The sequence below is a fragment of the Rhinopithecus roxellana genome, chromosome 1, assembly GCF_007565055.1.
Source record: "Rhinopithecus roxellana isolate Shanxi Qingling chromosome 1, ASM756505v1, whole genome shotgun sequence".
Taxonomy (NCBI): Eukaryota; Metazoa; Chordata; class Mammalia; order Primates; family Cercopithecidae; genus Rhinopithecus; species Rhinopithecus roxellana.
The window spans coordinates 41,308,011-41,380,099 of NC_044549.1; the positions used below are offsets into that span (position 1 = coordinate 41,308,011).

Sequence of the window (72,089 nt, forward strand, 5' to 3'; positions counted from 1 at the left end):
GGACACAGCTAAGGCAGTATTAAGTGGGAAATTCATAGCACCCACATCAAAAAGTTAGAAAGATATCAAATTAACAACTTAACTTCATGACAGAAAGAATTAGAGAAGCAAGAACAAATCAGCCCCAAAGCTAGCAGAAAACAAGAAATAACAAAAATCAGACAGAGCTCGGTGGCTAATGCCTGTAATGCCAGTACTTTAGGAAGCCAAGAAAGGTGGATCGTTTGAGGTCAGGAGTTTGAGACCATTCCTACAGAAACTATTCCAAAAGAAGTGAGGAGGAGGGGCTTCTCCCCAACTCATTCCGTGAGGCTAGCATCATCTTGCTACCAAAACCTGTCAGAGATACAACAAAAAAAGAAGACTTGAGGCCAATATCCCTGATGAACATTAATGCAAAAATCCTCAATAAAATACTGGCAAAATACCAGCAGCACATCAAAAAGCTAATCCACCATGACCAAATAGGCTTCATCCCCAGGATGCAAGGTTGGTTCAATGCAAGAAAATCCATAAATGTGATTCATCTCATAAACAGAACTAAAGACAAAAACCACATGATCATCTCAATAGAGGCAGAAAAAGCTTTCAATAAAATTTAACATCCCTTCGTGTTAAAAACTCTCAACAAATTGCAAAACAAAGCAAAGAGCATCCAAATAGGAAGAGAGGAAGTCAAACTATCTGCAGATGACATGATTCTATATCTAGAAAACCCCATAGTCTTGACCCAAAAGCTCCTTCAGCTGATAAACAGCTTCAGAAAAGTTGCCGGATGTAAAATTAATGTACAAAACTTACTAGCATTCCTATACACCACCAACAACCAAACTGAGAACCAAATCAGAAAGGCAGTTCCATTCACAATTGCCTCACATAAAAAAAATAAAATACCTAGGAATATGGCTAACCAGAGAGGTGAAACATCTCTACAATGAGAATTATAAAACACTCCTCAAAGAAATCAGAGAGGACATGAACAAGTAAAAACATTCCATGCTCATGCATAGGAAGAATCAGTATCATTAAAATGGCTATAATGCCCAAAGCAACTTATAGATTCAATGCTATCCCTATTAAACTACCAATGACATTCTTCACAGAACTAGAAAAAATTATTTTAAAATGTATATAGAACCGAAAAAGAGCCCAAATAGCCAAGGCAATCCTAAGCAAAAAGAGCAAAGCTGGAGGAATCATACTACCCAACTTCAAACTGTACTGCGAGACTACAGTGACCAAAACAGCATGGTATTGGTACAAAAACGGCCACATAGACCAATGGACAGAAAAGAGAGCCCAGAAATAAGGCTGCCCATCTGATCTTTTACAAAGCTGACAAAAACCAGCAATGGGGAAGACTCCCTATTTAATAAATGGTGCTGGGATAACTGACTAGCCATATGTAGAAGATTGAAGCTGGACCCCTTCCTTAAACCATATACAAAAATCAACTCAAGATGGATTAAATGACGAGTTAATGGGTGCAGCGAACCAACATGGCACATGTGTACATATGTAACAAACCTGCACATTGTGCACATGTACCCTAGGACTTAAATTATAATAATAATTTTTAAAAGATGGATTAAAGACTTAAATGTAAAGCCCAAAACTATAAAAGTCCTGGAAGACAACCTAGGCAATATCATCCTGGACCTAGGGATGGACAAAGATACCATGACAAAGACACCACAGCAACTGCAACAAAAGCAAAAATTGACATGGGATCTAATTAAGAGCTTCTGCACAGTAAAAGAAATAATCATCAGAGTGAACAACCTACAGACTGGGAGAACATTTTTGCAGTCTCTTCATCTGATAAAGGTCTAATATCCAGCATCTCCATGGAACTTAAAACAAACTTGCAAGAAAAATACAAGCAACTCCATTAAAAAGCGAGCAAAGGACATGAACAAACACTTCTCAGAAGAAGACATTTATGCGGCCAAAAAAACGTGAAAAAAAAGATCAACATCACTGATCATTAGAGAAATGCAAATCAAAACCGTAATGAGATACCATCTCACGAGATTATTAAAAAGTCAAGAAAAAGATGCTGGTGAGGCTGTGGAGAAATAGAAACGCTTTACACTATTGGTGGGAATGTAAATTAGTTCAACCGTTGTGGAAAGCAGTATGGAGATTCCTCAAAGAGCTAAAAGCAGGACTACCATTCAACCCAGCAATCCCATTACTGGGTATATACCCAGAGGCATGTAAAGCATTTTACCATAAAGATACATGTATGTGAATGTTCATTGCAGCACTATTCACAATAGCAAAGACATAGAATGAACCTAAATATCCATCAATGACAGACTGGATAAAGAAAATGTAGTACATATACACTATGGAATCTTATGCAGCCATAAGAAAGAAGGAGATCATGTCTTTTGCAGGAACGTGATGGAGCTGGGGTCTATCATCCTTAGCAAATTAGCACAGGAACAGAAAACCAAATACCACATGTTCTCACTTATAAGTGGGAGCTAAATGATAAGAATTTATGAACATAAAGAAGGAAATAACAAACATTGGAGTTTACTTCAGCAGGGAGGATGGGAGGAGGGAGAGAAGCAGAAAAGGTAACTATTGGGTGCTGAGCTTAATACCTGGGTGATGTACAACAGACCCCCATGACGTGTTTATCTATGTAACAAACGTTCACATGTACCCCCAAAACTAAAATAAAAATTCAAAAAATAACTTAAAAAAAAAAGAGAAAACCTTTCACAATTGGGAATCAGCTTACCTTTCCAATCTTCTGTCCACTCAACACCTGTGTTCCACTTGTACCAAGCTGGGCCAATTCCCAATCTTTGGATACACCCTGTGTTTTTAACGCCTCTGATGATTTTGCTCACCCTGTCCTCAATTTCTCTTTATTTCCATCTTTGCCCATTGAATTGCTCCTGAGCCTCCAAGATCCAGCTCCAATACCTTCTCCTATAATGATGTTCTTCCAGATCTTTCCAGTCAGATCCGTGGTATCAGTTCATGTTTCCTTCCCAGCACTGTGCCTCAGTTCTAGCCCTCACTAAGTACAGATATATGTTACAGCCGGCTGTGTCCTCCTATCTCCCCACAGGATCTGCAAGGCAGGGTGTGTTTCTGTTTCATCTTCAACCCCCAAGGCAATTGGCCACACATACCTTTAAAAATAAATAACATCCAGCCAGGCGCGGTGGCTCATGCCCGGAATCCCAGCACTTTGGGAGGCCGAGGAGGGCAGATCATGAGGTCAAGAGATCGAGACCGTCCTGGCCAACACGGTGAAACCCCTTTTCTACTAAAATTACAAAAATTAGCTGGGCATGGTGGCACACACCTGTAGTCCCAGCTACTCGGGAAGCTGAGGCAGGAGGATCGCTTGAACCCGGGAGGCAGAGGTTGCAGTGAGCCGAGATCGTATCACTGCACTCCAGCCTGGTGAAACAGCCAGACTCCACCTCAAAAAACAAAACAACAACAAAATAAAATAAATACATAACATGCTTTGATTGTATATAAATCATGTACTTATTAAAAATTCAAATACATACATCTAAGAAAGGGAATAAACCTCCACCTCCTGCATTAATCACAGGTAATGTTTCAGTAATCATATTTTCATGCATCTCTTTATGTGCACGTCCATGCATATATGCACAAATGGAATCATTTTGTGTGTGCTTGGTTTTCTTTTGGACCTCCTCTTTTCTAGTCTTTCCTTACCTGACTCTCCCCCTCACTGCTTTCCCCAACTCACAGCTATTTAACAGGCTAAGCAATGTATAGCTTTTCTTAATTTTTCCATGCGAATATCTGTATCAGTTTTTTGTTCTTGCTTATTTTACAAAATGTTTTATCATGGTATATACACTTCTCTGCTTCTTGCTTTTCTCATTAAAAAAAAAAGTCGTAACAATTTTTCCAATTCAACTGGTATAAGTTCTAATTCATTCTTTTATTTTAGACCTTGTGCAATGTTCCATGGTATGGATGTACCAAAATTTATTCAAGAGATCCCCTAGCTATGACATTCAACTTCTTTTTTTGAAAAAATAGCTATTGCCATCAATGCTTCAATAATCGTTCTTACATGTATGTCCAAATTCCCTGATACTTTAATTTCTGACGGATTGATGACCAGATATGAGACTGGACTATTTAAAATGTTAATAGATTGCCATCTAAAAGGCTGTAACAGGCCAGGCACAGTGGTTCCTGCCTGTAATCCCAACACTTTGGAAGGCGGAGGCTGGTTGATCATCTGAGGACTGGAGTTCAAGACCAACCTGGCCAACACGGTGAAACCCCATCTCTACTAAAAACAAAAGAAATTACCTGGGTGTGGTGGCAGACACCTATAATCTCAGCTACTCAGGAGGCTGAGGCAAAAGAATCGCTTGTACTCGGGAGGCAGATATTGCAGTGAACCAAGATTGTGCCACTGTACTCTAGCCTGGGCAACAGAGCGAGACCCCGTCTCAAAAAAAAAAAAACATAAAAATAAAAATAAATAAATAAATATATAAAATAAAAGGCTGTAACAATGTGCTCTGCATAATTTTAGCCATTCTGATAAGTGAATAGTGATAGTTTGTTGTTCCTTTAATTTGTATTTCAGTGACTACTACTGAAGTTGCTCATGTTTTGTCTTTTTCCCCCTAAGGACTTTTTGTTCTGTAAATTGCTTGTTCATATACTTAGCTCATTTTTCTTTTGAGCTACTGGTCTTTTTCTGTTCAACCTGCAGGAATTTTTTGCGTATTATGGATAGTAACTCTTTAATATGTTGTTATATATGGGAAGTACTTTCCCCAATCTCTCATTTATCTTTTAACTATGCTTGTAATTTTTTAAGCCATTACAACTTTTATAGGTTGACATGAAGCTCATGTAACATTTATTTTGTAACTAGAATCAATATAGCACTTAGGAAATGAAAAATAGGCTTTGCAGTTTCAAACTTCCTAGGGAAACTGATCTTCTATTTCAGTATTTCACAACTTATTCTGGAATATGACACATCATCTGATGCCCTAATTCCATGCTTAGTTAATATTAGTTCACATTGCCACATCCACAAACATAGTTGTGTTTATAGTGTAGTACAATTTTTTTGTATATTATTATCTGGCATAATCACATTATATAAACTATTTTGATTAAACAAAATTCTACTTAACAAATACATGATGACCACTAAATATGGTTACCATTTAGTGGTCATCACGTATTTTATTTCTGCCCCAAATTCGCTCCTTTGGAAAATGTCTGCCTCCCACTGTCACTCCCATGCAATTCTAGTGGTCTGCCAATCTTGAAACCCCACTCTCCTGACCACAATAGTGGGCACAACCCACACTAAAACAAATAGAGTTCCTGTCCCAGGAATTTGAATCTTGAATTTTAGGATGCCAGTGTCTTAAAAGAATTGAATTTAATTTCAGCCACTAAAATCCCCAGATCAACCCTGCTTGTCTTAATGTACATAGTTAGTTATTTTCTTAGTGGATGATGGTGGTGGTTGCATAACAATGTGAATGCACTTAATGCCACAGAACTGTAAAAATGGTCAAAATGGTAATATATATATTTACTGCAATTTACCAAAAAGCAGGACATTATAAGAGGCCTTTGGAAAGATTGTTTGTAGCCTGTCTCCATGGGCTTACACTTAATGGTCATAGCAGCGGGGCAGAATGGGCATGCACTGCCGAGGCAGACAAGCTTCTTGCCTCCACTTGTGAGCCATGCCACCAACACCCTCTATTCTACTTCTCTCTAACCTCTGTTTCCTCAATAGGAATAATAAAGCAGCATGGCTCTGATGCTGTGGAGCTTTCTTGAAATCTAAAATTCTGTTAGACCACTGTAGCACATACTTGCCAATATAAAATGGCATAAAGCATAAAAGGAAATAAATTTTTTGTTTGTTTGTTTGTTGTTGTTTTGAGATGGAGTCTCGCTGTGTCGCCCAGACTGGAGAGCAGTGGCGCAATCTCGGCTCAATGCAGCCTCTGGCTCCTGGGTTCAAGCAATTCTCCTGCCTCAGCCTCAGCCTCCTGAGTAGCTGGCACTGCGTCCGGCTAATTTTTGTTTGTTTGTTTCTTTGTTTTTTGAGATGGAGTCTTGCACTGCCGAGCCGGCTGGAGTGCAATGGCGTGATCTCAGCTCACTGCAACCTCTGGTTCCTGTGTTCAAGCAATTCTCCTGCCTCAGCCTCCCTTGTAGCTGGAATTACAGGCATGCGTCACCATGCCTGGCTAATTTTTGTATTTTTAGTAGAGACAGTGTTTCACCATATTGGTGAGGCTGGTCTTGAACCTCTGACCTCAGGTAATCTGCCCGCCTTGGCCTCCCAAAGAGCTTAGATTACAGATGCCCGGCCTAATTTTTGTATTTTTAGTAGAGACCCGGTTTCACCATGTTGACCAGGCTGGTCTTGAACTCCTGACCTCAGGTGATCCGCCCGCCTCGGCCTCCCAAACTACTGGGATTACAGGCCTAAAGGAAATACATTTTTAAAAGGAAAAATAAATCCCACACCATTTAGCTATCAACTTCTAGTCCCCATCTTGCCCCCCGCCCCCACGCCCTCACCTCAGACTCTCAGCCCTAAGCAATCTCTAATCTACTTTCTATCTCTGTAGATTTCCCTGTTCATATAAATGGGATCATAAAATACGTGGTGTTTAGTGACTGGGCTTCTTTGTCTGTTTTGCTTTTAACTAAGCTGCCTCTGCCTGTGAGAAGCTGTGGGAACCCAGTAGCTCTGAACAAGCCTACAGGTTTAGAAATTTTTCCATGTATAGCAGTTTTAAGTTTTATTGTTATAAAAGTAATATATGTATTGCAAAAATCTCAAAGGATATAGAATTAACAAAAATAATAAAATAAAAATCGGTTCTAATCCCACCACCCAGAAATAACCACTGTCAACATTTTGGTAAATATTCTTTCAGAGCTAGGTGTATTATAAACACACACACATACATATATCATACTATATGTATTTAAAATTTTTTCCTGATTTTAAAAGTTATAGATGCTTGTGAATGGCTATTAAAATGGTATAGAAATGTAAAATTTAGTATAGAATGTACTTCAGAATCCTTCTATGTGTCTTCACTTAAGAATATATCAAAACATTTTCCATGTTCACTCGTAGACATCTATTTCATTCTTTCCAACAGTTGTTAGTAGTCCACTATAGGAATCTGCCATTGTTTGTTTTGGCATTCTCCATTGATAAAATTTGTGTAGCTTCTATTTTTTTTCACTGAAATGACACAATCAAGATTGTGTCACTTGATTCTTTGTGTTGGTATTTCGTAGAAGTGGAATTTGCTGGGTCAAAGGGTATGAAAATACAGTGTTGTGTAACCTGTTTGTTTTGTTTAACCTGTTAAGATATTATGAACATTTTCAAGATCATTAAATATTTAATTTAGCTAGCTGGTTGTATAATCCATGAATATATTAAAATTTATTTTCCCAATCCCCTAACACTAGAAATTGAGTTATTTCTAAATTTTTCACTATTAGAAACAATCTTGCAATAAACATTACTATAGCTAAATCTTGCATGCATGCTTACAATTTTTTCCTTAAGATGAATTCCTAGATATCAAATTGCCCCTTCAAGGAGTATGTATATAAAAAATAATAACTTTTATTGTTTTCTTCTTATTACAGAAATAATACATGGTTGGGTAATCCTAGATTAGAAAATATAGATAGGCGGCCGGGCGCGGTGGCTCAAGCCTGTAATCCCAGCACTTTGGGAGGCCGAGACGGGCGGATCACAAGGTCAGGAGATCGAGACCATCCTGGCAAACACGGTGAAACCCCGTCTCTACTAAAAAAATACAAAAAACTAGCCGGGCGAGGTGGCGGGCGCCTGTAGTCCCAGCTACTCGGGAGGCTGAGGCAGGAGAATGGCGTAAACCCGGGAGGCGGAGCTTGCAGTGAGCTGAGATCCGGCCACTGCGCTCCAGCCTGGGCGACAGAGCGAGACTCCGTCTCAAAAAAAAAAAAAAAAAAAAAAAAATAAGAAAATATAGATAGGCAAGAAAATGAAACGTGCATTACTTTACCACTCAGAGATAACCACTGGTAATATTGTGGAGGTGATCATTCATAACCTATACTATTTGCATACTTTTTTTACATGAATGCAAATACAGAACACATGTTGCTTTAAAATGCCTGTAATCAATGTATTTTTATGTCTGTTATCATTTAAAATATCTGCATAGTCTTATATCTTATAAATGTACCAAAATTTATTTGCACAATCCTTATTGCTGAGCATTTAGTTTGTTAATGTATGTACTTTGAAAACTTCTCAGGTTGTTAGTGTACGTACTTTGAAAACTTTTCAGGTGAGTGCTGTACACATGGAGGGAATTGTCTCACTGTTAAGGAACCCAGAACAAAAGGCTCCTGCCTCTTTATAGACCTGAGAGACAGGGGGAGAAGGTCTAGGAGTAGAAAGGTACTGAGTCAAAGTGGGAAAAAGTGCCTCAGCAAGGCCCCCAGTAAGGAGGCCGGTGAATGAAGGCACCAGGGCCAGGATTGTGAATATGCATGGCTGGTTGGGGTGGGGAGAAGAAGGGCTGAGTTCTTGACAGCAACTCCCTTCAGAAAGCTACAATGCACTGACAGTGCAAGTGTGGTATGGGGAGGCAGCTTCTCCTCAATCAGGCCTGCCAGACAAAGCCCAGTAATTGCTTATGATTAGGCCTGAAAGATCACACATAGGATTTTGACCTGGAGCTGGACTCCTTAATAAATAATAACAAATTGCCAAGACTTGTTCAGTCTCCCTCCCTACCAGAGTACACAACAGTGCCAGTAGAAATGGAAATGTGTCAGGGATCCCAGAGAAAAGACTAAAATTATTTCTTTTGGGGTGTGTAAACTGACAACTGAGGGCAGGTCAAAGAGTTCCAACATGACTGGGCAACTGAATGAGCCTCAGCGTATCCTAAGCAGGCTGAGCCAAGTCTGATGTAATCTTCTTTTAGGAGATGAGACTGAGTCATTGTCATTTATCTCCTCTGAGGCCTCTACTTCTAGAGTGAATACTAAGCACATATTGTACAAATGCTTGATTCTGCTCCATGACCTCAGAAAGTTATGATAAATTTCCTGAATCTTTATTTTTCCTTAATAAATTATCTATTTTAGTTTGTATTTCTTGAGTTTCCTTTAAACCCTTTTGATATTTGCAGTTTGCACTATTTCACAGTCTGTTATCCACTGTGTATACTGCTTGCGTTAAATTTTCCAGCTTCAATGTTTAAATATTTGGGAATTTAAGCATTCTCTGGGTTGCCTCCATTACATTTTCCATGATTTCATAAACTGTCATCACATTTCCTTTCCATCTTTATTGTTTTGGCTTGACCTTTTCTTTTTTAACCCATAAGATAGGTGATTCTCAAGCCCTTTGACCATATGTGGACCTTCCTGAGTTCTATTAAATTATTGTTACTGGCCAGGCATGGTGGCTCACGCTTGTAATCTCAACACTTTGGGAGGCCAAGGAGGGCAGATTGCCTGAGCTCAGGAGTTTGAGACCAGCCTGGGCAACATGGCAAAACCCCATCTCTGAAACAAAACAAAACAAAACAAAACAAAACAAAACAAAAAATAACAGCTGGGTGTGGTGGTGCATGCCTGTAGTCCTAGCTACTTGTGGGGCTGAGGCAGGAGGATAACTTGAGCCTGGGAGGTCATTGCTGCAGAGAGCTGAGATTGCACCACTGCACTCCAGGCTGGGTGACAAAGTGAGACACCATCTCTGTAAGAAAAATAAAATAAAATAATAATTACTACTACTACTATTACTACTACTACTATTTTAATTATCTATCATAGGGAAGCACTCTTGTAGGTTCTCAGAGAGGGACAAAAAGTTGAATAACTTACAACCCTTGATGAAACTATTATCTTCCCTTGGCCTATAGAAGTAGCCTATCAGGCCAAATCTTTAGAACAGAGATATCAAAGAACATTCCAGAAGGACAGTCCATTTGCTGATTCACAGAGTTGCTCAAGTCTTTAGTAATGAGCATGAATGAAAATTAATTTTCTTAACCCTTTGTGTCATAGAACTAGACTCTCCCCAAAGGTAGGGGTGACTGCACCTCACAGTCCCAACTCTGCCTAGAGATTCTCCTTCCCTATGAGTTCTAACACCAACTACCAGAGTTAGGCCAAACTGCCCTCACTTCAGGCAGTATCTGCTAGTTTAAGGTCCCCAGGTAACCCTCACCTCTGACCAGTTGGCTACAAAGAATTCAGGAAAGCACTCTACTTACAATTATAGTTGTATTATAGCAAAAGGACACAAATGCACGTCTCCTTTATTCTTGCAATCCCACAGTTAAGAATTGAGACTGCAGATGTAATAGCTAATATATGACAAATTGTATTTTCAAGGATGGTATTTGCAATAGCAAAATCAAATGTAGCAAAAAAAAAAAAAAAAAAAAATAGCCACAGAAAAACTGGAAACAACATAACATAATAGGATACCTGTTAAATTATCTCATAATCACGCATTTAAAAACAACGAAAAGAATGAGATAGAGCCATGTGTGTTGACATAGAAACAGCTCCAAAATATTTTATTAAATGTAAAAACCAAGAGGCAGCACAATGTGTATAAATCTTTAAAAATGAAAACTGCCTGTGTAAATACAAAACAGCACACATATATTAATTGCTGGAAGGATCCACAAGAAACTTGAATAATTTCCTTAGGAAAGAATGACTGGGAGACCTTCAGTTTTCATTTGATACCTTTAGAAAATATTTGCATTTGTTACTAAGGGCATATAATTTTTTAATGGAAAAAGTAAATAGGTTGCACACCAATGTGAATGTGCTTAATGCCACTGAACTGGACACTTAAAAATGGTTAAAATGGTAAATTTGAGGTTATGTATATTTTTCCATTTAATTTTTTAGTAAACAAATATATGTAAATTTATTTTAAATAAAAGAAATATCAAGAGGGGAATCAAGAAGTCACGGGAAGAGAGTGTCTGAGTGCGTGAGAAGCTGCAGGGTGGCAGTAGAAACAGGCTCAAGGCGCTGCCTGTTGACTCCCTGAAGGCGATTTGCGTAGGAGGCCTACCTAGCCTTGGGTTCAGAAAGGAGCCAGGACACGCATATCTGTCTGAAATAGGTTGGGGAGGGGAACCTGGTAATGTTTTATTTCTATTCAAGCTGTTGATTAGACTCTGCACTGTGTGAAATTAGAGAGCAGGAGGATTTATTGGGCAGTGTGACCAGTTTTCTACCTGAGTAACCAAGGTTTGACTTGTACAGATCCTATATAAAACCTGAGATGGATTCCTCTTGGTAGTTGAGAAACTGTCCTAGACTCATGGACTCCTTGAATATCAGAGCTGAAAAGAACCTTGGGGAGGCTCTCCTTTTACTTGAAGACACAGGACCAAGGAATGACTTGTACTGGTCCAAGTCACATGGATGGTACGTGACTAAGCCAGGATTGTAACTCGGGTCTCCAGGCAAATCGTGTTTTTCTAAAAAATAAAAATAAAAAATAAAAAGGTGACACCACCAGCAATGTTCTAGGCATGGCTTCATTACCTTCACTCAATTTCTCTTCCTGTTAACTGCCCAACTGCTTCTCAAATACCAAGGTCTGGGTATTTGGTTATTATTCTTTAGACACATTGCAGGGTTCCAGTTGCTAATATCTTATCTAGGATGATTGTGCCTGTATTCTATGTGTGAGGTTAATCTATAATTTTCTGGTAGTGTACTACTATATTTCACTGATTCCATGATGCATATTTTTTTTCACATTTTAACATCTCTGAAATCAGGATAAGCTGGATGATTGCCGTTGGCCAGGGCCGTCATGACAGTTATCATCACCGGTGCCTGTACCTGTGCCTGTGTGAAATTGCCTTGAACCTTCCATTGACACCTGCTGGCAATAACAAGAAAGCTACGGCATCAAAACTTGCCAACGGAATGTCAGAAGTTTGGAAAAAATCACAGAGACAATAATGGACGCTTCTTTTGGAAAAGGTCATATTACTCATGCTTTTTGGTACAGAGGACAGTATTACATAGAGAAACGCTGACATCAGCACCTTTGACTTGAAAAGTGATCCAAAAGAACAAAACCCTGAGCATGAAGCTATTTCCTTTTTTATAAATGCAGAAGAATGAGGCCGGGCGTGGTGGCTCACGCCTGTAATCCCAGCACTTTGGGAGGCCGAGGCGGGCGCATCACCCGAGGCCAGGAGTTCGAGACCAGCCTGGCCAACATGATGAAACCCCGTCTCTGCTTGAGATACAAAAAAAAAAAAAAAAAAAAAAATTAGCCAGACGTGGTAGCACATTCCTGTAATCCCAGCTGAGGCAAGAGAATTGCTTGAACCGGGAGGCAGAGGTTGCAGTAAGCCGAGAACATGCCACTGCACTCCAGCCTGGATGACGGGAGTGCGACTCTGTCTCAAAAAAAAACAAAAAAATAAAAAATGCTGAGGAATGATAGATGTTCAAAAATCTCTTAAAATAAGCCCAAAGCAGGCCGGGCGCGGTGGCTTACGCCTGTACTCCCAGGCGGGCGGATCATGAGGTCAGGAGATGGAGACCATCCTGTCTAACACAGTGAAATCTCCTGTCTAACACAGTGAAATCCAGTATCCACTAAAAATACAAAAAATTAGCCGGGCGAGGTGGCGGGCGCCTGTAGTCCCAGCTACTCAGGAGGCTGAGACAGGAGAATGGCGTGAACCCGGGAGGCGGAGCTTGCAGTGAGCCGAGATTGCGCCACTGCACTCCAGTCTGGGCGACAGAGCGAGACTCTGTCTCAAAAAAAGCCCAAAGCAGTGCTTTTGGTAAACTTAAAATAAATATTCTAAGTGCTAAGAAGTGTAATGGTACATAATGTGAATTTTATAATCATTGGCAGGTTAGATGAACTATGTTAACTATATTAATATTAAACTACGAAATGAATCGAGGAAAGTCCCTTTTTTTTTTTTCTAGGCCTTGACCATTTAAAATAACATTATAATTCAGTAAAAGTTGCAGTGGTTGTGTCGCGGCTACCCCTCTCCGGCGGCGCGTCTCCCGCGCTTGGTACAGCTCAGCCCGTCTCCCCTGAAGCCGCGAGCCCGCGCCCCTCAGTCGATGGAGCCCGCAACTCCCTGTGTGGCCCGCGGCAGCTCCCCGCCCGCTCGGCCCGCGCCCACGCCGGCCATGGTCAGTCCGCGCCAGGCCCCGTACCGCTCCAGAGCCAAGGGCCCCCTAGGGGGTCACGGCCGCCCCGCGCGGCCCCTCGCAGTGCGCGCTGTCCGCTAGCGCTCCTGGCCCGACAGCCCCCGAAGCCCGCAGCCTCTGCAGCTCCGGGCCTGCTCGGCCCCTCCCATGAAAGGTGCTCGGGTCTTCGGGGCGCTGGGTCCCATCGGTCCCTCCTCACCTGGGCTCACCCTCGGGGGTCTGACCGTGAGCGAGCACCGGCTCAGCAACAAGCTGTTGGCCTGGAGCGGCGTCCTCGTGTGACAGGAGAAGCGCAGACTCTACTACGACTCCACTGTAAAGTTGAAGCGCGCCCTGCTCTGCCAAGCCTACGTGAACCAAGGCGAGAACCTGGAGACCAACCAGTGGTAGCTGAAGCTGATCATGCAGCTGATCCCGCAGCAGCTGATGGCCACGCTGAGATCCCTGTTCGCAACTCCCAGCTGGCACAGTTCCACTTCACCAACAGAGACTGCAGCTTGCTCAACAGGCTCTGCCGCATCATGAGCAAAGGCTTCGCGGGCTGCATGCCGTTTCCCCACATCTCCCCCTACGAGATGTGCGTGCTCATGTTCCCGAACTCTTTCAGGACGAAGATCTTCATGGGCTTCATCCCCTACGACCAGAGCGGCTTCGTCAGCGCCATCCGGCAGGTCATCACTACCCGCAAGCAGGCAGTGGGATCTGGTGGTGTCAACTAAGGCCCAGTCCAGACCGTCAACAAGAAGTTCTGGCGTGGACCGGCGTCATGGAGTGGCAGGAACCCAGGCCTGAAACCAACAGTCGGTCCAAGAGGTGGCTGCCGTCCCACGTCTACGTAAACCAGGGGAGATCCTGAGGACCTAGCAGTGGCCGAATCCTGAGGACCTAGCAGTGGCCGAGGAAGATGTACATGCAGCTCATTCCGCAGCAGCTGCTGACCACCCTGATGCTGCTGTTGCAGAACTAGCGCCTGGTGCAGTTCCACTTCACCAAGGACCTGGAGACGCTGAAAAGCCTGTGTCGGATCATGGACAATGGCTTTGCCGGCTGAGTGCGCTTTTCCTACAAAGCGTGGTGCGAGATCCGTGTGCTCATGCTCCTGTACTCCTCTGAGAAGAAAATCTTCATCGGCCTCATCCCCCAGGGCAACTTCCTCAACGGCATACTGCAAATCATTGCCAACTAGCACAGGTCCTGCAGTGGAACCTGGAGCAGGAGCAGCAGCAGCAGCAGCAAGGAATTGGGGGGTAGTGGCTACCCTGGATGGGCCCCTTCAGGAGTCACAGACTAGGCCCTCTAAGAGACTGGTGACACGCTTCTGAGCAGGGGCCCCGGGGGACTTCGACTGCCCAGCAACATGGGGGATGGCGTCCTGAGGCCTCCAAGGACGGTCTTCACCTCTGTTCGTTTCCCCAGTAAAGCCTTTTAAAAACCAAGAAAAAAAGAATTCAGTAAAAAGTCAACTAACACTCAGCTGTGAACCCATGTAATCGTGGGATCTTTCCCAATGCAAGACTTTTAAGGACAATTCCAAACTTTTCTGTGCTAATTGATCTATTTATACCATCCTTATTTCAGAGTCAATTTTGGTAATTTGTATCTTTACTAGGAAATCAGCTATTTTCTTTAGGATTCCAGTTTGTTGCCATGGGTTTCTCTTATTACAATTTTAATTTCTCCTCATTTGTAGTTTTCTACAGAATTCGTAATTTTATTCCTTTTGCTCAGTCTTTTTTCTTAATCAGAATAGATCTTTTTCATCTTTTGCAAAGGATTTTGTATTTATTTGTCCATTCTACTGTTTTCTATTAAATTAATTTTAGCTTTTGTCTTTACAAATCCTCTTTCTAATTTTTATTTTTATTTTTATTTTTTTTTTTTGAGACAGAGTCTCACTGTCGCCCAGGCTGGAGTGCAGTGGCGCGATCTCGGCTCACTGCAACCTGCGCCTCCCAAGTTCAAGTGATTCTTCTGCCTCAGCCTCCAGAGTAGCTGGGACTACAGGCGCCCGCCACTATGCCCAGCTAATTTTTGTATTTTTTTTTAGTAGAGATGGGGTTTCACCATGTTGGCCAGGGTGGCCTCAAACTCTTGACCTCGTGATCTGCCCACCTTGGCCTCTCAAAGTGCTGGGATTACAGGCATGAGCCACTGTGCCCGGCCGTCTTTCTAATTTTTAAAAATTGACTTTGTTGCTCTTTTTTTTTAATTTCTTGAAATGAAATCTAACATTATTTTTATATTATTTTATGAAAACATTAAGGTACACATTTTTTTCTGAGTAATTTCCACAGTGTCATTTGGATTTTGGTAAAAAGTGTTCTCTTTTTCGTTGCTTTATAGACATTTTATAACTTAAAACATTTTTTTTCTGTGTATGGTTTCTTGCGATCTTTACATTATTTGTTTTCAATCTGTTGGCTTGAAATCAAGGAATGTGGTTTTTAGAGTCTGTTAAGGTTTTCTTCTTGGTCAAATATGACTGACTTTTGTAAATATTGTATCAGTACGAAAACATGTTTTCTTGTTGTTCAAGGGATGTTAGATCTTACACATAGATACCACATCATTTATTAATTGTATTATTTAATTCCTATGCCATTCCCACATTTGCTATATACCAAATTTATCCAATTCTGAAAAAAAAAATTAAGTTTTCCAATATAATTTTATTTAATCAAATTCTTCTTGTATTTCTTACAGGTTTTGCTTCATATATTTAGCTATTATGTTGTTTCATATCTGCACTTATACATTCTCAGTCTGTGATTATCTAGACATATTTCATCTATATATGTCTTTATATTGACTTATTTGTTCTACATTTTGTTGCTCACTACCGAAGCATGTTGTTTGTCTGGGGTAATACCCCAGGTTCATTGCCTCACACCAAGGAAATCAAGGAAACAGACTAACAAGGAGTGAGTTTAAGAGTGAAAGTTTAATAGGCAAAAGAGAAAAGCTCCCTTGTGCAGGGGGAGGGAGTTCCAAACGGATCTCCTGGTACCTGGCAAGATGCGGCTGGTTTTACAGATGGGCTTGAGAAGGTGGTGTCTGATTTACATAGGGTGCAGAGAATTGGTTGGACCAGTGTGCCATTTGCATAGCATCCGAAGAGGCTGGCCACTGCACCCTAATCTTTTATTATGCAAATGAGTTTTCTACCTGGCTGGCACCATGTTCCCTGTTTCTTTACTGCACATGTGGTGACAAAGAAAATGGAAGATGGAGCTTCCATGTTGAACATGCCTGGCCCCCAGGTTGCCTTTTCCTATTGACACAGCTGCTGTCATTCACCTGTGCAAGCTTCCAGCTTGCTTATCTATGTCTGCAGCTTGATTTTACTGGCTGCTGTTTGTTAGAAAAGAAATGGTTTTGGGGCTGTTTTTCATTAAAAGTGAAGCCTCACCGAGGACTCTCTTACCCTCACTAACTGCCTAAACAATTTCTTTTCGGCTCCTGTATCACTACCATTTCTTCCCTTCTTTATAATCTTGTAGTTTCTCTTATGGTTAATCTATCATCTGGCTAGAGTAACTTCTTAAGTATTTTCTTAAGGTGGGAAAATGTAGGCATTAGTCTTTGACTTCTTACATACCTACAAATAATTTCTTCCTATCACTCTGACAACTAAATGATTCTTTGGCTGGTCAAGAAATTCTTGAGTTGGAGTCCATGCATTTCAGAAGTCTGCGGATATTCCACTAACTTCCAGCTGCTGCTGATGCACAAGAGGTCTGATTCTGTTTACATTACAATTAATAAGGCAATTTATTTTTCCTGAGTGGAAAAGTTTGTAAAGACTTCTTTTTTTCCTTGGAGTTCCAGAATCTTTCCAGGGTATTGCTAAGGGTGTGTGTATGTGTGAATTTATCAATCAAGCCTGGAACTTGGTGAATCCATTCAATCTGTAGATTCAAGTATTTCTTGGTCCAAAAATTTTCCTCCTTTCTTATGTTGCCTTTCCTTCTATGTGCCTTTTTCCCCATCTGGATCTCCCAATATAATATACTAAACTTCTTGGATCTATCCTCAAAATGTCATATCCTTTCTCTCACGATTTTAATTGCTTTTGTGAACCCAGAAAATCTGAGACAAGTCTCAGTTAATTTAGAAAGTTTATGTTGCCAAAGTTGAGGATGTGCCATGACACAGCCTCAGGAAGTCCTGGTGACACGTGCCAACAGTGGTCAGGGTAAAGGTTGGTTTCATACATTTGGGGAGACATGACACATCAATCAATGTAGATAAGAAGTACATTGGTTCAGTCTGAAAAAGCAGGACAACTTGAACTAAAGGCAGGAAGCAGGGAGGGAGCTTCCAGGTCACAGATAGGTGATACACAAATAGTTACACTCTTTTGAGTTTCTGATTAGCCTTTCCAAAGGAGGTAAGTCAGATATGCATCTATCTCAGTGAGCAGAGGAGTGACTTTGAATAAATTGGGAGGCAGGTTTGCCCTAAGCAGTTTCCAGCTTGAGTTTTCCTTAGTAATGTTGGGGGCCCAAGATATTTTCCTTTCACATTTCTCCCTTTTCCTTTTTATTATTTATTTATTTATTTATTTATTTATTTATTTATTTTATTTATTTATTTTTTTTTGAGACGGAGTCTCGCTCTGTCGCCCAGGCTGGAGTGCAGTGGCGCGATCTCGGCTCACTGCAAGCTCCGCCTCCCGGGTTCCCGCCATTCTCCCACCTCAGCCTCCGAGCAGCTGGGACTACAGGCGCCCACCACCGCGCCCGGCTAGTTTTTTGTATTTTTAGTAGAGACGGGGTTTCACCGTGTTAGCCAGGAGGGTCTCGATCTCCTGACCTCGTGATCCACCCGCCTCGGCCTCCCAAAGTGCTGGAATTACAGGCTTGAGCCACCGCGCCCGGCCCCTTTTCCTTTTTAAAAATCTTTTGGAGAAAGCGTTTTACAAGAAAATGAGTCCCTGGTCTCAGGTTTCATCTGATCTCTCATGGCTAGGACAGTTTATTCCTATCTGGGTAGTCCCAAAAGCTCATTTTTAGCAGGTTGTGAAGTCTCATGTCTTGTGGAGAGAAAATAGCAGGCGGGGAGAGAGAAAAAATAAAAGAACAATCCTGGAAAAATTGATATCGTCCACATTACTCTGAAGTCCATACATTAGTAGGCAGCTATGAAAGTGGCTTATGTATGTAAATAGATTGCTGTTATTTTCTTCTGAAGTTCAAGTTGTCTGGCTTCAGTTCACAGGGTCTTAAGAAAGCACAGCTTAGTGTTCAGTGACTCCAAATTAGGAAAAATGGAAAAAAGAAGGAAAAAAATTGAAAGCATTATTTTGAAGACTTGTGGCCAAGGAAAATTGGAATTCAGTCTAAACTGTAGAGAATATTATAAATTGAAATAAAATTAGGCAACACTAGAATCTAACAACAGGTCTACTGAAGTTTTGAAACACAATTTTTCTCTTTCCAGTTTTCCATTTTTACTGAAGACAAATCATGGTAGGACTGTTTTTTTTATTATTATTATTATTATACTTGGCCTAATTATTTGTATACAGTGCAGGAAGAATAATTAGTTTTTACATAACGCTTTTAAATTGGCTTTGATGGAACTTTGTTCCATAGGAGGAATCTCAGATAAGACTTTTTAAAGCTGAGCCTAGCCATGGATTTGTGCCATAAAATATCTATGATTTGGGTGAATTTCCTCTCCTCTTGAGGTTCCAAGATAAACCTGGGATTCTGCACCTGTCAGAAAGTGACATTCTTTACTTACCACAGGTCAGACTCCCTGTACAGGGACTGTGTACACAAAATATGAGGACAGTTTTTCCAAGGGCTTTATTGGCTCCATAAGTTCAGTTTGATTCCTTAAAGGAAAGCACACCATTCCAGTCAAAGCCTTGGTAAAATAACCAGTTTCTCTAATTGTGGCCTATTGCAAAAGAAACAGATTCTTATTGCACTTATTCAAATAACTATAATGCCATAAATTAAGAATACTCACAGAATAGTTTCCAAATTCTGGAGAAATCAGGTAGAGACAAATACGCTCCAAATTTTGTTCACAGGAGTATACTTTACCCAATTGTTAAAAGCTGTAAATAGCTTAAAAGAAAAGTTTTAACTATGCAAAACAAACTTTCAGCAATGTTTTAAGCAAAAGGTCAAAAAGATTACTTCAGTTTTCTATTGGTTCAGTTAATTCAGTTAACTCCTCTTCTGTTTGATAGTCATGAACATATCAGCTATCCATGAGAATTCTGAAAGTTTTTTCCTTTATTCCAATGTCACAATTTCCAAAGTCATCAGAAAACTTGCATTTAAGTGCACCTGTTAGAGTCCTATAGCTGATTATAAACCGACCTTTTAAAGAAGATTTAAAACAAGACAAACCAAGACAATTGTCTGTGGATGAAAAAAACGTTTTAAGGCAGCCATAGTTAAAAGACACAATTGGTCAGGCACAGTGGCTCATGCCTGTGATCCCAGCACTTTGGGAGGGCAAGGTGGGCGGATCACCTGAGGTCAGGAGTCCGAGACCAGCCTCACCAACATAACCAAAGATAACAGTCCTTTCCCAAAACAAATCTTATTGTCTGTGAACCAGACTGTCTAAAGCCACAGGGTTAGATGTTATCGTAATCTTACTAAATTCAAGATGCAGCTATTTTCATTAAACCTTTATCAATGTCTTATTTATTAAAAATTACACAAGCGAAGATCATTCTGTTTTGGGCTGGGTTTACAGTTTTGTAACCCTTATGCCAAATTTTGACACCTTAGAGTATTTGGCAGGGATAAGTATGAAATTGCTTGATTAATACATGCAAACAAAAATGTATGCTGGGCAATTCTTAAGACATTTCTAATATTACTTTACCAATAATTTTAAAAGTACCTTGTTTATTAAAGATTTTACTTAAGTTACACAAGCTTGAAAAAGCATTTGATTAGTCTTTTTTTAGTACCTAATTTAAGCACTTTTTTTAAAGCTAGTTAGAGCTTTTCATATATTTTTAGTAGTGAAACATTCTGTACACAACATATAAATACACATAAAAACATATTAGGTATGCCGATGAAAGTATATTTTATAGATTTATAAAGACACCCCAACCCCCCTGCCTTTTCTTTCCTATCTTAGACTTTCAGATACTTAAAACCCTGTTTCACAACCCTAGCCAGCTGTCAACTAAATAGCCTTAAATTTGCACATTAAAGGAAACAACTCAGGTGAAAATTAAATAGCAAAATATACATCATAAAGTACAGAGAGGAAAAAGTCTGATGGGGCTAGAGGAAGACACATTTATTTTTCTTTGAGCCAAATTAAAGGTAAAATTAAACTACACTCTCTTAAAAACCCAAGAGTAGCGTCTGTTGCAATAACTCTTTTAGAAAATGAACAAACAAACAAATCAGGTGAAAACAGAATTCAGTCAAACGAGAAAAATAAAAAACGAAAAAGACAACTTTGGCTCCAAAGAAAGACAAGGTCTTAGGAGAGAAAAACAAAAAAACCCCAAAACCATGAAGGTCTTTCAAATACAAACATGCACACATGCACACACTCATCTTGGACGTTAGTCTTAATTAAGCTGGCTTTTAACCATTGAGCTCCTTTAAAAAAAATTTTTTTTAAATCTTACTACCATATTTCAGCTAGGACAAAATGCTGCTAAACTAACAATGATCACACAAATTACACAATTTCTGAGGGCTCTAAGTAGCAGAAATTAACACCAGCTGGTTGTTAAATGCTAACTATAGTCCTTTGAAAGGAATTTGCAAGACAGAATCCCAAACCAGCTTTTTACGTAGTGATGGGTCTCAGGTTGTAGGCTGCTCTGTACCATCCTAGAAGCAGAAAAAAACAAAACAAAACAAAACCCATCTCTGTTGGAAGCGAACTCAAACTCCATAAAGGAGTTACCTGCTTTCCATCATCATGGAAGCAGGAAAACTTGCCTTCCTGTTGGAAGAAAGTAAAACTCCAATAAAAGAGGAGTTGTACAGCAAAATAAACTTTAGATCTCTACCAAATTTTGGGAGATCAGAGATTCTCTGGAAAGCTCAGACCTCAGCAAATTTTCCTATTGGTTTGAGCCATAAAGTTAGCTCATGCTGGTACAAAGCACCGATAGATATGTCAAAGGTCAGGGGCATCTTCACTCAGAATCCCCCCGTGGTTACCAAAATGTGAGCCCAGAAAATCTGAGACAGGTCTCAGTTAATTTAGAAAGCTTATTTTGGCAAAGTTGAGGATGTGCCATGACAGCCTCAGGAAGTCCTGGTGACACGTGCCGACAGTGGTCAGGGCAAAGGTTGGTTTCATACATTTGGGGAGACATGAGACATCAATCAATGTAGGTAAGAAATACATTGGTTCAGTCTGGAAAGGCAGGACAACTTGAACTAAAGGCAGGAAGCAGGGAGGGAGCTTCCAGGTCACAGATAGGTGATACACAAATAGTTACATTTTTCTGAGTTTCTGATTAGCCTTTCCAAAGGAGGTAAGTCAGATATGCATCTATCTCAGTGAGCAGATGAGTGACTTTGAATAAATTGGGAGGCAGGTTTGCCCTAAGCAGTTTCCAGCTTGAGTTTTCCTCAGTAATTTTGGGGGCCCAAGATATTTTCCTTTTATACTTTATATCTTTCCTCCTTGTTCTAAGCTATTTTCCCCATTTGATCGTCTAGCCCACTGATTTGGGTCTCAACAGTGATCATCTCCCTTCACTGATGTAAGGAATTTTAAGTTGGAAAATCTTTTATTTCTTTTTTTTTTCCTTTAGATATTAATATATTGTTTTTTCCTTTGTTGACTCAGTCGGGCTCAGGATTTGTTGTGGAGTATCCTGAGAAGCAGGAGTCATAGTAACGGAGGAGACCACCCTTCATATTGTCTTATGCCTAATTTCTGCCTCCAAAGAAAAAAGAAGTAAAAACTAAAAGGCAGAAATGAAATCCACAGGCAGACAGCCCGGCACCACGCCCTGGACCTAGTAGTTAAAAATCAACTTCTGACTTAACTGCTTGTGTTATCTACAGATTCCAGACATTGTATGGAAAAGCATCGTGAAAATCCCTGTACTGTTCTGTTCCCTTCTGATTCCCAGTGCATGTAGCCCCCAGTCACATACCCTCTGCTTGCTCAATAGATCATGACCTTCTCACTCAGAACCCCTTAGAGTTGTAAGCCCTTAAAAGCGACAGGAATTGCTCATTTGGGGAGCTTGGTTTTTTGAGATGTAAGTCTGCTGACGCTCCCAGCTGAATAAAGCCCTTTCCTTCCTCAACTTGGTGTCTGAGGGGTTTTGTCTGCTGCTCGTCCTACTACAATAGATGTAATGGAAGGCAAAGTGGTCTCCTCTGTTTGAACTCATTGTGCGGAGATAAGCTTCAGTCTTCTACTGAAGCTGGGAGGAAGACACCCTGCTCCCTGCTCTTCGTAAATCCTCTCAGAGGTAGGGAGAACAAGAGCCACCATTCAGTTTGTCTTTTTAGAACCAGAAGTCACATATTCATGTGGGGGTGAAATCAACCTTTACCCTTAGGATCTGTAAGATCTCAGAGAGCCGTTTTCCCTGGATTTATTGGTTTGTTCTTGCCCTGATTTCCAATGATGGGGTATGTTGTAGGCTTTGGTGGGGGATCCTGGTACCCTTTCCTCTAGGACTCATTGAAAGCCCACAGCCTTATATTTATTCATAAATCCACAGGTCTTAGCTGTCTTTTGATTAAAGATTGGAGTCACTAGTTGGAGGGAAGGAAACTATGCTTAAATTGCTGTCTTCTTAGTGTTCAAGTTCTCAACTACTTACTAAGCCCTTAGAAGACAAGACTGCTTCTTGTGTCCTCTATGTTTAATTCTGTCACTTATACATCATTATCATAATAAAAAAGTAAGAGGAAAAGAAGATTAAAAAAAGGCAGAGTGAGAGGGGACAGAAAATAAGAGAAGAAGAAGAAAATGCAGGAAATCAAGATAACAGTACCAAAAATTTTCAGTGATGCTGCCGTCTTTTAAAGATTGGTTTTTAGTACCAAGGGATTTCCTTTAATCAGCATCTGCATCTAACATGACCTTCTAACCTTTCTAACAGCCTAGTTTTATTGGGTTGTGCACCTGTAGGGCTTGTATTTCTGGATCTGTTAGCATATGATTACTTCATCTTGTCTTGGTGCTCACTGTTACATAACAAAAGAGATTAAATGCTGGCTACCTGGGGCTAAAGGACATGTACAGAAAATCATCCCCATCAGGGTAACAGGCTCATTAATTTTATGTACAATGACCAAACATCAATCTTTGGTCATACTTTCTGTGTGTAGTATGTATGTGTGTAGTATGTGCTCATGGGACTGCATAAATGATTTGGTTTTATCTTAATGTAAATATTGATTTGACCCAGTTCAAGTTCCTTTCCTTAGTAGTACCTTGAAAAGATTATATTACCTGAGAATTCATAAAGATCACAAAGAATAAATAAAAGAGTGAATCTTCTCTTTGGGATGTTTATAATTAACACATATGCATACATTTATGTGGGAATTTACAATCATATGCATATATAACTTCACTGTGGTTCAGGTGTTAATCACCAACCTTCCTCGCTGGGGCAACCATGGTACTCTCAGCCAAGAATGGCTGGGAAGCACCCTGTCTTTCTTTCCTCCTCTGGGATACATCAACTACACTAGTCTGGCTGCTTCTTAGTGTTGAAGTTGAAAGCTTCACAAGGTTGAAAGTCAAGAATTCCATTTTCTCAACTTATCACAGCTTAATGTCCATTCCTTATATTATTGGATTTATGTTTCAATTACATAAAGCTGATTCTGTTGTTCTCTTTCTCTTCATGGTTGTTGCACAAACACTTGAAAGGTAGGAACTATTGGAAGTGTGACTCCTGTAAGGTTAGCCGAGAGAAAGGATGAGAGAGAGACTCAAGGTCAGGCAAGGAAGTTTATTAACCTGCCGGCTGCTCCACCACAGACAGAGGAGGCAGCCCCAAGCTTACTGAATGAGGGGTTTATATTGGGGAGGGGAGTTTGAGGGAGCTCTTTGGTACAGCCACATCCTGGGGTTGTTTGCTGGTTAATTTTGCCACATATCACCTTGTGACGTTTATTACAGGAGGGTGTACGTAGTTTATGCTTCCCACAACTTCCCCCTGTGCGGTCCAGATGGTTTGTAATTGGGGTTTGCTTATTGCAGCAAGGTCTGATAAGTGAAGTCTGCTGGCTTCACCGCGGCACCTAGACAAGGGCTTAGAAATGTAAAGAGACTTGGGGGAAGGGTGGGCAGCACCAAGAAGCTTTCTTGGGCAAGTTTGTCCCTAACAACTCCTGTGTGCCTTGACGTTTATAGTCGTGGGAAGAATTGTGGATTGGGAGAAAGTGAGAGCAGCAAGATTTTAGAGCCAGACCAAGGTATAAAAATAATATAATGGGTAATGAGCGCACATTTCTTAATGTCACTATGCTTCTCTGCTGACATAAACAATTTAAAAGTTATCTGCACGTCTAATATGGCTAGCACAAATCACCAGAACCTTAGAAAATACTTCCTTCAGCTGGGCACGGTGGCTCATGCCTGTAATCCTAGCACTTTCGGAGGCCGAGGTAGCAAATTACACCACTGCACTCAGCTTGGCGGCTGAGGTGGGTGGATCACCTGAGGTCGGGAGTCCAACACCAGCCTGACCAACATGGAGAAACCCCATCTCTACTAAAAATACAAAAGTAGCTGGACGTGGTGGTGCATGCCTCTAATCCCAGCTACTCAGGAGGCTGAGGCAGAAGAATCACTTGAACCTGGGGGGCGGAGGTTGCAGTGAGCCAAGATCAGACCATTGCACTCCAGCCTGGGCAACAAGAGCGAAACTCCGTCTCAAAAAAAAAAGAAAGAGATCAGAATTACACTATGTGTTTTCTCTTCTCCCTCAAATTTCCTGGGCCTGTCTTTGCCAAGAAGTCATCTGTGTTAACCCATTTTCATACTGCTATGAAGAAATACCAAGACTGAGTAATTTATAAAGAAAAAGAGGTTTAATGGACTCACAGTTCCACATGGCTGGGGAGGCCTCACAATCACGGTGGAAAGCAGAGGAGGAAAGGCATGTCTTATGTGGCAGCAGGCTTGTGCAGGAGAACTGCCCTTTTTAAAACCATCAGAACTCATGCGACTTATTCACCATCACAAGAATAGCATGGGAAAACCCACCCCATGATTCAATTACCTCCCACTGGGTCCCTCCCACCACACGTCGGATTATGGAAGCTACAATTCAAGATGAGATTTGGGTGGTCGCACAGCCAAACCATCCTATGTATTAACCAGGGAAATGCTGAGTTTCTTCCATCTTAGCACATTTGAAACATTAGCTGTTTTACAAAGTACATGTCCTTGCTATCCACTCTATTTACACCAACTCATAACCACAGCATTCTTCCATATCCTGGAATCTAGAAAAATATTAGGTGTTCTAATGTCACCAAAATAATGGCACTATAAAATATTGATATGAAGTGCTATGTCAATGTGCTCAGTTAGAACTATATTACTCTGGGTTAAGACTGTGTGATTCTCTACTAAATGCAAGAAATAACTGGCCTTAGTTAGCAGGATGATCTCACCAATTTCTTATTAGAGCATGCATCCGTAAGTCTATTGAGACTGTGGAAGCAGAAGGAAGACTAGTAGACAAGTCTAATTTATCTTATCCATTGCATCTAGAACAGAGTCAATGTTAGTACATACTTAATGTATTCAATGATATAACAAGTAATCAGGCAAATATCAACAATATAGAGACTTTAATATAGAAATGGATTCCAACAAAACAGTTTTATTAAAATAAGGCACAATGCTTGATATGGCAAAATTCACATAGAGGACTGGCTAATATAAGATCTTTTGTATGAACTGGGGGAGGGGAAAGTAGGTGGTAGAATTGAAGCAGCCCAAATATTCTTTTAAGAACATTTAGCATTACAAGGCAATACATAAATTTGATATTAATATAATAAACGGTAACTTATCCTAAAAATAAAAACTGTTGAATCATGTTGCTGAATTACACTTATTTCTACCATTAAGTTTGTTATCTATTTATCTATAGATGTAGATACTCCAAATTTGCAAGATTTCAAATACAGAAAATTAAGAAATCAGATCATAAAAAGTAATTTGACCAAAGTAAAAGTATGTTTTCAGTATCCTTCGTTAATACTTTGACATCCCAAACTTTACAAAAAACTTACAATGCTGGTTATTTAAAACTTTTCTCCCGTTATGTTTTTGTTTCTCATGAATACAAACTGGGCTCAGAAATGCAAAAAAACCTCAACTGCAAGCATACACGTCTTTACATGATTGTTGTGAAGTGACTGTTTAGGTTAACATTCTTTCTCAATATCACAATGTTAACAATTTAAGTCAGAGAAAGGATTCTCTTAAACATAAGTGGTAGACATAATTAACCAATTTAGTCGTTTTTGCAATACTGAACAGCAATGTCAATCTTATTCCCACATCTTCCAATAGCTGGAATTTACAATAAAAAAGTCTTATCCAATTTATTGACAGTCAAAGGAACAAGTACTTTCTGGTGAATGCAGATGCTCTTTCCACCATAGTTTTGTGGTATGACAGTATATAAATAACTTCATTAAACTAATATAATACACTTTAATATTTACTGGACTGAATACTGTCCTTTACAACAACTATTGAGAAAGACTAATGTTAGGTAAAAGTCTGGTAGCAACCAAATCAATATTGCCCTATGAGTGTTCAATAATATGCAGAGTTCATTAGTGAACTGTTTTTTTAATAACAATTATTAATAAATATAGACCAAGGGAGATAGAAAAAGAATGGGAGATATTCACATACAAAAGTATTCAAACATGTCTCACTTTCAACCTATATTACAAAGAAAACCAGTGGCAAAATACGCTAAGCCTTACAATATCTTCATATGATGCTATAAATATGAAGTTGGTTGGAAACTGCTGTCATTCTTTGGTGGCACCAGATAAATTTTTAAAATAATATATAAGAGAACGTATCTTTTCAGTGATTTTATTTCAGGGGACACTGATTCTTATGGCTTTGACATTCTGGGACAGAATGCATGGTAGAGGTTCCCTCCCCAGAAGTCCTAGACTGATACACATTAGGCCATTTTATGAGAAGGAATCTTTCAGTTTTTCCCTCAAGTCAAATGAAAAAGGTAACAATGTTGTCAGAAACAACTTATTAAATAATATAGATCTCCAAACTTTGGGTCTAGAGTAGAGGATTTAAGGCACATACTTCCTGACCACAACTGAAATCACTGATACCTTTAAAAAGATACGACTATGAAAATACAAAATTGCACATAATTTTTTATTTTTTATTTTTTTGGGATATCGAGTCTTGCTGTCACCCAGGCTGAAGTGCAATGGCGCAATCTTGGCTCACTGCAACTTCCGCCTCCTGGGTTCAAGCGATTCTCCTGCCTCAGGCTTCTGAGTAGCTGTGACTACAGGCATGCGCCACCACACCCGGCTAATTTTTGTATTTTTAGTAGAGACATGATTTTGCCATGTTGGCCACGCTAATCTCAAACTCCTGACTTCAGGTGATCTGCCTGCCTCTGCCTCCCAAAGTGCCAGGATTACAGGTGTGAGCCACCACGCCTGGCCCCAAATTGTACACTATTAAATTCATTAATGTTATACAGGGCATAACACTTAATATGGAAACAGGGACATTCAATATAGAAGGAATCAGAACTATGCCTTATAGGTCACATTGCATAAAAATCTATACAGTCGCTTTTACTATTGTTAAGTCCCTGGCACAACTTAAAAAGCCCACTATTTTGGACTAAATGGAGAGTAATATTTATAACGACATAATAAAATCTCTATTTTTGGATAAAAAAAGAATCATTTAGGTAAAAACTAAATGTTCCTAACTAAATGCAGCTTAACTAACCTTATATATACATACTATAACTGATAGTTTTGTCTACCAAGGGTCTTATGAAAACTTAGGAATAATAACCATTAACTTTTTACATAAATAGCAACTGCTAAAATGCTTTAAAAGATCAAGTTTTATTTGCACTATTTGCTTACTGTTTTTTCTTTTTTACATAGTGAAAAGGTAAAACATTAACCAAGGCTACCTGTTATACCACAATTCCAGGTTAACGACGTATTACTTTCTCCCTTTGGGAACAGCAAGGTTGGCTGTAAGAAGATCCTATTACTTGCTGGCCCTTAATTATGGAGGGATATGGATGATCTCCCAATAGCAAACACTGAACAAATTTGGTGATAAAGGTTTTTGGATGGTAGTCAGTAGGCCACTCAATAACTTCATTTTAAAACAATTCACTATTACTTTAAAGGGCTTTCTTGGCCTACGACTGTCCCTAGGTGTGTGGTGACTTCTCTTCTAGCCCTGTGGCTTCTAAAACACTCCAGCAATCAGCCTCTTCCTTCTCTTTTTTTGTTTAAATCTGATAGTTACAAAATCTGGTAAAACTGGTGTGCACTATTACAAAACATTATTGTGGATTCCTTTTTACTTTTATTTACACAAACAAAAACTTCTCAAATTGAGGTACAATTTACAATGCAAATCTTTTTTTTTTTGTTTGAGACAGAGTCTCACTCTTACCCAGGCTGGAGTGCAGCAGAGTGATCTCAGATCACTGCAACCTCTGTCTTCCAAGTTCAAGTGATTCTCTTGTATTAGCCTCCAGAGTTAGCTGGGACTATGGGCGTGCGTCACCATGCCCGGCTAATTTTTGTATTTTTAGTAAAGATGAGGTTTCACCATGCTGGCCAGGCTGGTCTCAAATTCCTGACTGCATATGATCCACCCACTTCGGCCTCCCAAAGTGCTAAGATTACAGGTGTGTGCCACCGTGTCCAGCCAAGTCTTTACTTTTAAATGTGGTAACCTGAAGTTCTAAATATCAACAATTTTTGAACAAAAGACACTTCAGCACACATTCAGAAGTAAAATATGACAGTCACCTTTGGATTTACCTCCACTACTCAAATACTAGAATACTGAGGACCCTGGCCAGCTGGTCCTTAATATTAGTCAGCCAATCCCTGGCACCCTGGAATCCATGTATCATATTCACTAATCTTCCTATTGCCCAGAATCTTAGCACTTATTTCACCAACTCAGTTTGGTGATGCTGAGACAATTGATTCTAGGGATAAAGACTACTAAGAATGCACAGTGTACTAATTCCAATTTAAAATACTAGCACTGAAGAATGCCATTCTAAATATGTTAATGTTATGCTTAAGCAGTTTTATCTGTAGATTTGGTCACTAAAATTGTCCAAGTAGATCAATATCAAAAACTTATTTCATTATAAAAATTAGACTTTGCTAATTCTGTCTTTTAAAAACCCCAATTAAAGATTATTTATCATAATTAAACATAAGTATATGACTTAGGAACTAAAGCGACAGACTGTTATTTTAAATACATAGTTAGCTATATGACTTGGGAGCTGATTATCTGGTTTCTAGATTATCAAGTCCCTTGTATCTGACTTCTGGTTAATTTCCCTAATCAGTTACAAGAAAAGGAAAGGTAGGATAAAGAAACAGGGAAAATCTTAGAAATTATTAGCTGCTCTTATAAAACGTCAGGTCAAAGATTTACAAAAGATAAAACCGACAGCTAAACGTATACTTCATTAAAAATTACCAAGAGACAACGGTACGCTGATCATAGGTTTTTCAACTATACATAGAACCATAACATTTTGTTGAAATAATACTGTGATATACATCTATATTCTTATATGCAAAGGCCAGAAACTCTCTGGTTGGACCTATTTACATCTGTAAAAGATGAAGCAGTAGACCTTCTTTCTAGGAATTTGGAAAGGCTATGTAAGATTATATATTTACATACCTATCCATTTATTTTACGAAGACTAACTCTTAGAAGACTACTCAAGCAGTTGCTCAAGTCAAGCTGGTAATTGATTAGGAAGTAGGCATAAGCATTCAGGCCAAAAAAAATTGGTCCTATCAATTTGAGTATTTTACTATGAATACATGATTTTCTATGAAAATATCTTATGTATCTTAGCTAAGTCACTTATTTACAAAACATTTTACATTTGTCACTTAGGCACAGCCTAAGTCATCTTTACCTTTCATAATTGTACACTCTGCAGTTTGCTGTGGCTCACATGGAGAAGTAAGCAAAGACTTTATACCTCTATTTTATGACTGTATTACTCTTCTAGCCAGTAGGAACATATTAGATTACTTCTATAGACACAGAAAATTTCTCAATCAAAAGGAAAACAAAATCTTACTACATTATAACAGGGTAAAGGTGTAGGGATTCATTCTATAGCAGCGTTTCACATCTGCAGTTCATGAAACTCTCATGTTTCATGAATTAATATACAAATAAACACATAAATCCTGAATTATGCTAGTTTCTTCTAAAATAAAAAATATATATATATGAAAAAAACTCTAATACATTTATATGTTATTATACAACAATCTGCTTTTAAGAAATGGTGTGCCATGAATGCCAGAAATCAGAAAAGGTATCACCTGATGTTCTAACGCTTATCTGACCTGTATATTTGACATTTCTTACTGCATGTTTAACATTTAACAAGTGATGTTATTAGTTATTTAATGATTACCAGTAAGCATTTACTTTATATCAACTTATATTGTACTTAAATTCTACTTAAAATTCAATTTGTATTGCATGTTAAACTAGTTAATAAAAATTTGGTAATTTCTAATAGCAATTAATTTGTGAAACTATTTTCCTGCTATACATTAAGGATATAATATATTAATAAGCTTTTTCTATTTTATTAATACTTTATTTTTGAAAATGCTTCCATAGTTAAAGTAGCTCTGGAAACGGTTTTATTAGGTATAAGGACAATGACACCTTTTCCCCATTTTTGTTTGGCTTGTTGTGATGTTTTTCTAGTTTCATTAGTTTTTCTTTAAAAAGCAGAGAAAGATGGTCCAGTACGTGACATGGGCAAGAGTCATATTTTTTCCCTACCCATTTAATGCAAGATATAAAGAAGCTTTCCTAGCTTATATCTCTTTTAGAATTTTTTGTTAAAAATTCTTACTCTGTCTTATGATGAACAGATTGATCAAGACTATGGCCTACCATTAAGTGTAAAAGTAATGTGCTTATAAGGGATGAGTGCACATTTAAACAAAAAAATATTAAGAGGCCCATGGATATCAGATATACTGTTATTTACCTAGTTCTGCTAAAGAATATTTTAAAATGTTCTGCATGGTATGTCAGGTTATATGTTGCTCTGGCATTATTTCTTGAATACATTTTTATATCCTTGCTGGATTAAGGCACTATAACAATCATTGCTAGATTACATAAGGTTAATAGCAATCCTATAGAACAAAGGAAAAGAACAAAAAAGTTTTAATATCCCACTTAACCGTTATATGCCTTACGTCACCAGTTAGTTTGTCAGAAAGGTTTACGTCCTATGTAACCATCTGTGAGCTTCTCTGAACTAATCCAGACATACAGGCAATAAAAAAAGGGAGGGTGAATCCTGTTTATGGCATATAATACATATATATATGGCACATATAGTATATATGGTATATAGTGTTCTACCTAAACCCAAGGGCAACTCTGGCAATTATAGCTTTGATTATTTCTCACTTTCTCCATCTCAACTGCCAAAAGGTATACTACTTATGGCTTATTGTAGAACTGCTCTTCAAAACGTACCATTCTGCTTTGTGATTCAGGTAAAACTTGAGTGAAAACTGCAAACCATCAGCCAAATGTGGAACTATCATTCACAATAAATTATGTTAAAAGAATCCAAACATGGGACTGGACTCATTCCTGCTGAATGGGTAGATGAAACACAAAATGTTTTATATCATCCCAGACTCTTGCATGAACACTTAAGATGAAGATGAAGTTTCTAGTGAACTTCAAGCTCTATTTTCTTATCTAACCACCTTTGCTCAGTTTTTTAAGTATTTCACACCAGTGTGCACTCCTATTCAACCAAGAAGAACTTTCTGCATTCTGCGTGCAGCAACACTAGCTTCATCTTCTGAGTCAGATTCACTCTGGGATGTGGAGCTGTGAGAGGCAGAACTGCAAGGGGAAGAGCATTCTGGGGAACACAAGTAGTGCATCAGTGGGAGGCGATACTTCCCACAGAAGTCCACAAATTTAATTTGTCTGACACAGCAGTCAAAGTAGACTCCTAAAGAGAAGAAGGAATACAAAGTAATCATTACAAAGCAAGGAACCAATTTCTTTTTCAGCCCTTTCTCCAGTGTTCTGGAGAAACGTCATATATCATTTTCTGTTATGAATCTTAAGCAGAAATAGTACTTGCTCATATAGCTGTCTACAAGCCTCCTGGAAGGTCTTAAAGGTAGAGTCTGGGTGTAAAGAGGTAACCAGGAAATTCATCTTAAAGGGAGCAGGTACAGAAAGGACACTGTGTACTTAGCTTCTTTTCTCTGGGAGACTTGGGGCAATGGCTGATGGAGATTTTAGGATACCTGAGGTGCCTTTTCTCTATTACCCAAGCCACCCCCTTGGTACTACCCTACAGTCACAGACTAAAACAAAACAACATAAAAACTCCTTTAATAATTATCTTAAAAGAATTCGTATACAAAAAATTTTCAGAAAGGGGATGACTTTTGGTACTCCTGTTCTTATGTACTGGGAAGGCAAAATTGAAAGAAATAAAATGCCATTTTACATTTCCAAAGACTGTAAATCTTCAGGCCTCAGATCTGTTTCACTGATGATCTCACTTGATTCTCATACAATTACACACCTTCAGGTAAACTGAAAGTAATATCTGGCCCTTTTGATTCCTAGGTTAGTGCTCCTCGACTGTGGCCCTTCAGTTAAGTAAAAACAGAGCTAGAGCCGAGAGGAAAGCAGATGTTGCTGTGCCTCTGGATTCTAGTTGGTCCTTAAAATGATACTGCAAATATCTAACAGACAGACTGTCACAATGGTTGCAGTATAACCAGAACATCTAGAATTTTGGTCCAATCACCTCTCTGGAGAGGAATCTCAAGCTCTATACTCTGCCTAAGTTTCTTCTGGCACCAAATACTGTGTGTTTATCACATAAGGGACCAAAATTAAAAGATGTGGTCCAAGCAAAGGAAAAACAATGAATACCACTTTTATTTTTTTCCTGGTATCTCAACTAACCATGTAGTTTTTTGATCTTGTAGTAAATATAAAAAAGGGGAAATTTGTGGTATATTACTTGGAATGATTTAGGAAAGTAGATACATTAAATAAGTTGGTCAATCAAAAACCGATAATAAATCCCCCAAAATGTGTTAGCTTCTCGAAAACAGATGAAAGAAATAAAATAAAGCATTATGGGAGGTACGATGAACTAAAGCAGTATAATACTATCTTGTGATTTATAAGATTTCAGATTATACAAAGAGAAAAATATCTCTGAGAATATAAAAGTACTTTTAAGTTAGTTTAATAACTAACAAATTTGAGGGGGAAATGTCTAACAGATTATCTCAAATTTTAAACTGAATTTTTTTTTTTTAAGAGACAGGGTTTCACTCTGTCACCCAGGCTAGAGTGCAGTGACATGATCACAGCTCATGGGAGCCTTGAACTCCTAGACCCATGCCATCCTCTTACCTTAGCCTCCTGAGTAGCTGGGACCACAGGTACATGCCACTATGCCCAACTAATGTTTCTATTTTTTTGTAGAGACGGGGTCTCGTTATGCTGCCTAGGCTGGTCTCAAACTCCTGGGCTTACGAGATCCTCCTGCCTCAGCCTCCCAAAGTGATGGAATTACAGACAGGCATGAGCCACCACACTCGGCCTTAAGCTGGTAATTTTTAAAGCATTTTTGTTCTTAAGATAAATGGCACACCAGTATACTAAAGAAGTCATTAAGGAAATATTTAAGAGAGAAAAGAGAATTCCTGTAGAGATCCATTTCCAGAAAAGCACGAATTCAAAGAAGAGATTTAGACTTTCAGGCCTGAGGGTCTGGTGTGAATGCTGCCCTATGTGTTTTCCTCTGTCACCGTGAAAGCTAATTCAGGAATGGAGAATCACAGAGAAAAGCGTAAGCACTTTGAACTTGGCACAGTGCTGCAATCTCTACTTCTAAGAGTAGGTGGCCAGAAATGACCCAGAGCATTATCTTTTTTAAACTCAAAGTGTCTTTTTATCTTTTAACAATCTTTGAATAATTTGATAATTTTCTCCCTTTTAATGTAATAGCTTCAAGACAAGATCGGACTGCCAGAGAAAGTCTCACCTGGTTTTGAACATCATTACACAGCATTTCCTCAGTACCTACTGGATTTTTTAAAAGTAGTCTTTTATGAAGGAGCCAACATAAAAAATGACCTACTATCAGTCAGTAATTCTCACCCACACACCCTGGCACTTCAGGCTCTTCACAACCTGAACTCAATGTAGCTTTCCACTCTCATTACTCCCCTAACCTTACATTTGGGGCAAATTACTACTCATCCAACAGTCTGCCCCATACTCTTCCGTCTCCACTTTGTATTCTCCATCTGAAAAATTTCCTATCCTCAATCTTACCCTATCAAAATCTAATTCATACCTCAATAATTAGCTCATTCTTTCCAGATCTAATAAAATGTACTCTCCCCCTCCTTTGATTTCCAGAAGCATTTTGAATTCCTTGGGATACTTACCTGACTCTGCCTTATATCATTTGCATAATTCTCTCCAAATGCTCTAAACTCAAGACATTTTGAACCATGGACTTAAGGTAACATAAAGTTTTGTGTACAATCTGTAACTGGCACACATTCAGCCCATTCTCATACATCTTGAATCATACCCTATTAAATCTGATACAGGGAATGGTGGGTCTAAGAAAATATCCTTCAAATAAATATAAAAGGTGTCCAAACATTTTAGAAACAGTTTTTAAACAATTAGAACTGTTTACACTTCCTTGAGTTTCCTCTCATTTTACCATCTTGATTTATTATCTTGTGACAAGACAGGATGAGACTTCCTGGGTATGTTCCTTATGTATGAATCCTAAAATATTATGAAAAATAATTCTTAAAAAAAATCCAGAGTGAAATGTCTTTCTCATAAATGAGTGAAAAAATAAAGGGAACAGAAATAGAGACAGCTTTTGTCTGACAGAAGACTTAATTAATTTTAAAAAGAGCTAAGTAAGTGGGAAACATGAATACTGAATTAACTTACCTCCACATTTTGGGTTTGGGCAATTGCTGGCTGAACCCAAGTATCTAAGAAGATTCCCAGGAAGATCATAGGGAGTGTAGGAAATATTTCGGATCTTAATGGTCCGTGCAGCTAATTCCAGGAGAGTTGGAGGATCATAGGTTAGATCTCTAACAAAACGAACAACCAATGGATTTCCTCGTAAACTCAACTCTTCCAAATGAATAAGGTTGAGGATCTCTCGTGGCAGATATGTCAGCAAGTTATTGTGAAGACTTAGGGAACGAAGTGAATGCAACCTAGAATAAATGCAGTATAAAAACCAATGGCAGTAAGCAACATAACTACCAAAAATATTGAATATATGTGTGTATACAGAACTTGATTTCCCCTTAAGAATGAGCAATCAATATTAGGGTCAACTGAAGTAAAACAAAAAGGTGCTGAAACTAGATCAAAGTGCAGATTTGGAAATGTCATGAAGGACTTTTGTCCTTGGACTCGGCGAATTTAGAATACTCAGAGAGTGTTCTGATGTGCTAACTGCTATAAAAGCTAGATTTGAAGATGGGGGTGGGCAGTGGGCATGCTTTTTCATTCAGATAACTAAAAAAGGAAAGATTTCAAATGCAACAGAAATTAAGATCCTTCACATTATAAAGCCTAATTAGGACATAAATGTTTCATATCAAATATAAAATTACTAAAAGTCCCATAAAACCTAGGGAAATATATGCTAATGCTCAATTCTTTGATTACAGAAAATAGACTGAATAAATATTTTGAGGAATAAATCAGAGCATTTAAAAGTGAAATTTTAAAAACCCAGCTCGCAGCAAACCTCAGAACTATAATTAACATGTATCACTTACTTTGAGAATATCTAATTCTTTTTTACATATAAAACGTGAGTGAATGCAAGACAATAATTACTAAGCACAGATGTCTGTGTATATACAAATGCCTGGAACTACTCACTGTGAAAGCTGAGGAGGTACACTTTGGATTTTGTTGTCACATAATACCAAGTAATTCAGAGAAGGCAGATTTCCTAATTCTGGTGGGATTTCTTTAATGAAATTTCCTCCAAGATATAAGCACTCTAAACTGCAAAAATAAATGAACAAAACCAAAAAAGTAAATAAAGTTGAAAAAGATACCCCATTGTGTCTACTACAATAAACACGTTTCATCTATTCATTCAGCAAATGTTTTACTTAAGATTTGTTATGTGCTATCCAGTCTCTAGAGAAACAATGCAATTTTCAGGGAGCTTATACTATAGCTAAGCAGACGAGACAGACCAATGTTAGATAACTTTACAATGAAACACAAAACAAGGCCAAAAATAGGCATTACAATACCAAAATAAGAGGGACAAACCATAAATGGCATTAGGAGTTGAATGAAAAGGAAGATAAAAGTTTTAAAAAGGCCACAGTAGTTCTGAATGGAATAGGCTTCCCCAAAGGGCTGTGACTTCAGCTGGGCTATGGACTTAGCCCATTTAGATGAGAAGAAAAAGTACACTTCAGGTTGGAGCAGAGGGCTTGTTAGGCACAATGAATATACCTTTTAATAGACGAGAATTCATCTTGAGGAATCAAAGATTAAGGTTGTACAGAGACCAGATTACAAGAACGCTGAATTCTATGTTAGTATGCTTGGATTTGATTGATGCCCTGACAGGCAACGGGAAAACCACTATCTTGTTTTTGAACAGACTTTAAAACTATGAAGTCTCTACATTTCTTCTTTGCTCTTATTATAGCAATTACATACTTCAGAGGCTGTGTAAATTGCCCACTACTATAAAATCAAAGTTCCAGGTAATTATACTGTTTTCCAACAATAGGTTAACATTTTAGACATAGCATATATTGCACCAAAATAGAAAAAAAGAGAGTACTCTTTGATGATTACTGTTGAAAGGCTTCCTTCAAAAGATTTTTGCAAGGGGTAGCAGGATCAGTTCTATGTGTGTGTGTGTGTGTGTGTGTGTGTGTGTTTGTGTATATATATGTGTGTGTGTATATATATATACACACACACACATATACATACACATATGTAGTACACAAACACATACAGATTTTTTCTCCCAATACTGTATTACTTTTATCTTTCTGTTAAATCTGCTAACTCAGTAGAACTGTTTTTTCAAAACACCTTTAAATGTGGGAGAAAACAGCCTACTAAAGTATTACCTAAACTTCCACAGTAAGAATTCCCTATTTTTAAAGCTATGGAGTCCTGATCCCATCCAGATGCACTAAATCAGAGTCTCCCTCCCTTGAATTGCCTGTGAAGTGGCAGATTTCAGAATATAAGGTGTAATTTTAACAGATAAAGCCAAGTTACCTTGTGCAGTCATAGCTATTTACAAATCCATAATTGGCATTTAAGAGCACTCCTTAACCTACAACTTTGCCAACACCTAGTATTATCACCAGCATTTATTTATTTATTTACTATTTGATGGTATAAAAAATGGTACCATTCTGTGTTTTTAATCTGCAAATCTGTAGGTCCCTAACTATAAGTGAAGTTGAGCATCTTTTTATAGTTTTAGACATTGGTATATCTTTAGAGAATCACCTATTCATATCATTTACCTATTTTTCTCATGAATTATACAGCTTTATCTCATTGATTTGTTGGGAGCTCTGCTGTTGTTAAATACACATATTCTGCCTAACTTTGTTCCTTTGTGGTCTCGAGCATGGTCTATTTTCATTCATGTATTATATGTACAAAAAGAACACGTAGCTATTATGATTGACCTCTTAACTGAGCAAATTTTTTTCTCTTACTATTTTGCCTTCTTGCTCTGGTGGTTAGTCTCCTACTATAAACATGATTTTCCTTCTTCCCTTAGAGTCCTGTCAATCTTTGCTTTCTTTCCCATTAATATACAGAAATTATACTACAGATACATTCAAGCTCATGACTGCTAAAAACTTCCTGAAGTGAGCCTTAATTCATATGAAGGATTTCTATTTGTTCTTTTTTTTTTTTTTTGAGACAGACTCTCACTCTGTCGCCCAGGCTGGAGTGCACTGGCATGATCTCAGCTCACTGCAATCTCCGTCTCCCAAGTTAGGTCAAGCAATTCTCCTGCCTCAGCCTCTCGAGGAGCTGGGATTACAGGTCCCTGCCACCACACCTGACTAATTTTCACCACACCTGACTAATTTTTGTATTTTTAGTAGAGACGGGGTTTCACCATGTTAGCCAGGATGGTCTCGAATTCCTGACCTCAGGTGATCTGCTCACCTCAGCCTCCCAAAGTGCTGGGATTACGGGCGTGAGTCACCGTGCCTGGCCTCTATTTGTTCTTTTAAATACATTTTGCCCTGAAATCTATGTCCTCTGATTATCAACACTGCTTACCAGTTTTATTTTTATTGGTATTTATTTCATTCAATCCCAGCTCCACAACTTACCAGTATAAAAATTTGGACCAGTTACTTAATCTTGCAGTTTCTTCCTTTTAAAAATGGAATAATATTATCTATCATATAAAATGCCCAGTTAACAAATATGAACATCTACAATGTGCCAGGCACCATTCTAGGGAATAGAATGCAAATAAGTTCAAGTTCTTGACCTGAATAAGTTTACATTTTAGTGAGAAGACAGACAATAAATCGATAACATGTCTATTATGCCAGATAGTTTTCAGTGTCACAAAGAAAAAGGGGGAACAATCAGATAGTGATAGAAGTGACACTCTAGAGAGGGTGGTCAGAAAAAGTTCCTCTTAGGAGATGACATCTGAACGAGATCTAAATGAAATGACTGAGTACAAACCCCAACGGAAAACTGATTGGTGTGTTGTGAAACAGCAACACAGCCAGTTTGACTAGACGAGTAGATCAGAGTGACTGAGGTGGGACTGTGGTCATCAAAGAGATCAGAGAGGTAGCCTAGGAAGGCCACATCACAGAATGCCCTTTGGGCCTCTGTAAGAGCATTTTGAAAAAACAGTTCTGAACAAAGCCTAGTCATTTAACTTGACTTTTTAGAAGGATCACTTTGGCTTTTGAGTGGCAAACAACTGGAGAAGGGGTTAGGGGAGCACTGTGGGCAGGAGTAGAAGGAGGAAAAGCAGATTGGAGCCTAATCCAGTACTTCAGATGAGAAATGACAGATTTGCCTGGTACATCATTTCCTATCCCTTTCCTTATAACTTATTGGTGTATTTTTATTTTAAGTGTAAATCTTTATAAATGGAGTATAACTTGATGATTGACGCTCGGACTTGTGTTTTCTATTATCATGGTGTATCTCCACGTACTTTTTCCCTTTAGTTCTGCTTCTTATTGTGCTCCTCAAGTTTCTTTTTGTTCTTTTCCCTCTACTTCCACTGTTTTGAACTGTATATGCTATTTCTATTTTGCTAGGAGTTACCCCCTTCAATTTTCTTTGTACTCTCTCTCACTCTCAAACACATAACCATGCTATCTTCTGTCCTTCTCTTCGTATCATCTCCTAGATTTAGTTCTACCCTGATTTTCTACCAATTTATTTTATTTCCAATCAGTAATTGATTCAGATTTATCAGTATGTTTTCCCAATTTATTCATCATTTTTTTTTGGAGGCTTATTTCTTTTAAGGTTTTTCTTGGAGTGCATCCTTTAGAAGTTCTTTCAGCAAGAACTCATGATTGTTAATCTTTGAGCCCTTTGTCTCTGGCATTTTAATTTTTTCCCCCTCACTCTTGAGTAATAGTTTAGCTGGGCATAAAATTCTAGGTTGGCAGTTACTTTTCCTCGGCACTACAAAAATTCTGCTCCATTATCTTATTACAGCCAGTATTACTCTTGTTCCTTTGTAGGTAATCTTTTTTTTTCTTTCTTCAATAGGATTAAGGATTTTTTCTTATTCATCTTTAATGTTCTAAAGTTTTACTATGACACGTTAAGATATCAGTTTAGAGAGCTCCCTTTCTTTGTGGGAAATTTCAGCCACTATTACTGCACACATTGTCTTTCTTTCATTGCCTTTCTAGAATTGCTCTAAGCAGTTTATTTTTTATTATTTTTTTATTTTTATTTTTTGAGATGGAGTCTTGCTCTGTCACCTAGGCTGGAGTGCAGTGGCACGATCTCAACTCATTGTAACCTCTGCCTCCTGGGTTCAAGCAATTCTCCTGCCTCAGCCTCCCGAGTAGTTGGGATTACAGGTGCCTGCCACCAGGCCTGGCTAATTTTTGTATTTTTAGTAGAGACGGAGTTTCACCATGTTGGCCAAGCTGGTCTCAAACTCCTGACCTCATGATCTGCCTGCCTCGGTCTCCCAAAGTGCTGGGATTACAGGCATGGGCCACCGCACCCGGCTGCTCTTAGCAGTTTTAACTTCAGATCTATCCTCTATGTCTTAATACTTCTTTCATACTTTTTATTTCTTTATCTCTTTAAGCTGAATTCCAGGAAAATAACTGAGTAAAATCATTCAGCTTATGGATTCATTCTTCAGCTGATTTCTATTCACCTTTTAGTCTAGTTAGTCAGTTAATAATTATATTTTTTCATTTCTAGAAACTCCAATTGCGGTTTTCCTGTCAGTTTTAAAACTCTCTATTCTTGCTTCACTGATGAAGTTCCTTCCTTTACCTCTCTGAAATTAGTAAATGTACTTAAAAATTCATTGCAGATTGCCTTATTACAGATATTTTCTCAAGTATAATTTTTCTGTCTTTCATAATCTCAGCCTTCCTTGATGTGTGGTTATTCAAAATGCCAAGTTGAATCAAACATTTTGTCTTTTTAAAAAATACATTAGGCCAGGTGCGGTGGCTTACACCTAATCCCAGCACTTTGGGAGGCTGAGGCAGGCAGATTACTTGAGGTCAGGAGTTCGAGACCAGCTTGGCTAACTGGTAAAATACCATCTCTACTTAAAAACAAAAAACAAAAAACAAAAAACAAAAAAAAATTAGCCAGGTGAGGTGGCAGGCACCTGTAATCCCAGCTACTCAGGAGGCTGAGGCAGGAGAATCACCTGAACCTGGGAGGCAGAGGTTGCAGTGAGCCGAGGTCGCACCACTGCACTCCAGCCTGGGTGACAAAGTGAGACTGTGTCTCAAACAAACAAACAAATATATGTATTATTGACACTTTAAAAAAACATATTTCTGATCGTGTAAAGCTTTTCAAAATTCCATTTCCCTCTTTAGACTTAAAATGTTTAGAAAAAGTAAGCTGATAACTTTGATTTTATGTTATTTTCTTTCTCTTTCAAAGATTATCTTGCAGCAAAAGTCAACTGGTTACAAGATTGAATTCTCCTACTGCAAGTGCTTAAGCATTGGTGAAAAAAGTTCCTAGGCAGGATTTTTAAAATTCTACCAAGTATGGCATAAGTTACTGCTCAGTTACTCAGAAATCCCTATTTTTCAATGATGATAGCTACTTGAATAGAATAGAACGGAACAGAATGGAATAGAATATTTGGAGTTCAAATATTCAGAAACTACTAGGTTCCTGGAAAAGGAACTATTTCAATGAGAAGACTATGAGGGAAAAAAACTGAGCAAACTTCAAAGTCCTTTTTACAAAGGATTTGATAGCTAAATAATAACTTGCAATATAGTTTAGAGAGGGAGAAAAGAAAAAAGTGAAAAAAAGGAAGAGTGAGTCTGAGGGCAAGTGTAAATGTTATCCTTTCTATTTGCTTAGGTCAGTGTTATGGACTGAATGCCTGTGCCCTCCCAAAATTCATGTTGAAACCCTAACTCCTTAATGTTAGGGTATTAAAAAAGTGGGGTCTTTGGGTGGTAACTAAAGGATTAGATAAGGTCAAGAGGGTGGAGCCCTCATTAATAGGATTAGCGTCCTTCGAAGAGTCCCAAGGGAACTTGCTTCCTCTCTCCATCATGTTGATGTAGCAGGGAGGCACAGCTGGGGCTGCACATTCCATGGAGTTGGGGGGCGCCCTGCCCCTTCTGTGTTGGGACCGGAGCTCCCCAGGTGCAACTGTGGTAGCCCAACCTGCAGCTGCAGACCCAGGCCTCCTGCTCTACACAGCAGGGAGAAGCCCCAACCTCCTGGGTGGGGCTACAGCCACCTAAACTGCAGCTGTGGATCTGAGCCTCCCTGTGCTCTTGGGGGAGGGCTAGGAGCAGGCAGAATCTGCCTTCCTGCGAGCGGCTACAGCTGTCCTCCCAGGTGCAGGAGCTGGGTGTCTCTGCAGCCTGCCCCCTTGGGGGCCCCAGGAAGGATCCTCCCCCATCCCTGCAGGCTAAAGGGTGTCTTCTCCGGCTGCCTGGCCTCTCTCCAGCCCCTGCTCCAAGATGGGAGTGGGAGCTGGGGCTGAGCCAGGGGTGCCATGAAGGGCAGCAGGAGGCAGATTGATTCCTGGACAGAAGAGGGTGGGTCCCCAGTAAGGCCCCACCTTTGGGCCAGGGAGGGCCTGAAGGTTGGTGGCCAAGCTGCCAGTTGGGCAGACAGGAGTGGGGACTCCTGGTGCCTCTTCCCGCCCACCCATGGTCACCCATGAACTAATCAGCATGTACTTTCTCCCCTCTGAGGTCCACAAAAGCCCTGGGCTCAGCCAGAACAGGGCAGAAGAGGAAGAGGACAGAGAGAAGATGGGATGGGGTGACCAACTGCAGAGAGAAGTATCCTCTCAGCTGAGCACTGCAGAGACGACCTGTCGGGAGAGAGGAACTGCCCTCTCTGCTGAGAGCTTCAGAGACCTCCAAGAGCTTCAGAGACCTGCAGAGACATTCAAATGACTTGCCTGAGGAAAGGGGCCACCCTCTCCCGCGCCTCTTCTCTGCTGAGAGCTGAACACTTGAAGGGACGACCTGCCTACTGAGAGGAGCTATTCACTCCTCTGAGCTGTTCTAACACTAAATAATATTCTTCTTCACGCTTCACTTGTCTGCGTATCTCATTCTTTCCGGATGTAGGACAAGAACTTGGGCAAAAGTGCCATGGCCACAGAGGTTTCCGGCCAGAAAAATCAACACCCCAGAGATCCCATAACAATGTGAGGCCACAGTCAGAAGATTGTAGTCTATGAACCAGGAAGAAAGCCCTCACCAGACATCAAATCTGCCACCACCTTGATCTTGGAATTCCCAGCCTCCAGAACTGTGATATATAAATTTGTGTTGTTTATAAGTCACTCAGTTTATGTCTTCTTATAGTAGCCTGAACTTATTAAGACAGTCTGGAACCAAGAAAAAACTAGTCTCTGGTGGTTATTTGCTACTCAATGTCTTCTTTCAATGCTTTGGAAGTGGACGGGGAAGGTAGACGGAAAGGATGCCAAACATTAGTAGTTACCTTGACTTTGGCAGAAAAGGATTTGATGTTCTAAAATGTAACTAAGGCCGTGATTTTGCAATTACGTAAATTCTCTTTTGCAACTGATGAATAACACTAATCAAATTACATAACCATCATATTAAATTTACAGTTTCAGGCTTATTTTTTACTTTCTAACTCAAATAATTTCCAAATTTCTAGGGACTTGACACCTTTTGATGATTTGTGGGAATCAAATTTCTGTAACATACTCTACTGTTTCCAAATACACTTTTGTGTAAGAAGAAAGGAAACTGTTGTTGAATTTGTAGCAAAACTGTAGGGGTTAAGTTCTTGTGGTTATCAACACTGCAACTCTGTTAATTAGGGTTGGAACAATTCTATTCTTTCAGTACTTGAAGAATACAAAAAACAAGAAAAGTACTCACTGAATTTATGGAACGAATTATTCCTTTCCTGTTTAGCATTAATACATTGACCTTAAAACTGTCTCTTGATAAATAAGTCACGTTTCCAATCCTTAGGGATACTGCAGTGGATGCCTTTTCTCTATCAAGTACAATGACCCACTGAAAAAACAGGCTAGCACAGGTAAAATTAGAAAATGCTTTCTGCCTCTCCAATCAAATAAAAATGACACCGAACATCATAAAAACATACATTAAGCTGGGCACAATGGTTCACGTCTCTAATCCCAGCACTTTTGGAAGTTGAGGCAGGCGGATCTCTTGAGGTCAGGAGTTCGAGACCAGCCTGGCCAACATGGTGAAACCCCGTCTCTACTAAAAACAAAACAAAAGTAGCCAGGTGTAGTGGCAGGTGCCTGTAATCCCAGCTACCTGGGAGGCTGAGGAAGGAGAATCACTTGAACCTGGGAGGCAGAGGCTGCAGTGGGTGAGATCGCACCACTGCACTCCAGCTTGGTGGACAGGGTGAGACTCTAACTCTAAAAAAAAAAAAGAAACAACAACAACAACAACAACAACAAACAACCAAATAAACAACAATCAAAACCCAAAAAACAAAAAAATAAAAATATACATTAATCTTATCTTACATAGTTGGTTAAAGGGAGATGGAATTAAAGTAAGACAGGAAAGTACAAAGAGGTAGAAAACAGAAAGGAAAAGAAGCAGAAAGATAAGAACATCTGTAGATAAAGAATGTTTTCTTGAAGTAGCATCTTTGTATTAAATGATTTTCAAATACTAACACCACAGGATTTTAAGGTACCTATATGTTCAAAAGTAGACACACAAATAGATACATCATCTCTTTTTTTTTATACTTTAAGTTCTAGGGTACATGTGCACAACATGTAGGTTTGTTACATATGTATACATGTGCCATGTTGGTGTGCTGCGCCCATTAACTCATCATTTACATTAGGTATATATCCTAATGCTATCCCTCCCCCCTCCCAGATGCATCATCTCTTGATACTTGCCCCAAATTAAGGCAATAAAAAAAGTCAGATGGATGATGTTGAGAGCCAGTGAAAACCTCAGTATGTGATTCTAAATGTGGAAAAGAGTTTTCATTTAAACTTTACTGCATTCTATCATCTGGCTGAGTCATCTATCTCTTTCCTAAGATATCAACCTATTGTACACTAACCTCAAAACATTCCAGAGCATTAACTTTTAGCTTTTGTTTTGTCACACCTTCCTATTTCAATCTTTCAAAACCACAGCAAACAGATGGTGAGAAGCATCATGAACAGAAAAAGGAAGGCATTACTTAAGAAGAAAAGATTGTAGAAGAGTACCAATGAAACTCAGTTGTGCTCAAACCCACTCTCCAAATACCTAGCATACTGGATTTGCCAAACAATCCTGAAGTTTTGTTTACTTAAATAAAGTCTATTGGCCATTGAATGATAAGCTATTAAGCTCTTCCTCAATTAATGTCTAAGCTGAGAAGAATAAAAGGTATGATTCAGAAAAATAAGTCAGAATATGAATTATACCTACTTTTTCAGCATTATGTAACAAAAACAAATTTGCCTATATATACTATAGCCAAACAATTATATTTATTTGCTGAAGATTAAACACATTTTGATGGAAAGTATCTACATCCACAACTGCATGGTTCACACTAATAGCCTAATTTACTCCAGGAGAATGAAGTTAATCATAAAAATAAGTAAGATTTTCAATATATACTTGTTATACTTTGAAAGTGATCCTTCAGAAAATGTTAAAAAAAAAAAAAGATTTTGCCACTAGGGGAAAGAATCGATAGGGTATAGAAAACATAGATACCCTGCTAAATCTGGAGAGGTCAATGACACCAATTTAGCCATGAGTATTCATTTGTTATTCTTTCCTTAAATGATAAAGAGTGGAAGGAGTGGGGGAGTTTTCATGGATTATATAGTCTGTACTATTTTAATAATTGCTCTTACAGAGGACACGTATCTTCTTAATGTACCAAAACACTAGATCTGGTTTACAAAGCAGCATGGCATACACAGTATACAATATAAATCAGAGTAACCAATGAAGTCTAGAGAATCCACAGATTTTCTAAGAGAAGATGGTGTTCTTGGACAAGTAGTTTAAGAGGCTAAACCTCCACCTCTACATTTTTGAAGCTTTAATGCATCATATTAGTAGTAAATAGCCGTATTTGAGGGCTGAACCACATAACTCTTACTTGTCACTATCTGGCCTCAAGCAAAGTCAGTGATAATAAATCTCAGTCTCCTCATCTGTAAATAGAAGGGGACGATTTGGGTCATTGCCAAGGCTTTTTCGAGCTCAGAGTATATTTCTACACAACCCTTTTAACCTACACTCAATCAGTTTATATTTGGAGCATAGCCTAAACCTTTACCAATTCTTAGCAGTAAAGAGAAATAAAGCATGCAACTGAAAAATGAAAACAGTGACGTTAAAGATATCATACATTACTGGAGTCAAAGACACAATGAACAATAAACACAGATAGCACAGTTGCTAGCCCAGAAAATTGAGTCAGAAAATCAGTCAACTACGTGAATGACTTTGACAAATCCTCCTGATCACAAATCCAACAGTACAGAAGTCCAAAGATTCAAGTTCCAGGGTGGGTGCAGTGGCTCACACCTGTAATCCCAACACTTTGAGAGGCAGATGGATGGATCACTTGAAGTCAGAAGTTTGAGAACAGCCTGGCCAACATGGTGAAACTGTCTCTACTAAAAATACAAAAATTAGCTGGCGTGATGGCACGCTCCTGTAGTCGCAGATACTTGGGAGGCGGAGGCAAGAGAATCACTTGAACCCAGGAAGCAGAGATTACAGTGAGCCCAGATCATGCCACTGCACTCCAGCCTCGGCAACAGACTGAAACTCCGCCTCAAAAAAAACAAAAAACAAAACAAAACAAAAAAAACCCACGACCCTCCAACCCCTCGACAAAGATTCAGGTTCTAGTACTCTGCCACTGTGCAGAATTCAAGGGTCTGGAGTCATAGACCACAGAGGTCAAATACAGTTCCAACCCTTACTAGCCTTGTAATCTTGTGACTTACTTTCTCTGAGCCTCAGTTTCTGCCTCTGAAAAAAGGGAGCACATTATCTCATGGGATCATTGTGAGAATTAAAAAGCATATTTAGCACCTATGACAGGATCTACTGCATTGTAAGTATTAAATAAATGGGACTTTTGCCTACTTTTCTCTCCATACGATGGAAATAATACTTTCCCTAGGTTCCTGTTAGTATATTAAGAAAATCCCAAAGCTGGAATTATGTAACATTAAAATTAGAAGGAACCAAGGGCTGTCAATTTTACCTCTAATCTTTTCTCCGTATCTTCCATTTCTTATCATATACCCTAGTATCACCCTGGTATAAGCTACCATCATCTCTCGTCCTACTACAATGACCTCCTTCAAACCAGCCCTCAAAATCTCTATCTCTTCACCCTCTCCTCACTCCATTCCTGCACAGCAACAAGACACATGCTTAAAACTCTCTCACGTGCACTTAGAACAAAATCCAAACTTTATCATAGCCTTCAAGACCTGACATGGGCTGACTTGCCTGAATTTATATTTGCCACTTTCCCTCTTGCTCACTTCCCAGTACAATGTCCTTCTTTCAGAATTTTAGTAGTTACCCTCCTTGCCTCTGGGCTTTCCCATGTGCCTCTGTCATTTTGTCTCAAGGCATTCTGTAGGTCTTCATAGAACTCATAACCACTGTAATTAAATAATGAGGTTCACAGTTAGTTGTTTAATGTCTGTCTCCTGGATCATGTTCACCATTGTATCCCCAATACTTGGGACAGCGCCTGACACAGGGCAGGTATTCAGTAAATATCTATTTAAGAGTAAACAAAGAGACATCTTACCCACATGCTTCATTTTGTAGATTAGAAAGCTACAGTTAGGATATGCTACAGTTAGGATACAAGTGACTTGCCTAAGGCTGAGGCACCAAGAGTTCTTTTTTCCCAGGCCAATATTCTTTTGCTACACTTAACTCTGAGGTCCCTTCTACATTTAACATTCTATTATCTCTGAAAATACAATAAAGTGTGAAAATATCTTACAGATGGAAGATACCTCTTTTTCATTTTGTACAATACATTTCACTCTATTTCCCACTCCCCCACCGGGCACTTTTATTATCCTGTTTCTCTGCTTCCTCCTACAGTTAAATTTAACATATTTACTACATAATCTAGTAGGCGAAGCAGATAATTCCTGTAAACAAGGAATTATATCCAATAAGGTAAATGCAACGGCAGGATGAATGAAGCACAGAGAAAGTACAGTATAGGCTGTACTTTTTTGTGCAGGGAGTAGTAAAGAAAAAAATTGTTGTGCAGGGAGTAGTAAAAAAAGGAATCACAGAGATGATAACTTGAGATAGCTTTTGAAGGATGATAGGCGTTTGCCAGGTGAAGGAAACATTCCAAGCAAGGGAAACAGCAAGTGTACAGAGGCACTGCATCCATTCAACACATACTGAGTGCCTAACAGCAACTCCAAGCTGCTTTCTCTATGGGGAAAATGGATAGGTCACTGAACTCCACAAATGGTAGTTGGTAGAGCCACAGAGAAGACGAAGCTGCAAATGTAGTGGAAAGCAAGGGTCAGGTCAGAGCACCTTGTATGCCATGCTCAAAGGCATGTACTTTGATCTATAGAGATGGAAAACCACGGAAGACTTTTGAGCAAAGAAGTGACAACCTCTGATTTACATCTGTTTTGAGTTCCCACTCAGTTCGGATCACGCTCCAGATTCAATAAGGAAGACAGAAAAAATGCCTCGAGAATCCGCATAGGCCAAACACAACATACCAAACGGTCACACAAGCGATCATACTAGATATTTACAACAACTTGCTGGGATGGTTGGGCAGAACTCACTACCGCACAAAGACAAAGCTTGGAAATAGTTACGTGACAAACGCGAGGCGCCCAGGCCCGGCGCCCCAGGGTTCCCGGACACCGCCCGAGGCCTCCCCACCCTCCGGCACACACCCGCTGACCTCTGCAAGTTCTCGATCTCAGCCGGGATGCTCTGCAGCTGGTTGCCGCCCAGGCTCAGGGTCTGCAGCGCACGCAGCTCTAAGAGCGAGGCAGGCACCTCCTGGAAACAGTTGCCGCTGAGGTTGAGTACCTGGAGGCTGCGGCAGAGCGGCGACTGGGCCAGGCCCTTGGGCAGCGAACTGGGCCCGCCGAGCCGGTTGTTCTTTGCCAGCAGCGTGCGCAGGCCGCGCAGCGCGAGGAGCTCCGGGCCGAGCGCGGTCAACGCGTTGCCGCTCACGTCCAGCAGCTGGAGGTGCGGAAAGCCGCTGCCTAGCGCCCGCGGCAGCGACACCAGACGATTGTGAGGCAGCAGCAGCCGCAGCAGTGCCTCCCGCGAGCCGCGCCGCTCCTCGCCCCGCGCCTCCAGCTCAGACTCCAGCGTCTCGGTGGACACGCTGAGGCGGGACCAGTTCAGTTCGGCCTCCCCGGCCGTGACCACCGCCGCTCCGGCCTCCTCCATCCTAGCCACCGCACGGCGCTTGGCGCTGGATTCCCCAGAGCGCCGCGCGCCGTCCACAGGCCGGGAGCTCCGCGGCGCCCCGGAACCTGAACCAAGAGCTGAGTCGGAAGTGGCGCGGGCGGGCGCTAACCCTGCGCGCCTCGGCCGAGTCACGCGACGCGAGGCCCTGGGGTGCGCGCGCCGCTCCGGGGCGGGCTCCGCCTCACGAGGCGCGGGGCGCGGAGTGGCAAGAGCGTAGCTGCGCGGAGCTGAGGCCGAGACCCCGAGGCTGCCAAATTGTCATCAGAGCCGGGCCGGGTTTCGGCGGCCGCGCTTTATAGTCGCTGGAGCCTGGTGACCTATTCCAGGGCTCCAAGACTGCCTAGGCAACAGCCCAAGGATGTTCGGTTATCTGGCCTTGAGGGTTCGCGCGTCACGTGCCCCCTCCCCGCCCCCGCTTGTTTTTCAGTTTAAAAGTGGGGCCGGTGTCTGCAGGACTCCGTGAGCACACAGGCATTTAGTGATGATTTATCTCCATGACAGAAAACCCCAGGAATTTCAAGTCCGAGGATTAACAAAACCGACTTCGAAGTGTGAAAGCAGGTGGACTAGACATCAGAACCCCAGATCCTTAATGGGGGTTCCGCTGTTAAATAGCCTGGGGCAGGGATTTGATTTCAGTTGCCCCATGCATAAAATATGGGTAATACCCACACTACTTGCCCCACAGAATTATTTTTTTCTTTTTTAAAGCATAAATGTATATCAAGGACGTTTTGCCCGTTTTAATTATAGAAGCACATACGTGGTTTTTGGTCTAAGTTGTGTCTAGGAGTGAATTTGGAAGTCATGGTTCCATGACTTGAGATAGCTCAAATTAATGAGTTAGTTTAAAAACTCAGAAAGCATTGAGTTTGTACTGCAGGTCAAAACTACAGTTTGGGAAAATCCTGATCTGATACTAATTTAGTAATTCTAATTAACATATTTTTCATCCTTGTCCCAAACTCAATCTTTTCTGAAATTACTTTTTATGATTTTGAAAAGTCATGAATAGAAATGAGAAAAAATGCTTAGCTTTTTTTTTTTTTTTTTTAACAAAGCTTATACATAAGAAAGTTAAGTGGTCGTGTATAATCAACGACATTAAATTGCTTTCCTCCTTTGAAAAAGAGGAAAGTCGTTTTTTTCTTGCCAGTCATTTATCTGTATGAGAAACTATGCCTTTACTCTGCAGTCAAACTTTAATTTCTGATTGAGTTGTAGTTATAGAAGGACGTACTTTGTATGTTTAACCTGATGGTTGAATGTTTTGTAAAACTGATGAGTCATATGTTCTGAAAGAGGCCTTTTAAGAACAGACCTTATTTTGGGTCAAGCCAGCATTCTAACAGTAGTCCTAATATCTGAAAATTACAAATATTTAAAATAATAGGGTTTTTTTGCTTTAAAATATTTATCTGGGATTTTAAAAAGTGATAGGAATGTAATGTAAAATGTGAAAAAGAAAGGATTCAAACATAATTCAGAAATAAGAGTTGGCCAGGTGCCATGGCTCATGCCTGTAATCCCAGCGCTTTGGCCCAGATCAGCAGATCGCTGAGGTCGGAGTTCCAGACCAGCCTGGCCAACATGGGGAAACCCCGTCTCTACAAAAAATACAAAAATTAGCCGGGCCTAGTGGCGCTAGTGGGTGGATTGTTGCAGCCTAAGCGGTAGACGTTTGCAGAGAGCCATGATTGTGTCACTGCCCTGCACTTTTTTTTTTTTTTTGGTCTCAAGAAAAATAAAATAAGAGGTAAGATTACAAATCAGTGGAATTAAAGCGAAAAACATAACCTCAGTAATAGCAAATGAGGCTTCCTAGTAGAAAGTTTGGAAAAAAATACTTAGGATGGGAACTCCACATTGTATAGAATAAAGGAAAGGAAGTAGAAAAACAGTGGTGTAGGTAAAGAAATGAGTAACTTGACAAATTTTGAAAACCCGCTTGCAATGCTGTACTGGGAGCTATTTTAATTTAATAAAGTCTCCAAATACTTGGTAGTTGAATTTAGGATAAATGTAACCAGACCATCGAGCAGCTGAGATAACTGAGAAACTGCTTTCTAAAAGTTGAAAATTGTGTTTCTGCCTCTTTGAAGCTATTGGCAAGGAAACTGTAAATTTCAGTGTAAAATGCATATCTCATGTCCAATTAGAGTAGGTTCCTACTTACATAGAATGACTATCTTTATTCATCTTTGGATTCTCCCTCACACCACCACCATCCCCCATTGCCTAGCATGATTTCTTGCAAATAATTTGGATTGATTGAGTTGGATATATCTCTTAGTTAGTGGACTTATTTTTTGAATAATTAGATTAAATTGTAAAGTCCTTAAAAAAACTATCTTATTATTATATACTCATCCCCTAACAGTACCTTGTCCATAGTAGGTACAGGTACTCTGTATCTTTTGAAACACTGAATATATTTGTAAATATTAAGTTTTAGTTGAAAAGGAACTTTTATTTATCAAACACCTACTTTTATCACAAACCTTAAAAAATGTAATTCTACTTATGGTCACATTTATAAAAAATAATGTTTATCCTTATTTTAGAAATGAGGGAACTCAAGCTCAAAAATGATGAGTAAAGTTTGCTATCACAGAGAGTGAAAGACTAATTAGAAATTCAGCCTTAGGGCTGTGTGGCTCCAAAGTCCACATTCTTTCCATTACACTACACTGCTCTCTTGAGCTTAGTTTAGTTTTTTTGGTTCTTTTTTTTTTTTAATGATTCAAAGCAATAAGATCTTGCAAATAGTGTCAGTATTACAAGTGGCATTTATCCATTGATGGTACTTTGAAATATTGTGATTGCTGGAATTATATGGCGCTTGTCTTAAGGATTGGGGGTTTAGTGGGCTTCATACACAAAACTGGAGCAGAAGCACCTGAACCAAACATAATTTGGGTTGCCATCCTTGTATCATATGACCTCGCTTCAGAACTTATATTGATTAGAGCCAAAGTGGACATCTGACCAAGGTGAGCCCATCAACAGACTGCCTGGTGGCCTATCACTTATAAGGCACTGCCCAAACAGAAGCAGATAAGATTTTTTTTTCTCGCTCTCCCAGGAATTTAATCCAAAGAACCCAGAGGGAAATTGCAGTTGGTGGCAGATGAGAAAGAAATCACAGTTGAATCAGAAAGAAGCAGACATGGGGAGTGTCGCTAATTTTTTGTCAATTGTGGAACATAAGTGCAAAGATTCATAAAATACTGCTGCTGAAATCTAGGACTGCCATTTATCCAGAGTAACGCACCAGGTGCAGCTTCACTGAGGCCAACTTGTTAACAGCTGGATTAAATGTGAGCATCTCATTACTGCTCAGTATAATAACCCTTCTCTATCTTAGATAATGTGAATGTATCTCTTTTCACTGCAGCCAGATGAGTTTAAATGAAGCAGCATCCCCCAATCCTACAGTGGCTCTTGAAACCATCCAGTCAGCCTGGAGAATACCAAAAGCTTTCTGGGAGGTAAAAGAGCTATGGTGGCTTGTGAGCCCCCCACAGTGATGGGGTTCATCTGTGGCTAGCTGAAAGAGATGCCTGAGAGGGGAGAGGGGCAATGGAGAAGGTAAAGGACAGAGGAGACAACAGAATATGTTACATAGGGAAAGGAACATGGGTTACAGGGAACTGGGAAAGTACATGGCCTGTTTGTCCACTTACCAGAACTTCACCATTGTGTCATGCTTGTTGAAATTGAATACATTTCAGGATGAGTCTCTTGACTGGAATAGTATTGGACATTTAGGAGACCAAATGACTTGTCCTCCTCCTTCAGCTTCCTTGTCTAGGCTTCCTGAAGGTAGGAACTGCATCTGTTTACCATGGTATCCCTCAAGACATCGTAGGTAGTAAATAGCGAGTGAATGAAATAAATGCATGAATAGTTTTTGACATACCTGACTTAGATAGGCCCTGTTGACCTACTGACTGCAGAAAAAAACAAATAGTCTAAGTAGAGAATCCTTTCATAAGCGATTCCAGTTAGGAGGCAGCATACTGATGCAGTTAAAAGAGTGGGCTTTGGTTTTTATCAGATATAGGTTTCAAAACCCACCTCTAGAAATCAGATTTCTCTTACTTAATCTTGATTTTGTTACTTAATTTCTGTAAGGCTTGATTTTATCATCTGTGTTATAAAGTATATTGTTTCATAGGGTCATTGTAAGGTGTAAATCTAAAGTGCTTAGCATAGTACCTAGCACAAAGTCAATACTCTGTAAGTAGTGGCAATTATTATTATTAGCTGTAATAGTTGTTATTGTTATAACTATTGCTCTCTGCCACTTGTTATATCATAATCAGGATAGAAAAACAAAATTGAGAACAGTCTTTACTCATGATTTCACAATTTCCTACATAAACCATGGTCCTCTGCTCTGGGCCATTCCATGTCTTAGGGATTAGGATTTGGGAGGTTGGTCTGAACTCTATTGCCCAAGATTTATGCTTATTGTGTTTTTTATCTTCAAGGTGTATCGGGACCTCATGCCTCCTAAACCCACTCCTACCTTTATTTTAGCCACCTATGATTCAGACTATCCTTTCTAAAGCACTACTCTCATGATTTCAATCCATCTCTTCTCCTCCTGCCTTTACCCCATGTTTCCTCATTGCTTATCAGATGAAGGCCAGTTGCTTAGGCTAGCATGCAAGGTTTTGATTTATTTCCACTGCTAAATCCCTCTCAGTCTGGTTTATCCATATTGGCCTAGGATGGTTTAAAGTTCTGCCATCTTCCTGCCAGTTGTCCAAATCTCAAAAAACCAGTTACTCTATGTTTAGGGCAGCATTGAAAGTAGAGGGAGCTATAGTCTTTCAGTCGATCCTGAGGAGGAGTTGGCTTCTATATTTATAGGGGCCAAGAGTAAGTCTTCAGCCAGTTTTGTGGTATAAGGTCTAGCAGTTTGATTTTCAGCAGTTCTTCCTCTGCCACAGTTTGCTCTTGCTGTAGAATTGATAGATTAAAATGCCTCCTTAAATATGTCTCCAGGCTTCTTTATTGAAGTTTAGGCCCTTTTATTTTGAAGAGTCAAATAATGACATGACATCTTTGGATATCTTTGGAGTCTTTGACTAAGCATTTTTAGAGCTATAAAAGCATCTTCATGGCTACTCCCATTGAATTCACTCCATTTAAGGGTTTATCTTAGACCTGGTGTGGTGTTTCCCTTATTGATTGTTTTGGGAGTTGGAGTGACTACCTTTTAAATTTTATCCACTTGCTCAGCCTATGTTGGTTTCATATTGGCTTGTTTGACCTTTTCATAGATAGCTAGTCATAACTACAATTATAAATGAGCTAAAATAATTTTAATCCCTAGTTAATTCATTCACAAATAGACACTGAGTCCCTACTGTATGTAAGAAACTGTACTATATATTGCAAGGCATAAAAATTAGTAAGAATAATAGGTAATGTTTATTGGTTATTTTATAAGTGCCAGGCGCTGTCCTAGGGGCTCTGTAGTCATTATTTTTATTTAATCCTCACATCCCTTCTATAAGGTACATATTATTATCATCATTCTTCAGACAAGAAAACTGAGATATGGGAAAATTAACTTGCCAAGTCACGTATTTATGGTGTGCTGGATAACAGCATAGTAGAATGTTCATGATTTTGTTCACATACAATCACTGCCTTCAAGAGATTTACTGTATGGTAACAGAGATTAAACATGAACCTATAAAAAATCCAAGTTAAAAAGGGCAAAAGATCTGAGTAGACATTTCTCCAAAAAAGATATAAAAATCACTGATAAGCACATGAAAAGATGATCAACATCATTAGCCATCCAGGGAAATACAAATTAAAATCACAGTGAGCTACTGTGACATACCCACTAAGACAGCTAAAATATAAAAGACAGCTAATAAGTGATGGTGCAGATGTAGAGAAATTGGAACCCTTATAGACCAATACTGGTGATGAAAAAGTGGTGCAGCCACTTTGGAAAATAGTCTGGCTGTTCTTCAAAAGGTTAAAAAAAATAGTTAACATATGACCCAGCAGTTCCACTCCCAGGTATACACCCAAGAGAAATGAAAACATACGTCCTCACAAAAACTTACACATGACTGTTCTTAACAGCATTTTTCATCATAACCAAAAAGTAGAATGAAACCAAATCTCTACCAACTGACAAAGGATAAATAAAATGTAGTATTTACATACAATAGAACATTATTCAGCAACAAAAAGAAATGAAGTGCTGATACATGTTATGACATGGATGAATCTTGGAAACGTTATTCTGACACATAAGTGAAAGAAACCAGTCATAAAAGAACACCTACTGTATGATTCTATTGCTATGAAATCCTCCAAAATAGGCAAATCTGTAGAAATAGAAAGTAGATTTGTGGTTGCCAAGAGCTAGAGGGAAGGGAGAATGGGTAGCGGTTGCTAATGAGTACAGGGTTTCTTTTTGGCAGGATGAAATTGTTCTAAAATTCATTGTGATGATGGTTGTACAACTATGAATATACTACTAAAAAGCCATTGAACTATACACTTTAAGTCAGTAAATTGAATGATAGGAAAATATATGAAGTATATATCAATAAAGTTATTTTTAAAAACATGAACCCAAAGTAACTAAAATATAAAGCAGCATTTGGTAACTCATACAGAAACATAACCAAAAGCTGTCAAAGTTCAGAGGAAAAAGACCATTTAGGCTACCACAGTTAGGGTAGCCTTCAGAAGACAATGGGATTTGGATGGAGCTGGGATGAGATATACAAAATTGAAGGAAAGAAGAAAAATATTTCTTAAAAGCATAGCAAAAAGAAGGAAAAAAATTACAGCATATACTTGGGAAATAGTAAGGGGTCTGGTTTGGCTGGCATGCTTATTGCTGGTGGTTAGAATAGACTAGTATTGATATGCTTTAGATAATTATGGAAGAAAATATTTAAAATTTTAACTTTGCCCCTCAAAATCTAAGGTGTGTTGTCAAGATACAGTACAGAGGAAGAGTAGTAGACTTTGAAATGATAGGTTTGTCTAGGCCTTGGAGAAAGAGGTATGAATACTAGGTAAGAGATCACCTCTGATTCTGCCCTCACTGGAAGCTCCAGATCCCATTTCCTTATTAGCTCGTGTTTCCTTATTAGCCTTGCAGTCTTGGGAGAGTCTGTGGATTGTGGCACCTGTAGAAATAGTCTTATATCTGAATACAAAGTATTCCTCATGGTTTCTCAATACTGTGCTACCATCAAGATATTCCTCCTCTGCTTCAGGTGAAAGTCAAATGTAAGTCAAGCCTCAGCCCCCATAGCATGAATTCGAGAAGTGACACAAACTGGTCATAATTATTTCATTCCATTACCTTCCAGTTGTTTTCTTGAGAGCCCACTATGTTAAAAAAAATTGTAGTAGATGCTGTTGGGGCTAAACAAAAACAAAACCGAAACAAAAATTCCTCAACAGGTTGTGTTAATGGATATAGCTTTATTTTGAAACTGCATAGGTGTTTCCTTCACTCAGCAGCTGATTAGAGAAACTGAGAGGTTCTGGAGACGCAAAACCAGGAACTAACTGCTTCATTCATAGTCTGATGGGACGAGGAACTTAGGGAGAAGCTGCCTCTTGCACCCATTCCCAGCAACAGACCTCCTATTCTTGTCTTCTTCTTATTTACCCTGTTGTAATAAGTATATTTACCAAGGGAAGTGTTCCTTCAAACCCTTCTCTATCGTTTACCCGGACTGTGCTGAATGTCAGGACTAGGTCAACCCAGCTCAGACCCAGATGTAACCATGTGCTGTGGGGTTGGAGGGAGAAGGGTTCCCTAACAAAGAATTGGCCACTACTGAACTTGAGCCTCAAGGGTAATGGAAAAGGCTTCAAACAGGAGATACAAACCATGCTTATGCCTAAGAGGTGGAGAGTAAAGAACAAATCTCTCTCCTTCCTGTACTGTCACTCACTGTACCACATTGTGTGTATAAAGTCAGTCTCTTCATTTAATTTTTTCAATTATAAAGTATTTATTGTAATGTAAATGTAAAAGGTCACTTTAGAAAATTCAGAGATATGAAAGGAAAACAACTGAAATCACACACAATCTCATCATCCAGAAACAACTATGGTTTACATTTTGGCGTATTTCTTTCTTTTCCTATATGTACATATTTCTTCCCACAAAGTTGAAATCATACATATATGTATATGTATATTAAGTTATATATATATATATTTTTTTTACCAACAGTTGAATAGTAAGCATTATTCCCATGTTATTTAATTATTCTTCAAACATGTTACTTGGAATAAATAGGTTGCAGAATAATTCCCCAACATTGAAAAATGATGGAGTTCCTTTTGATCCACTCTTCTACGATAATAGCTTGCAAACACTTTTTTTTTTAGCTAACAAATACAGCCATTGAAATATTAAGTCTCATGAAGCTCTTTGCTGAGCTTTTGTAGCAACAGTTTGGTAATAACAGTATCACCAAGCATGTTCCCTGGGGACAGCAACAAGTGTCGCTTCAAAGACATGCTGACTCCACCTCACTTGCTTCTCACCTGGTTGATCAGAGGAACCAGCTGTAATACAGGTAAGCTCTTTTGATAAAGAGACTATTTATTTGGGAGAAATTGTTGACTGTGTTTGTAAACTGCAGAGTCAAATGACGGATAACGTGACTGAAGTGTTGAGGTATCTACATTCCCTTGACACTTTGTTGACACCTAGAGCTGGTTCATTAGAGTTCTCATTGTTCTTCTACAAACCAGAAGTGAAAAGGGTACAATGCAAAATCTGTGTGCACTGCTAGAATTTTCTGTTTTGGGATAGTTTATATTTGTCTTTAGTAGTATATGATTTTTTTTTTCTGTCTTTGTTGTTTTTCTTTTTTCTTCTTCCTGGTTTTTGTTTTGTTTTATTTTGTCTTATTAGTTTGTTTGGTTTTTTTAGATGGAGTTTCATTCTTGTTGCCCCGGCTGGAGTGCAATGGTGCAATCTCGGCTCACTGCAACCTCCACCTCCCGGGTTCAAGCAATTCTCCTGCCTCAGCCTCCTGAGTAGTTGGTATTACAGGCGCCCGCCACCATGCACGCCTGGCTAATTTTTTGTATTTTTAGTAGAGATGGAGTTTCACTATATTGGCCAGGCTGGTCTCAAACTCCTGACCTCAGGAGATCCATCTGCCTCAGCCTCCCAAAGTGCTGGGATTACAGGCGTGAGCCACCATGCCCAGACTCTTGTTCCTGTTATAAAGTGAAACTTTGTAAGAATCTTACACCAAATTCAATTCAATTCAGTTAATTCAACAAATACTTACTGGGTGCCTACAACTTATAGAACACCATGATGGATATATGAAAGACAAAGAGGACTAGCCATGCGCTTAGGAAACTTACAGTCCAGCAGGGCTGATTAGATAGGCATATAAATAACTGCAAGACAAAGAAGACCAGGCTATAAGAATATTTAATGAAGGAGAAATACTCACAAAATAGTGTCATGAGGAAAGTTAAACTAGTCACTAAACTGTATATACAAATTGAGTTTTCTGAAAAGCTACACATATAAAAAACTGAAATACTCTGAAATGGTAGTAGTGGCTGTCTGGGTGATGAATTAAAAGTGGTTTTAATGTTCTTTATTCTTTTCTATTTTTTCAAAAAGTTATTTACAGGGAAACTGTGCTACTATTAGGATAATTAAAAATAAGCTTTACTAAGTGAGAGTGTTATGTAACAGTAGAAAATGTAGTGCAAGTGCTGAGGAGCAAAGATTATAACTGACTGGGGTGGAGGAATTAGAAAGGCTTTAGGATTTATATCTCATAATGATGAGAAACTTTTTTTTTTTTTTTTAGTCTCCCTCTGTCACCAGGCTGGAGTGCAGTGGCACGATCTCAGCTCACTGCAACCTCCGCCTCCCTGGTTCAAGTGATTCTCCTGCCTCAGCTTCCCAAGTAGCTGGGACTACAGGCATGTGCCACCACTCCCAGCTAATTTTTGTGTTTTTAGTAGAGATGGGGTTTTACCATGTTGGCCAGGATGGTCTCGATCTCTTGACCTCGTGATCCACCTGCCTTGGCCTCCCAAAGTGCTGGGATTACAGGCGTGAGCCACCACGCATGGCCTGTTTTTTTTTCGCTTGTTTGTTTTCTTTTTTTGAGACAGAGTTTTGCTCTTGTTGCCCAGGCGGAAGTGCAATGGCATGATCTTGACTCACTGCAACCTCTGCCTCCTGGGTTCAAGTGATTCTCCTCTCTCAGCCTCCTGAGTAGCTGGGATTACAGGCGTGCGCCACCACGCCTGGCTAATTTTTTGTATTTTTAGTAGAGATGCGGTTTCACTATGTTGACCAGGCTGGTCTCGAACTCCTGACTGTGGGTGATCCACCCACCTCGGCCTCCTGAAGTGTTGGGATTATAGGCATGAGTCACTGCACCTGGCCGAAAAGCTTCTATATCTTAGAAATAGTAATAAAGTTTTACTGAATTGAAAAGATATTATATTTCTACAATTTTTTTCCCATGACATTTGACTATAGTCTCTGTCTCCATTAATGATAGGCTGGGTGTGGTGGTTCATGTCTGTAATCCCAGCACTTTGGGAGGCTGAGGTGGGCAGATCACTTGAGCCAGGAGTTCAAGACCAGCCTGGACAATATGGTGAAACCCCATCTCTACTAAAAATTACAAAAATTAGCTGGGCGTGGTGGCATACACCTGTAATCCCAGCTACTGGAGAGGCCAAGGCAGGAGAATCGCTTGAATCCTGGAGATGGAGGTTGCAGTGAGCCACAATTGTGCCACTGCACTCCAGCCTGGGCAACAGAGCAAGACTCTGTCTCAAAAAACAACAACAACAACAACAACAACAACAACAACAATAAAACCTATAGCTCTAGTAGGTGCTATCTGCCATAGTATCTTTTAAAATTTATATTATTTTAGATATGTCTTTAAAATATTTTACCATGTGCCATGAAGAGATATTTTCTAAATCAGAAGATGATGTCAATCACTAATCAGATTTATAGAGTATATAGACTTGGCAAATAATCTTACCACTTGTTCCACTGAACCCAGAAATGCTTTATTTGGTCATTGGCTGGAATGGCTACTCCTTTGTCCTCCTTTCCTTCTGTATTTCAGATTTCTGTATCTGTTACTGTTCAACCCACAGAGCACATATTTTTCAGTGTCTAATAGGCTCTAGAAAGAGTTCCTAAATATTCTGCAAGTCATCTGCTTCATCAGCCCATGAGCATCCTGTTTTGGTGGATGCCCTGGGTGATGTGGCTTCCCATGGTGTGCAGGTGACATAGCAGAGGTTTGTCAGGTCAGAGTTTAGGTGGAATGTACAGGCCTCAGCTAACCTACAGAGTGAGAGTCTTGTGTCTGTGTAACCTGGATGAATTATTTATTTTCCCTCTGCCTTAGTTTCTCACTTATAAAATGAAGATAATAATAGTACCTACTTTATAGGCTCATTTTATAGATTAAATTTGACATTTGTAAATGTTTGATGTAAAGTTGCTATGATGATGATGATGATGATGTATCATAGATAGACTTGAAGGACTGTGGTAGAATTTTATTTTTTTATCCTAAATAGATAACAGGAAGAAGAGGAGAAACGAACATACGCTGAGCGAGTACAATTATGTTATCTTTGTTTTCTTGGAAATAGTGAGGGGCCAAAGAATAAGTAAAGAAATAATTGCCATGCAGTGTGAATCACGCAACAATAAAAGTATGTTCAAAATAAAGAAGAAGAAATGATGAACTGCATATGGGTCTGGGAAGGCTTTGAGAAGTGCTACTCGGGCAGAGTTGATTTTTTGTTTTGTTTTGTTTTGTTGAGACAGGGTCTCGCTGTGTCACCCATGATGGAGTGCAGTGGCGCGATCTCAGCTGACTGCAACCTCTGCCTACTGGGTTCCAGTGATTTTCATGCTTCAGCCTCCTGTTCAGGAGTAGCTGGGATTACAGGCGTGCACCACCAAGACGCAGCTAATTTTTTGTATTTTTATTAGAGATGGGGTTTTGCTATGTTGGCCAGACTGGTCTCAGATTCCTGGCCTCAAGTGATCTGCCTGCTTTGGCCTTCCAAAATGCTGGGATTACAGGCATGAGCCACCGAGCCCAGCCTTAGGCAGAGTTTTGAATAAGTGAGTAGTTGGGGAGTGGATGAGGGCAGTGGTGATAACGGATATGCCAAGCACGGAGGATTTGGACAGCGCCATAACTTTGGGATAGTAGGTGGAACGTAAAGTACAGGGGAATAGTGAGAGATGAGGTCAGAGAGGGAGGCTGGATTCTGTCTGTGAGAATCAGTGGCTTTACCTGTATGTAGATGTGCATTTATGTCAGAGTTTCTCAAAAGGGCTGAGTGTTCCTAATTCCTTTATTACACCCCTTCCAAAGCTATCCTAAGCTTGTTAATGCCATTCCTATTAAACTGCGGCCCTGGCTGGGCAGACTCATTTAGTACTGTCTCTTGGTTATTTTTCTCCATTTGGGAAGCATTGCACCAGGACTTCTAAGATACACTTGTATATCTGCTAGTTAAATGTCCTCCACTTTGGACTTGCACCAGCAACATCCAGAAAGGCCAGTAAGCATGGCTTGGGAAGCATGGGAAACTGTCTTTTGTCTCTCATATATCTTCAGGGCTGACTTCAGATCCAAATGACTTCAACTGTGACTCACTTAGAGAGGCAGATTTTCATATTATAGAAAGTTCCTGGTTCATGCAGCAAAACAAACAAACCTGCACAGGATTAGCCTGTGTGAACTTGACTCAGCAGACATTCCCACATGGGGTACTGAGGTGCTGGAAGCCTGTCTACTAAAGTTGCACTGGTGGGCATGGAATCTAAAGGGGTGTCTGTGAAGGCCATCCTGAGTCCCAGCAGCAGGTGGCTCCATGGTTCTGCTGCCCCACACTTCCTTAGCTGAAGCAAATTTCCTGCTTTTCATTTTGTTCCTTACAGAATGTCCTTCTTTTTGGTGACTGCTAACATACTTCTTCACAGTGCAGGTGAGTCATTTTTCAAAAAACTTTGTGGGCTTTTATGAAATAGCTTTGGGGATAGTGAGGAAAACAGTTGTTTGGAGATAAACAAACGACATAATCTCTCTGAACCTCATTCTTTTCATTTGTTAAATGAAAATAACAAATTTAGTTTTTACAGGAAAAAATTATATTTATTTTAAAAATCTATATTTACTTCACAGGAAATGGTTAAGAGCAGATGGGAGAAAATAACAGACACATATTGTAAATCATTATTGTTTACTCTGCTTTCTTTTTTTAATGAGAAAAACTTCCACCCCACCCTCCAGTTTGGTTTGTCCATTTGAAGCTGTATCTGAATCTCATTCATATCTATAGTATGAACCTCCCAACCAAACCAAACCAAACAATACTAGACGCCCACTTTCAAGTGACTCTGACAAGTGCCAATTTATATAAAGTGTAGTATCCAAAATACTTGAAATCAGGTCTGTCCTGAAAAATCTGGATGGGCAGTCAACAAAGGGTTTATGTAACTCTTTTTGTACTGAAATCTTCAAATCTCTTGGTGACAAACAATATACAGATGTTGGAAATGTTAATATGATTCAGCTAACCAAAAGTCCATAAGCAAAAGTTTAAAAAAAAAAATACCGTGTATTCCAAACCTGGCTGTATAACTACTTCGTAAAGTGATCAAACACATTTACAGTCTTCAGGCTTATGCCATCTTCCAGAGACCTGCAGCAGTTCTGTCAGTCCCTTAAAGGTGGCAGCAACTTGAAGGCATCCTCAGGCTCCAGAGTTCAACTCAGGAGTTAGTACAGGGCCTGGTCAACCCAGGTTACATTTTCTGGCTTTCTCTTGATGTTTGATTATTCTGTGTGTGTGAGTGTGTGTATGTGGTGGGGAGGAGGGCAGAGGTGCCTGGATATGTGTGTGTGTGTGTGTGTGTGCGCGCGCGCGTGCGGGTAGGGGAGAACAGTAAGCAAAGTAAGGTGGTAATCCACTCATAGTTACGAAAAACTCAACCAAATAAAGGAATAGGTATGTATGTAGGCAAGAAAGGGAATGATCTGTTGGTTCTAATCTCACATTTTATAGTAATATTAAGAACTTAATACTATGTGCTAGGTACCATGGCAGGTGCTTTAGACAGTATCTTTCTACATTTTTGTAAGTGTTTTCCCACATTATTAGCCTTTTTCTGAGCTTTTGCCTCGACCTCTTAAGCCTTGGGAAGCTAAAGACACATGGTCTAGAAATAACATAGATTGAAATAGACAAAGGAGTTACTCAGATTCAAGCAGGGCCATCTGCAGACATATCAGTTAGAAATTGTCTTTTACACCAGTCACATTAGCAGCAAGTTGTGTTTCATGATGCATTGGCTAGAGCCTTTGAATTCCTGAGTTTGAGGCCCCTTCCCCTGGGCCAGAAAGGGTACAGCTATAGCAAGAACTCCTGAGTGTAACCGGAGAAGCTAGAATCAAGGACCACTCATGGGTAAACTACATATTCTTGTGAGAGACATTGGGGTCGGGGAACAGCTTACTGAAGTGTCCACTCATCTACCGTACTCCTGTTCCTCTGGAAAATGACTGAGCCGTGTCATATAAAAACAGTCCCTAAGATCCCATGGTATTTCATTAACACCTGGGGCAGGTGTTATCATTCTAATTATACACAAAGAAACTATAACTCAGAGAGATTAAGTGCCTTTCCTGATGCCAAATGATTAGTAAGGGGATACTTAGAACTAGAACTTGGATTTACAATTGGTCAGACCAGGATTTAAAAAAAAAAGAAATTCCTCAAAAACTATAATTAAGCACTGCTTTTTTGGTGATTACCACTTCAGAAAAATAATTTGAGCAAGAAAGCACTTCGTGTTTTTACTTGCAAATCAATCCTTCTAAAGGTTATGCAGGTTATTTCTCTTTGCCTCCTTTCCATCCTGTCTTGTAGTCATTCATTCATTTAATTCGTCACTGATCCATTCATCAAACTTCGAACCAGTGCCTACTATTAGGAGACGAAAGAGCACATTTCAATTGGAGAGCTTTGGAGTCAGACTGCCTGGCATTGAATGATAGCTCTACTACTCACTATCTGTGTATCCTTGAGTAACTTACTTCACCCACTGTGCCTTGGTTTTTTCAGTAGTAAATTGGGGATAATAACACTACCTGCCTCAGTGTTAGTATCAGATTAAATGAATTAATGCCAGAAAAGCTCCTAGAATATGTTTAGAACATTGTAAACACTTGATAAATGTTACCTGATATAGTCAGAGTTCTCCAGAGAAACAGAACAAACTGGAGAAAGGAGGGGGGGTTGGGGAGGCGGGGGGGGGGGGGTGGAGAGAGAGAGAGAGAGAAAGAGAGAGAGAGAGCCTGATTTTTTTTTTTTTTTAAGGAATTGGGTCATGCAGCTCTGCTGTGGAGGTTGAGAAGTCCCAAGATCTGCAGTCAGCGAGCTGGAGGTGCACAACAGCCTATGGTACAGTTCTAGTCTGAATCTGAAGGCAGAAAAAGACTGGTCAAGCAGTAAAAGCAGGAGTTCCTTCTTACTTGAAGGAGGGTTGGCTTTTTTGTTCTATATAGGACTTCAACTGATTAGATGAGGGCACCTACATTAGGGAAGACAATCTGCTTTACTCAGTCTGTCCATTCAAATGTTAATCTTATCCAGAAACACCCTCATAGACACATTCAGAATAATGTTTGACCAAATATCTGGGCACCTCCATCAACAGCCACGTGGTTGTCACTACTGGAATGAGCAGACTGTATCTATCATTCATCTGGAATGTTCCCTACTACATGTCTCTTGGGCTGCTCTTTGCTGGGCTGATGGCTTGGAAGCTTCCTTGTCTACTAACTTTTGAATTTGCTCTTGGTGCATAACCTATTTTGTCTTCTATTTCATCTCACCTTGACGAAATTATATCATTATATCATTTGATGTAATGAGGTGAGATGAAATATCAAACAGTATTCTTATTTAGACTCACACTGACCAACTCTTCTGTCTTTCCACTGCTTGTTTGTTACCTGCATAGTGTCTCTAGGAGGAAAAAAATTACCTTCTTATTGAAGTCCCTATTTTCACAATGTTTAAGTCTCATTATTCTCTCTTACTCAAGCTGAAAATTTGATTAGTCTTTTATGTTCAAAGGTTTGGTAACCATGACCCTAATGGTCCTTTTTAAACTCTGAGAGGTCTTATTTCTTTCTGCAGTGGTACTAGTATCTTACTTTGTGATCTTAAGCAATTTTGCTTCCTGGGAATCAGTTTTGTCTTTTAGTAGCAGAGACATTTTACAGAAGAATTCGATTTGGAAGCCTAATTCATAAAGTAAATTAGAGAGGGATTGTTCTGATTGAAGTGTTAAGGAAGTGGAGATCTCACTGATGTGGTCTTCACCTGGTCATCAGTGGCAACCTATGAGGTGGGCTTGGGGAAAATAGTTCAAAAACATTGAATCAGAATTTGTAAGCTTTCTTGCAAATATAACACACCAGCATTCTATTCCATGTCATTATTCTATGAATATACATAGTGCATGGCTATATTCCCTATAGCCCTTAGGTCCTGCTATTGATAGCTCTACCCACATATTTGTGGCAGGTAGAATATGCTTACTTACTGAGTATCTTTTTCGGCCTTTCTAATGTGTATTCCTGGATTGCTGAAACTGGAGAGTAAAACATATTTCCAAGATTCCTTTGCAGTTAGGGTTCCGGGAATGACTTAGAGTGTGCCAATCAGATACATTTTCTCAAGAATTAAATGGCAACTGATTGAAGTGGGGAGAAAGGTGATAGTGCATGAGGCATCCTTTCTTTGGCCAGTGCAATCTAGCAGTGCAGATTGGCTGTGGAGGCAACACCTGTGGTGATGACTTCCTGCATCACCAGCTTCTTGTTAAGGCAGAGGCAACTGTCCTTCTGGAAGACCAGTACTGCAGTGTTGTTGAGTCTAGCATAATGTCGGGGAGGACAGACACACATATTACACGTCTCACCTTCCATACCCTTCTTTGGGCTCATTTCTTCAGCTTTCCAATGATTTTGTAAACGTCTAGTTCTCCGTACTAAATCCCTTCTGCATGAAATAGCTAGAGTGATTTCTTTTATCGCTTACTAAATCTCACCAGATGCGGTGCTCATTGGTCTTTACTAACTTCATTTCTTTGACATTCTCAGTGTCTACAGAGGAGCTGCAGGCCCATCCATTCACTGATGTTACCCTCTCCTGTCATTGAGTTTTCTTGAGAAAGAGAAGACATCAAAGAGGAATATGAGGTAGAGGATGATAAAGAAAATTACCTCTTTTTCAAGTACTATGATTTTTTTTTTAAGTTTTCTCAAAGTTGGTTTACCAGTTTTACAATAACACAGAGCAACTGGAAGATCAAAACTCCTTGTATGAGGGAAGAGTATCTGTGGATCAGGTTGAAATTTCTGAGGGGACTCTATCACTTTTACTAATAAATGTGGATTTCATGGATGAAGCTACCTACAAGTGCTCAGCCATCACACCAGATGAAAGAGGTGAAAGTACAATTAAGCTAATGGTAGAAGGTAAGGGAATTTATTGAATGAACTTGATTTCAAGCTCTGTTTCTCTTTATAAGTTATAACAGCAACAACTTATCCAGTTCCCTCACTTTTCCCCTTTTACTCAAATTATTATTATTATTATTATTATTATTTTATTTATTTTTTTTTTGAGACGGAGTCTCGCTCTGTCGCCCGGGCTGGAGTGCAGTGGCCGGATCTCCGCTCACTGCAAACTCCGCCTCCCGGGTTCACGCCATTCTCCTGCCTCAGCCTCTCGAGTAGCTGGGACTACAGGCGCCCGCCACCTCGCCCGGCTATTTTTTTGTATTTTTTAGTAGAGACGGGGTTTCACCGTGTTAGCCAGGATGGTCTCGATCTCCTGACCTCGTGATCCGCCTGTCTCGGCCTCCCAAAGTGCTGGGATTACAGGCTTGAGCCACCGCGCCCAGCCTACTCAAATTATTATAACCTCTTCTTCTTCCTATCATGTCAATTCATCTTAGCTAAAAATATTGCCCTGAGCAAAAGATGCCATATCTATACCTATATACATCATTCATTCACACAAACAAAAAAACATTTACAACAACAACAACTACAACAACAAGAAGCACTGGTCTACCAAAAACTCTACAAACAAGTTGTAACACTGAAAAATCAAAATATGATATAACATAACAATCTTACATGAAAACACTGAGAGATGACATGTGGTTTAGTGAGAAGAGCCCTGCCTTGGGAGTCAGGAGACCCATATTCTAATTTTGGATGACTTTGGGCAACTTATTGAGCATTTCTAGGCTTCACTTTTTCTCACTATTAAAATGTAGGTTGGACTGGATCAGTGGATCTCCGTAGTGATCCAGGGGTCCGTACCCTTCACAGGATTGCATGAAGAGCTTTTTCCCCACCAGAGACTTTCGGGGACTGGGGAAGGCATGGCAGAATTCCTCCAGGATAAGAGTTGGAAGACATGAGAAGGTGGTGGTGGTAAGAATAATTCGTTATCTTCTGTGTTTCTCAGCAGGGTATCTGGAGTTCAGTGGAGAATCTGGAATGAATCCACTCAAAGAGGGGAAGTTTCCAAAAAATAAAGACAGCAGTGATAGATAAGAACTGAAAGGCAGCAGCATACATGTATCCTGTTCTTCTCTTACTATACTTGGATCAAAATTTTAACTACAGTGAACCTCAAGGTATGTTGCCTACTTAAGGGGTTAATGTAAAAAGCGAGAGCACGTTTTCTGCTAGCCTGAGCCTCTTGGGGCTGAAATAAAAGAGGAACTAATTGTTTTGTTATTTTTTCCAATCAGACTCTGAAATGCCCCAGGTGCAGTTTGACAGGATTGATGATGAGGATGTGGCCACATGCATCTCAAAAGGACTGGTACCTCACGCCCATTGTGACATGGCTAGACCGGGCAGGGAGGGACCTGAGCAACCACAGCATCGTGGAAATCCTGGAGGAGCAGATGAATGGCTTCTGCAGGGTGTTCCCCATCCTGAAATACCCTGTCAAGTTAAATGAGAAATATGTCTGTCACGTAACAGAGACAGATGTGAACAACCAGCTCTTCAGAATCATCTACAAGTACCCAAGTAAGTGCAAATCTGAAAGGAACAGTGAAAGTGGGGTGCATTTCACCACAAAAAGTTACCATTCATTAATATTTACTGAATGTCAAATATATCAGGCATGCCTTGGCACTTTGGGGATTTAAAGAAGCATCAGGAACATACGCTTGGAGCCTTGGGCAAGATAAGGTGGTGAAGTGGAGTCTCTTTGGGTTTGAAAAAAGAACATGCTTCAGGGACTGACAGCTTTCTCCTGATAGATGTGACTCTTACTATTGATGAGGCTTCTTTTCCACTGCACAGAGCATCAGCTTTATGACACGGCAGGCTGAGTAGTCATAGTGCCCATTTATTAGCCTCTCACTGTGTGCTTGGCACTTTACACATATCACTTTAATCTTTACCTCCATTTTAATTATTATTACTGTCCCCCTTCTATATGAGAAAACCAACAAGTTAAATAATTTGACTAAGGACATAGATAACAAGCACAAGTATCAGGATTTAAACCCATTCTTTCTGAATCTAAAGTTCATGCACTTCATTTTTCTTATACATATACCACACTGCACTTACAGATCTAAGACTATAGACTGCATGAATAGATCTAAGTCATATAAGTTCGGAGAAAGGGAGTCCCTGTGTGATAAGCAAGGAGGCAAGAAATGGAGTCACTGCTCCCACTCATAAATCCTGGGCAGTCTTTAAGTTGCCATATCAAAGGCTATCTACATTCTGGGGAACCTTAATAGAGTCCTCCAGAGAAAATTTTATGGATACATTTTCGTGTAGCTATTCTGTTACTTCTAAACCATCTAAACTTTGTCAAGTCAGGAATTTGAAAAAAAAAAAAAAAGCATGTTAAAAAAAGAACAGGTACTTGCTGAACACATACCATATGCTAGGGGGGACCCAGGTACTTTTGCATAAGGTATTTAACCCCACAATGACCTGCAAGTTAGATACTAATATTACACTATTTAGCAGAGAAGGAAACCAAGGCTGAGAGAAGGTTAAAGTATTTACCAAAGGCTACACAGCTGGCAGTCTTAGAACCCAGGACTTGAACTCTGGTCTAATTATTAACAAAGGCTTGGGCACATTCCACTGTGTGGTTGACTCGTGGGCCTTAAGTTCCTCATGTTAAAGTATCCGTAGCTTCAGGCAGAGGTCATTGATTTATTCTGCCACATGTGACCTCACCTGCCTCTCCATCAAGAAGGAAGGGATGATGATGAATAAACTTGCACGGTGAGCTAATTCCATCTACTTACCTGTATCTCTGACTTAGAGACCCTTACTAAGACTTCTCTGGAGGGTTAGCTCTGGCAGGGACTTTAGCCATCATCTACCAATCATAGCATGTAGGGGTGAGGAAACAGAAGTTCAGAGAGGTGAATAATTGGCCAAAGTAATACAGCCTCTATACCAGAAGTATTAAGGGAGTCTGACTTCATGCAAAGGTTGGGCAGTTACCTTTCAAGTCTAGTCTGTATGGGCCTGGCAATTAATCAAAGCATTCAAAACACTGTTGCAATCCTGGATCTCCCAGTAACTAGCCGTAAATATTTACAACCGTTAAGAGTATTTATTGAAATTTTTAGTGACTTGGGAAAATACCCACACTATCATGTTAAAATTTTAAAAAGCAAAATAGTAGCTTGTATGTGTAGCATGAGCCCAAGTTGTTTAACTATATGGAGATGTAAATGATAGGATGTATTATTATTATTATTATCATAATACGAACAGTAATTACTGGTAACCTCTGCGTGATAGGATTGTAGGCATTTTTTGTTTTCTCTTTTGTACTTGTGTTTTATGTAACATTCTATAATGAACATACATTATTTTTAGTCCAAAAAAGCTATATTTTAAAATATTTAAAAAATGTCTTTATGAAAAATGGTTTACATGCCATAAAAGTCACCCATTTGAAGTGTACAATTTAATTGTTTTAGTATATTCATAAAATTGTGAAATCATCACCACTATATCATTTAGAACATTTTTTTGTTGTTGTTGTTGAGATGGAGTTGCGCTCTGTCGCCCAGGCTGGAGTGCAGTGGCCGGATCTCAGCTCACTGCAAGCTCCGCCTCCGGGCTTTACACCATTCTCCTGCCTCAGCCTCCCAAGTAGCTGGGACCACAGGTGCCCGCCACCTTGCCCAGCTAGTTTTTTGTATTTTTTTTTAGTAGAGACAGGGTTTCACTGTGTTAGCCAGGATGGTCTCGATCTCCTGACCTCGTGATCCGCCCGTCTCGGCCTCCCAAAGTGCTGCGATTACAGGCTTGAGCCACCGCGCCCGGCCCATTTAGAACATTTTAATTGCCCTAAAAATAAACCCCATGCTCATTCCCAGTCATTCCCCATATCTCCCAGTCCTAGGCAACCACTAATCTACTTTCTGATTTGCCTATTTTACATCTTTCATATAACTGAAATTATACAATATGTGGTCTTTTTAAACTGGCTTCTTTTACTTGGCGTAATGTTTTAAAAGTTCATCCATGTTGTAGCATATGTCGGCACTTCATTGCTTTTTATTTCTGGATAATAGTTTATTCCATTGTATGGCTATTACCACATTTTATTTATCCATTCATCAGTTGATGAAGAATTGGGTTGATTTCACTTTTTGGCTCTGATGAATGATGTTGCTGCGAACATTCACACATACGTTTTTATGTGGAAATCTATGTTAAATTTCATTTATCTTGGGTATATACCTAGGAGTGGAATTGTTGGGTCATATGGTAACTATTTTTTAACCCTTTGAGGAACCACCAGACTATTTTCCAAAGTGGCTGCACAATTTTACATTCCTATCAGCAATGTGTGAGGTTACTGATTTGTCAACATCCTTGCCAGCACTCATGATCTTTTTTATTCTAGTCATTCTAGTGAGTGACATTTGAGGTTTTGATTTGTATCTCTCTGGTGGCTAATCTTGGGCATCTTTTAATATGATTACTGTTGCAATCCTGGATCTCCCAGTAACATCTTCTTTGGAGAAATGTCTATTCAAATTCTTTGTCCATTAAAAATTGATTATTTATCTTTTTATTATCGAGGTGTAAGAGTTGATATATTTTGAATACCAATCCCTTATCAAAT

General features: G+C 39.6%; 1 protein-coding gene and 1 pseudogene across 1 annotated transcript; one reads left to right on the forward strand and one right to left on the reverse strand.

Annotated features, from left to right (window-relative positions):
• Positions 1-13,248: 13,248 nt before the first annotated feature.
• LOC104680984 lies at positions 13,249-14,520 on the forward strand (annotated as a pseudogene).
• Positions 14,521-26,048: 11,528 nt separating this feature from the next.
• LRRC58 (leucine rich repeat containing 58) lies at positions 26,049-49,908 on the reverse strand. Its single transcript, XM_010387088.2, has 4 exons — positions 49,291-49,908; positions 36,499-36,627; positions 35,542-35,819; positions 26,049-32,533 (listed from the first exon to the last, which is right to left on the reverse strand). Exons 1-4 carry the CDS (start codon positions 49,788-49,790, stop codon positions 32,325-32,327), a joined length of 1,116 nt encoding a protein of 371 aa, XP_010385390.1. The 5' UTR covers positions 49,791-49,908; the 3' UTR covers positions 26,049-32,324.
• Between the last annotated feature and the right edge of the window lie 22,181 nt (positions 49,909-72,089).

Excerpts from the sequence above, each read along its gene's own strand:
- LRRC58 (XM_010387088.2), bottom strand. The coding sequence starts at position 49,790 with ATGGAGGAGGCCGGAGCGGCGGTGGTCACGGCCGGGGAGGCCGAACTG. Across the intron at positions 36,628-49,290 it reads GAGATCGAGAACTTGCAGAG|TTTAGAGTGCTTATATCTTG; the intron begins GTCAGCGGGTGT and ends TTATTTTTGCAG. Across the intron at positions 35,820-36,498 it reads GTACCTCCTCAGCTTTCACA|GTTGCATTCACTTCGTTCCC; the intron begins GTGAGTAGTTCC and ends CATTTATTCTAG.